The sequence below is a fragment of the Pleurodeles waltl genome, chromosome 5 (genome assembly GCF_031143425.1).
Source record: "Pleurodeles waltl isolate 20211129_DDA chromosome 5, aPleWal1.hap1.20221129, whole genome shotgun sequence".
Lineage (NCBI taxonomy): Eukaryota > Metazoa > Chordata > Amphibia > Caudata > Salamandridae > Pleurodeles > Pleurodeles waltl.
Genome location: NC_090444.1, coordinates 1,876,229,250 through 1,876,301,338, shown reverse-complemented (window position 1 = coordinate 1,876,301,338; position 72,089 = coordinate 1,876,229,250). Strand labels below are relative to the sequence as shown.

Here is a 72,089-nt window from a genome sequence, read left to right as displayed (position 1 = left end):
CTGTTCAGTGGGATAACCTGAAGTTCTCCTTGGTAGTCTGCATCAATCACTACCCCCCAAGACCTGAATACCTTTGAGGGCCAACCCAGATCTAGAAGCAATCACTCCAAAGTGCTCCAGGGGAATCTGTATTCCAGCACCTGTTTCAAGAAGTGCCACGTCTCTTGGTTTCAGTCTGTACATATTCAAAGTATGTAACTCAAGACCTGCAGACTCCAGTGTGGCTCAGTAGGGAGCTAAGGCTCCTGGTTTTATTTCCAAATACATGATGGTATTTGTTGCTACATGGGGTTGTATCTGTAACACTGGGGTCAACATTCGCATTAGAGGAGTCTCTGCATTTGTCAAAGGTGTGTTATTCAAAATTTGCACGTCTGGGCACACCCTACCCACTTAGGGCAACTTTAGCAACACAAAAGAATGATGGACGGAGTGCTGAACAATGCAAACACTCACCCCCAGTCACAGATCTGGGTTTAATCCATTGTTCTTTTGCTCACCATGCCACCCCAGTTTGTTTCAGTGCCTGATATACAGCATGCAATTCTGCATATTGACTACTCTTCCCTTCTCCCCTAAGGGACAACTTCTTGGTGACTGGGTTATATGACACTGTCTTCCAATGTCTTTTGGCAACCACATACTTGGCTGACCCATCGGTGAACCATACATGCTTCCTATCTTAAAGGGACAAGGATTCAAATGGCTGTCCTTACCTCACTGGTGACTGTCTCATCTTCGGTACCTTCTGCATCCTCTCATCATCCTGCACGGGGTCTGTGCCCCCTGTTCATGCAGGGCTGCTGTCCCTGCTGGTCCCAGTCGGGCCCTGTCCTGTGTGTACCACTTCCATTTTATTTTACTGTTTTCTTGTGCATGTCCTGTCTGGCGAGTTTTAATTGAACTCATCACCTGCTGCATTACTGGAGTCTCAGGTCTCAGAATCACATTATGACCTAGGGTCATTTGCTCAGTACCCACTAGAGCCCAGTAACACGCTAGTAACTATTTCCTAAAGGGAGTGTATCGCTCTCTAGCATCTGGTAGCTTTTTGGTCCAAATGCCCAGGGGGCACCCTCTTTCTTGCCTGTTTTTGCCACATACTCTAATTTGCATATTGCCTCTGGATGGTTACATGTAACTCATTGTCTCTTTCCTGCACTGGCCATAAGTCTAAAGCCTGTTGAATCACCTCCTTTGCCAAGTCAAACACACACTGCCACTGTTCTTTCTATTCAAACTCATGTTTCTTTTGTGTTACCTTTTACAAAGGGGCCAAAATCTGACCCAAGTGAGGGATATGCGGTCTCCAAAAACCAAACAATCCAATGAATCGCTGAGTCTCCTGCATATTACGGGGTGTGGCAAATTCTAATATCTTTTGTTTTGCCTGCAGCAAAACCTCGCTATGTCCCTGATTCCACTGGATTCCTGGAAACTTCACATTTTGAGAGGGTCCTTGTGTCTTATCTAGATTGATCATCCATCCTTTACTCTGTAAGAGTTCCACAACCCTGTCCAATGGAGTCTGCACCTGTTCTTGTGTCTCTTCCTGAATCATCACATCATCAATATGAGACGACTGCACCTCTGGAATGACAGATACTTCATCCAGGTTTTCTGCCACCAGCAGGTGACAGATCGTGGGGCTATGTACATACCCTTGGGGGAGCCTTAACATCTTGAATTATCTGCTGCTGTCGGAGAAGCTAAATTGCTCCTGACTATCAGGAGCCAATGGTATGGAAAATAAAGCATTAGCAATATCAATAGTTGCATACCAGGTCCCTTTATGTTTTTGTATTCTCTCAATCACAGTGATGGTGTTGGGGACTGCAGCAGTCAGAGGGGGCGTATATTTGTTTAATTCATGGTAATTGTTCGTCATTGTATAGCGCCCATCCGCTCGGCGCACAAGCCCCAAAGGATTGTTCCACTTAATGGTGACTGGAGCCACCACACCATCAACTCCTGTATTCTCACTTATTTCCTCATGCCCTCCCGGAATTCAGTATGGTTTCAAACAAACCACCTTGGTTGCTGGGGGCACCTTCACTGGGGGTATCTTTAGATGACCCATCCTCACAGTTGTCACTGAAATGTATTGCTTTGACCCACATTTATAACAACCATCATCCAAGTACAAAGTCATCCCCTACAAAATGTCAATTCCCAGTATGTACTCTAGGAGGGGCACAATCAAAACAGTGTATTCTCTTTTTGGCGTTCTGCCTATTTTCATTTTAACAATTGTCTGCACTGTGGGAGTTTGCTTTCCAGCTAACCCTGTGATGGTGCAGTGCTGACCAGTAAACTTTTTTGGATCTCCATAAATTAAAGAGGCCTCCATGACGGTGTCCACCAAGGCCTGTACCTCTTAAACATTTCTAGGTTTCCAATTAATTTCTAAATCAACCTGGGATCTGTTATCTTTATATGCCCATCCCTGTACCCTAATCTGATTTACACTTATCAATTTTTGCTCAAGTCAGGTCTGGATATATGCTCTCATATCTGCGAGATTCCTCTCCTTCCCTGTGTTCAGCAGTTAACCAATCGCTGTCCAAATCTTCCTCCTCCTCCTGTGAAGAAACACTTTTTTCCCCTCTCAGTTCCTTCCTCCTGCATCTGTGACTGGCCCGATTCACTTGTTTGTTATCCTGCTTATTTACTTTTTTGCTGCCCTCCTTTCTGTCCAGCCCTCACGGTACATGTAGGAAACTGGCTCTGTATTTACTACATCAAAATGAGATACAGTGTGCACAGAGTCCGGCGGTTCCCAGAGGCTTGACAGAGGCTAAAGTAGATAATACTAATGCTCTCTTTTGTGGTAGTGTGGTCGAGCAGTTAGGCTTATCAGAGGGTAGTGCAAAGCATTTGCAGTTCACACACACCCAATAGAAGAAGCACGCACTCAATGACTAACTCCAGGCCAATGGCTTTTATATAGCAAAAATATATTTTGTTACTTTATTTCTAGAACCACAAAATTCAAGTTGCAGGTAAGTACATGTGCAAGTAAGTATCCAACATATGTATCAATATCACTGTGACTAGAATTGGCAAGTTATACGATTTCTGAATACATAGCAATAATCTGTTTAAAAAGTTGACAGTACAATTTTCAGAAACAGTTCCTAGGGGGAAGAAAAGTTAGCACAGTTTCAAAATAAGTACACGACTTACAGTTCCAGTCTCTGGGGGTTAGGAAGTCCACTGGTCAGGGTTCAAGTTAGTCCCAAACACCCACCACCAGCAACACGGGCCGGCCGGGTGCAGAGGTCAAAGATGAGGCAAATTTAACAGGGGTGCCTATGGAGACTGGGGGCAATCAGAATCAGGCCTGCTTGCAAGTAAGTTCCCGCATCTTCAGAGGGCAGACCTGGGGGGTTTAGAGGTGCACCAGGGAGGCCACAGGTCAGCACCAAACACACACCCTCAGCGACACAGGGGCGGCAGGGTGCAAACACAGCATTGGGCTCACAGTGCTTTTCTATAGGGAGACCCCCGGAGTCATGTAGATGCTGCAGGCTGGGTCCAGGTGTCGGTTCCAGAAAACCACAGGTTGGACAGGCTGGGTGCTGCTGCCCTGGAGTTTGGATTCACCAAGGCTAGGGGACTGCGGGTGCAAAGTACCTTTTGATGATGGGTATCGTCGCCCGGTTCTGTCGCTGTCAGGGGGGGTCCTCAGATTCAGGCTGCAGGTGTTGTTGTGTTTGCCAGGAGGGGTCAACCAAGGGTGGGCACTTTCTCAGAATCGCCTGGGGACCAGCTCTAGTCGGTTGGGCCACCTGGACACAGGCCGGGGATGTTGGGTGCAGAGTGGACAGGACTCACAGATCCAGGGCGGTTCCGGAGACCTTGGATGGAGTTCCTTCTTGGACAGGGCCGCTGTCCACAGAAGTCCTTAATCCTCAATGATGCAGGCAGTCCTCCGGGGGCTTTTCAGGGGTCGCTGATCCTTCAGGATGCATTGCGTTCTTCTTGCAGGGCTTTTGAAGCTGGAGACAGGTCAGTAGGGCTGGGGCAAAGTCAGTTTGCGACTCCAGACTTCTCTGCTGGGGTTCAGCTTAGCAGTCCTCCTTCGTTCTTCTTGTGAGGTCACCAGGAATCTGACAAACTGGTTTCAGAAGAGCCCTTAAATCCTGGATTTAGGGGCGTTACAGTGGTCAGAGGGCAGTAGCCAATCGCTACTGTCCCTGCGGGTGTCTACACCCTTCCTTCCCACTCCCTTTGGGGAGGACAGACCTAGCCCTATTAGTCCCTGTCCTCCAAACTGAGATGGAGGATTTTGCCAGGAGGGAGTCACCTCAGGTCTGGACCCCTTAGGAGTGGTCCCACCTGAGGTGGTCACTCCTCCCTGCTTTCCCTAACTTTCCCACCAGTCTTGCAGCCAAAAGTGGGGCTTAGTCCGGGGGCAGGCATCTCTACTAGCTGGAGTGCCCTGGGGCACTGTAACAAGAGGCCTGAGCCTTTGAAGCTCACTGCCAGGTGTTACAGTTCCTGCAGGGGGAGGTGTGAAGCCCCTCCACCCAGGACAGTCTTCAATTCTGGCCACCGAGAGCACAAAGGCTCTCACCCCATGTGGTCAGAAACTCATCTGAAAGTGGCGGGCTGGTACAGACTGGTCAGTCCTGCACTAGTTCTTTGGTTATCATACAAGGGGCATCTCTAAGATGCCCTCTGGGTGCATTTCTCCATAAATCCAACACTGGCATCAGTGGGGGTTTATAGTGCTGAGACGCTTGATACCAAACTTCCCAGTATTCAGTGCAGCCATTATGGAGCTGTGGAGTGCATAAAGACAAGCTCCCAGACCATATACTCAATATGGCCACATTGTACTGACAATGTCTAAGAATGGACTTAGACACTGAAGGGGCATATTGCTTATGCAGCTATGCCCTCACCTGTGGCATAGTGCACCCTGCCTTAGGGCTGTAAGGTCTGCTAGAGGGGTGACTTACCTATGCCACAGGCAGTGGTTTGTGGGCATGGCACCCTGGGAGGGGTGTCATGTCAACTGTTGTTTTCTCCCCATCAGCACACACAAGCTGCAAGGGTAGTGTGCATGTGCTTGGTGAGGGCTCCCCCAGGGTGCCATAACACATGCTGCAGCCCTTGGAGGCCTTCCCTGGCCACAGGGCCCTTAGTACCAGGGGTACATTTTACAAGGGCCTAACTGGGTGCTAGGGGTGTGCCAATTGTGGAAACAGTAGTACAGTTTTTTTAGAAGAACACTGGTGCTGGGGCCTGGTTAGCAGGCACACAGTCAAGTTGGCATCAGTATCAGCAAAAAGTGGGGAGTAACCATGCCAACAAGGACACTTTCCTACAGTACATCTCCCACAGACTTACTGTCTATCCCATCTATTTGCTCTTTGTTGACACCATCCTTCAACAAAGCCATAAACATATCTCTTCGAGATACTCCATTATTGTCTGTGCAATTCTCAGACCTTGAGGCTCTCTCAGGTTTCATCCAAGCTCCCCTAATTCACGAACTGCCTCCGGCACATCTTTTAATGCCTGCTGTGTCCGATTAATTAGGAGAGTCATTATTACCTGCTTGTAAGCTAAGGGAACTAACCAAATTATTTTGTTTTGTACTGAAACTGTCAGTGGAGCAACTGACAAATTGTGAGCCTCATCCAAGAGAATAGCAGTTTTCATACTTTCTTCTTTAATTCTTTGCTTGGCATCTCTGAACGTGTACCAGGGCTTATCTTGTGGTGGTCAGCCTGATTCAGTACGATATTTCTGACTACACCGCACAACTGCCAATTGCACAAGTTAGTCGCTCCTTGATTCCCATAACCTCTAAACTGCTCTGTATTATGGGGTCAGTGCTAAGAGTTCAAACCTTCCCTGCATTTCCCTCATGCAGTCCCACCCAGAAGCCCCTGTGTCAAACAACTGCACTATCTACATAATTAATGCTTCCCCATGTTTTTGGCAAAACCTATCCATGATATCATTTATCTTCTAAGGAGTGCATCTCAATCCAAAACCCCTGGGTTTTGTGGAGTGACCTGGATTTTCCATCTAAATATAGGCTGTACACAAACCACTTTCTGTTCGTCTGCCTCAAGCTGGCCCTCACTTTTTATAACAGACTCATCAATGGAATCTGGACAAAAAAAATAATCGCTGAAATCCCAAATATCAGGGTTCTAATCTAGCCCTGCTTTAGCAATGGCTTAATAATTTTTTTTTTGATTGACTCTACCCCTGCGTTTATGGTATCTATATTGCGCAACACGAACGGCTGCTCTCTCTACAACGGACTGATAAGTATCAACTTTGTTCTGCAGTAACTTATTACGACAAGACAGTATGGTTACGTTATTTTTGGCTTCAACTAGCTGCCTCTCCAATAGATTATTTTCTTGTTCTAACTGCGCACATTTTTTCTATGCACAGATAACAGGATCCAGTCCCGTCTGCCTAAAATAGTTAAATTACATCCCCATTCTACTGGCACTTTTTTCAAACAAAGTAATACTATTTTTGGTTCAGCATCGATAAGACATCCACTTCAATTCTCACATAGCCCTGCTTCACACCACCATTCATTCGTAAGAATCTTGGTATGTTACTTGGCACCTGACTTTTTGCCAACCATTTTCACTTTTAAATCTTTCACTTCGTATCCTGCAACCTACTCCGCCAAATTGTTCTGCTTAGCTTCAAACTAAGAGGAAAACAATGCCAAGGAATGCAGCACTCCCAGTTTGAGTAATGAATTTATTAAGGCGCTTCCCAGATATCAAAATAAACACATGAACATGAGCATTGCCTGCCTCATTCATTTGACTTTCTCACACTGATCTTTTCCTTTAGCTTAAAATCCACACTAAAAGGTGAAACTTCCAAAAGAACAAATACACCAGGCACGGGTTGACTAAAACACACTTACTCTCAATAATTGGGGTGTTGTCAGCCCCTCACACTGCTACGCCTACTGGAACTGCTGCACTGCAGTGCATAGAAGGCTGTCTCCCTGCCTCTTTCACTGCTTGTCCACCATTTCTAACCATCACTCCAGTCTTGTAACAAACTCTATGACCCTTTCAGAGGAAAAGGACCTTCCATGGGTTGCTCGCTTCCTTGCAGCACGGGTGCCATGTCAAGTGTCAAGTTAAACAGTTATAGTTGTGATACAGTGGACCCCTCACACTTCTGGGCTCGAGTGCCACCAATGAGAAATTATCCTTTTAATGGATTTATAATTTTTTTTGCACAAGGCAGTCTTATTACCCATCACTACAATGTATTCTTTGAAGGCACTTGTTTTAGCTTGAACACCAAATGATTTTGTGGCAGCCTATCTATGACTATGTGATTCTGTGGCCGCAGCATGTTCCACTTATGCCACATAATTCCATCATCTGATTCATAGTATGCAGATTTTAGCCCAAAAAAACTGTTTGTACCTCAAATGGAATAGAAGTTACTAAAAACATGGCAACACGTGTCCCTTCGCAGTGGAAAGCTCATCACAAAAGTTGCCTCGTAATCTTTCAATTGTACATTGATGTATTTGGGCGTTTAACTGGTGCTAATCAGGTAAAATCTTTGCCCAGACTGTGCTACAAGGAGTAAAAATTACAAAACAAATAAATACAACTATCACAAAATGTGCCACATTATGCAGCATAATTTGTCTTATCTAGCCGTTTAATTCAGTCAACCCTGCCGCATAATTTGGTCCTCAACTGCCACATAATTCCAGTGGCCCTCCTCATAGTGTGTTTAATACAATTTTAACTAATGATGTATATATTAACAGTGCTTGCTATTACAAGCTGGGGCTTCTTTGCAGTATATATACACAAGTCACTATTCCAAATTGCACCAACTAGAAGTCAATTCTGTGCCGATATGGTCTCATAGACTGACATTTGGAGTTATCCCATTAACCAACTGAGATTTATTTACGTAAAAGGGTCCCTCTACCACCATAAATTTTATTGGCGTTTATATTTTGATTAAACATCTACGTGTTATTTTATATGTCATTGTCTAAAGGTGAAAAATCAACAATATTTTGTTCATTTTAGTCACCTCAGTGACTCGCCACCCCAGGGTTCAGGATTCTAATTACCATCAGTTTTTTTATGCAGCTGAAACACTGGATGAAAATGAAAACAGAGTGAAAGCAACAAGTAATCAAAGCCTGCCTTCCAGGCACGTCCCACACTTTCAAGACCTCTGACCTAAGAAACTCTAGACTGCAGGGTGCTCTGCCTTCCATGCTCACATAGTATAGCGCACAGAAGTAGGCATCAGTGTAGAAGATTCTAGATAACATTGTAAACTACATTTTAGCAATGCCAGAAATGTTCGTTTTGTTCTTATCTACAATGTGACAGGTTGCTGTTTTTAAATATTTCTGTACAGTTTTTTAGATGCACTGAGAACAAGATTGTTACTGTAGTAATAAAACACTTTACTGTAAAAGTGTACATTCTTCTTAGTGCAGTGTGTGAGATACTGTGAATAACGAAATAAGGTTTGTTGCTGTTTCCACAGTGCCCCTAATTCTTTTATGGAATGAATACATCGAGTAGTGTCCAGTGGGGCTCCATCAGCTTGTCCTGGCCAGGCGCACTCAGAGCTGGGCACTGAACCAAGTTCACCTGTGCCATTAGTGGGTTGCAAGGCCCCCCTTGTACAGTTATGCCAAAGTTGTAACTTATGAAACAACCTCCACATTTCTCCCTCATCCCCTACTCAGCCTTTCTTTTTTTTTGTGCACTTTTGATCGTTCACCATGTTCTCAGCCCTTTTAAGCTCTTTCTGGCCCAGACTGTTTTCCTGTTTCAAGATCTTTGAGCTTTCACCCTGTTTTTGCTCATTTGCTTTAGCGCTTTTCAGCCCATTTGCTCTTGTACTTAAGCTCATTCCGCTTTCACCCCATTTTAGCTCTTGGGCTTTAGCGCTTTCACCCCTCTTTCTTTTTAGGCCTTTAGCTCTCCTGCACTCTCTGCTTACCCCAACACCCTCCTGTGTCTCTTCCCTATCTCCCCTGCTCCTTACCAGCTCCTTCCCATTGCACCGCTCCCGGCTCTCCGCTTCTTTCCACTGCACCGCTCCCGCCCCCACTCCTTCCCACTGCACCGCTCCCGCACCCCACCTATTCCCACTGCACCGCCCCCGCGCCCCTGCTTCTTCCCACCGCTCCCGACCCGCCGCACTGCTCCCACCCCCACTTCTTCCCACTGCACCGCTCCCGCACCTTCCCACCGCACCGCTCCCGCACCTTCCCACCGCACCGCTCCCACCGCACCGCTCCCGCACCCGCTTCTTCCCACCGCACCGCTCCCACCCCCTCTTCTTCCCACCGCACCGTTCCCGCCCCTTCCCACTGCACCCGCTTCTTTCCACTGCACCGCCCCGCGCCTTCCCACTGCACCGCTCCCGGCCCTCCGCTTCTTTCCACTGCACCGCTCCCGCCCCTTCACACTGCACCGCTCCCGCACCCCGCTTATTCCCACTGCACCGCTCCCGCGCCTCTGCTTCTTCCCACCGCTCCCGACCCGCCGCACCACTCCCACCCTCGCTTCTTCCCACCGCTCCCACCCCCGCTTCTTCCCACCGCACCGCCCATTCCCACCGCACTGCTCCCCTGCTTCTTCCCACCGCACCGCTCCTGCGCCCCTGCTCCTTCCCACCGCTCCAGACCCCGCTTCTTCCTACTGCACCGCTTCCGCCCTCCGCTTCTTCCCACTGCACCGCTCCCGCTCCCGCACCTTCCCACTTCACCGCTCCCGCTTCTTCCCAATGCACTGCTCCCGCACCCCCGCTTCTTCCCACCACACCGCTCCTTCCCACCGCTCCGCTCCCCCGCTTCTTCCCACTGCACCGCTCCTTCCCACTGCACCGCTACCGCGCCTCCGCTCCTTCCCACTGCACCGCTACCGCACCTCCGCTCCTTCCCACTGCACCGCTACCGCGCCTCCGCTCCTTCCCACTGCACCGCTACCGCACCTCCGCTCCTTCCCACTGCACCGCTACCGCACCTCCGCTCCTTCCCACTGCACCGCTCCCGCACCTCCGCTCCTTCCCACTGCACCGCTCCCGCACCTCCGCTCCTTCCCACTGCACCGCTCCCCCGCTCCTTCCCACTGCACCGCTCCTTCCCACTGCACCGCTACCGCGCCTCCGCTCCTTCCCACTGCACCGCTACCGCACCTCCGCTCCTTCCCACTGCACCGCTCCCGCACCTCCGCTCCTTCCCACTGCACCGCTCCCGCACCTCCGCTCCTTCCCACTGCACCGCACCTCCGCTCCTTCCCACTGCACCGCTCCCCGCTCCTTCCCACTGCACCGCTCCCGTTTCTTCCCACTGCACCGCCCCCACCCCCGCTTCTTCCCACTGCACCACTCCCGCCCCCTGCTTCTTCCCACTGCACCGCTCCCGCCCCTCTGCTTCTTCCCACTGCACCGCTCCCGCCCCCCTGCTTCTTCCCATTGCACCGCTCCTGCCCCCCTGCTTCTTCCCACTGCACCGCTCCCGCCCCTGCTTCTTCCCACTGCACCGCTCCCGCCCCCTGCTTCTTCCCACTGCACCGCTCCCGCCCCCTGCTTCTTCCCACTGCACCGCTCCCGCCCCCCTGGTTCTTCCCACTGCACCGCTCCCGCCCCCCTGCTTCTTCCCACTGCACCGCTCCTGCCCCCTGCTTCTTCCCACTGCACCGCTCCCGCCCCCCTGCTTCTTCCCACTGCACCGCTCCTGCCCCCCTGCTTCTTCCCACTGCACCGCTCCCGCCCCTGCTTCTTCCAACTGCACCGCCCCCTAGGAGAACTCACACCCAATGACTGCAGCATAATGAATGCTCACCTCACGTATTTCTTCAGCCTCCATCGCCAATGAAAGATCATTATGCAGCATCTTGGTCTTAATAAAGCACCCATGTGCCAGTGTGCGCTCAACATTAACGATGTGCAGACAGCAGGTAAGTGCAATCCGGTTCTTCTTTATTAAATAAGTGTAGGAAGTTGGCTCTGTATGTGCTATTTCAAAGTAAGGAATAGCATGCACAGAGTCCAAGGGTTCCCCTTAGAGGTAAAATAGTGGTAAAAATAGATAATACTAATGCTCTATTTTGGGGTAGTGTGGTCGAGCAGTAGGCTTATCCAAGGAGTAGTGTTAAGCATTTGTTGTACATACACATAGACAATAAATGAGGTACACACACTCAGAGACAAATCCAGCCAATAGGTTTTTGTATAGAAAAATATCTTTTCTTAGTTTATTTTAAGAACCACAGGTTCAAATTCTACATGTAATATCTCATTCGAAAGGTATTGCAGGTAAGTACTTTAGGAACTTCAAATCATCAAAATTGCATGTATACTTTTCAAGTTATTCACAAATAGCTGTTTTAAAAGTGGACACAGTGCAATTTTCACAGTTCCTAGGGGAGGTAAGTATTTGTTAGGTTAACCAGGTAAGTAAGACACTTACAGGGTTCAGTTCTTGGTCCAAGGTAGCCCACCGTTGGGGGTTCAGAGCAACCCCAAAGTCACCACACCAGCAGCTCAGGGCCGGTCAGGTGCAGAGTTCAAAGTGGTGCCCAAAACACATAGGCTAGAATGGAGAGAAGGGGGTGCCCCGGTTCCGGTCTGCTTGCAGGTAAGTACCCGCGTCTTCGGAGGGCAGACCAGGGGGGTTTTGTAGGGCACCGGGGGGGACACAAGCCCACACAGAAATTTCACCCTCAGCAGCGCGGGGGCGGCCGGGTGCAGTGTAGAAACAAGCGTCGGGTTTGTAATGGAAGTCAATGGGAGATCTAGGGATCTCTTCAGCGCTGCAGGCAGGCAAGGGGGGGATTCCTCGGGGAAACCTCCACTTGGTCAAGGGAGAGGGACTCCTGGGGGTCACTCCTCCAGTGAAAGTCCGGTCCTTCCGGTCCTGGGGGCTGCGGGTGCAGGGTCTCTCCCAGGTGTCGGGACTTAGGATTCAAAGAGTCGCGGTCAGGGGAAGCCTCGGGATTCCCTCTGCAGGCGGCGCTGTGGGGACTCAGGGGGGACAGGTTTTTGTACTCACAGTCTTAGAGTAGTCCTGGGGTCCCTCCTGAGGTGTTGGATCTCCACCAGCCGAGTCGGGGTCGCCGGGTGCAGTGTTGCAAGTCTCACGCTTCTTGCTGGGAGCTTGCAGGTTTCTTTAAAGCGGCTGGAAACAAAGTTGCAGCCTTTCTTGGAGCAGGTCCGCTGTCCTCGGGAGTTTCTTGTCTTTTCGAAGCAGGGGCAGTCCTCAGAGGATGTCGAGGTCGCTGGTCCCTTTGGAAGGCGTCGCTGGAGCAGGATCTTTGGAAGGCAGGAGACAGGCCGGTGAGTTTCTGGAGCCAAGGCAGTTGTCGTCTTCTGGTCTTCCGCTGCAGGGGTTTTCAGCTGGGCAGTCCTTCTTCTTGTAGTTGCAGGAATCTAATTTTCTAGGGTTCAGGGTAGCCCTTAAATACTAAATTTAAGGGCGTGTTTAGGTCTGGGGGGTTAGTAGCCAATGGCTACTAGCCCTGAGGGTGGGTACACCCTCTTTGTGCCTCCTCCCAAGGGGAGGGGGTCACAATCCTAACCCTATTGGGGGAATCCTCCATCTGCAAGATGGAGGATTTCTAAAAGTTAGAGTCACCTCAGCTCAGGACACCTTAGGGGCTGTCCTGACTGGCCAGTGACTCCTCCTTGTTATTCTCATTATTTTCTCCGGCCTTGCCGCCAAAAGTGGGGGCCGGGCCGGAGGGGGCGGGCAACTCCACTAGCTGGAGTGTCCTGCTGGGTTGGCACAAAGGAGGTGAGCCTTTGAGGCTCACCGCCAGGTGTGACAATTCCTGCCTGGGGGAGGTGTTAGCATCTCCACCCAGTGCAGGCTTTGTTACTGGCCTCAGAGTGACAAAGGCACTCTCCCCATGGGGCCAGCAACATGTCTCGGTTTGTGGCAGGCTGCTAAAACTAGTCAGCCTACACAGATAGTCGGTTAAGTTTCAGGGGGCACCTCTAAGGTGCCCTCTGGGGTGTATTTTACAATAAAATGTACACTGGCATCAGTGGGCATTTATTGTGCTGAGAAGTTTGATACCAAACTTCCCAGTTTTCAGTGTAGCCATTATGGAGCTGTGGAGTTCGTGTTTGACAGACTCCCAGACCATATACTCTTATGGCTACCCTGCACTTACAATGTCTAAGGTTTTGTTTAGACACTGTAGGGGTACCATGCTCATGCACTGGTACCCTCACCTATGGTATAGTGCACCCTGCCTTAGGGCTGTAAGGCCTGCTAGAGGGGTGTCTTACCTATACTGCATAGGCAGTGAGAGGCTGGCATGGCACCCTGAGGGGAGTGCCATGTCGACTTACTCATTTTGTTCTCACTAGCACACACAGGCTTGTAAGCAGTGTGTCTGTGCTGAGTGAGGGGTCTCTAGGGTGGCATAAGACATGCTGCAGCCCTTAGAGACCTTCCTTGGCATCAGGGCCCTTGGTACTAGAAGTACCAGTTACAAGGGACTTATCTGAATGCCAGGGTGTGCCAATTGTGGATACAATGGTACATTTTAGGTGAAGGAACACTGGTGCTGGGGCCTGGTTAGCAGGGTCCCCGCACTCTTCTCAGTCAAGTCAGCATCAGTATCAGGCAAAAAGTGGGGGGTAACTGCAACAGGGAGCCATTTCTTTACACAAGCCCCCCCCAGCCCACAGGCCAGGAGACTCAGCCAAAGCTGGGAGAGTCTTCCTAGTCTGTCAGGCGAGGAAGAGTAGGAGAAATAGGCTGGTTAGTTGCAGGGCCTACTCTGCCTTACATCCTTCTGTTCAGGTCATTCCCTTTGGGGAACTGACCTACTTCCACAGTGATAGGACCTAGTCTGAATTGCCTCTTGTCTGCCTCTTCAATGTCTCCACCCATTCTTTCTATTTTGGTCTTAGAGGTATCCACCTCTGCTAACCTTATCTTGGCCAGGGTTACCCCTAGCTTACCCAGAGAGGTTACCCAGAGCTGGAGTAACCCCACCATGACCAATAGGGTCAGGGGGCCTAACTTGCTATTTGGCATGGGGTCAGACCACCATGCTAAGGATAGTGCAGCCATAAAGGCTAACACCCAGCAGAGGCCACTGACAGCTGTCAGTGCCCAGAACCACACCTTTAGCTCTTCACCTAAAAGGGAAGGAGCTAAGTTACAGGCCTCTTTGGGTTCAGGTTGCCTGTCTGCTGTATTAGAGTGGGGGGTTACCACATCTTGTAGTAAACACCCTTCTTCCACTCTTTCTACTGTTAGCTGAGGAGCCACCCACTCAGGTTTAACAGTTGCCTGACTAGCCAGGACTTCTTGTGGGTCAGGTTGGACTTTATCAGGGCCATTTTTGGAGTTCTCCCCTACTGGAGCAGAATCTCCTTGGCTTGCTGTAACCTTGGCTAAAGGTTGTCCACCCTTCCTACTCTGTTTTCTTTTCTTCTTCTTCTGGGGCCTGCTTGCATTTACTGCAGAGGCAGGACTTCCAGAATCCTTGGGAGAGGACTGGCACTGGACCAGTTCCTCTCTTGGGCTCTGACTAACCTCTGGGTAGTCATTTCCAAGGAGACAATCAAGGGGGAGGTCTGTACTGACTACAACCCTTCTCCAGCTAAGAGTGCCACCCACTTCTATGGGCACTAAAGCCACAGGCCTCTTAGTGACCCTGTCTAGGCTAACTCTTACCCTGGCAGTCTCACCTGGGATGTACTGGTTTGAGAGCACCAGCCTGTCATGCACAATAGTGTGACTGGCACAAGTGTCTCTCAGGGCAGTGGTTGGGATTCCATTCACCAGTAGGTGGTGGAAGTGTCTACTTCCCTCTGGAATCTCCAACTCACCTGTTGGGCCCTGTTTCCAGTTGAAGGCTATGAAGACCTCCTCATCTGAGGAGTCATCTCCCATGGCTACACTGGTTACCCCTGGAATTTTGTTCTGGGGTTTGTTTTTGGGACAAGAAGTGTCCTTGGTGTGGTGCCCAGACTGTTTACAGTTGTGGCACCATGCCTTAGTGGCATCCCAGTTCTTACCCTGGTACCCACCTTTGTTTTGGGTTGTGTCTTGGGGCCCACCCACCTGTTCTGGTTTTTGGGGGCCTACAGAGGACTCTTTTTCTTTGTTTCTAGTGTCACCCACTTTCTCCTGGGGAGTTTTTGTAACCCCTTTCTTTTGGTCACCCCCAGTGGAAGTTTTGGTTACCCTAGTCTTGACCCAGTGGTCTGCCTTCTTTCCCAATTCTTGGGGAGAAATTGGACCTAGGTCTACCAGATACTGATGCAACTTTTCATTGAAGCAGTTACTTAAAATGTGTTCTTTCATAAACAAATTATAAAGCCCAACATAGTCACACACTTCATTTCCAGTTAACCAACCATCTAGTGTTTTTACTGAGTAGTCTACAAAATCAACCCAGGTCTGGCTCGAGGATTTTTGAGCCCCCCTGAATCTAATTCTATACTCCTCAGTGGAGAATCCAAAGCCCTCAATCAGGGTACCCTTCATGAGGTCATAAGATTCTGCATCTTTTCCAGAGAGTGTGAGGAGTCTATCCCTACACTTTCCAGTGAACATTTCCCAAAGGAGAGCAATCCAGTGAGATCTGTTCACTTTTCTGGTTACACAAGCCCTCTCAAAAGCTGTGAACCATTTGGTGATGTCATCACCATCTTCATATTTTGTTACAATCCCTTTGGGGATTTTTAGGATGTCAGGAGAATCTCTGACCCTATTTAAGTTGCTGCCACCATTGATGGGACCTAGGCCCATCTCTTTTCTTTCCCTTTCTATGGCTAGGAGCTGCTTTTCCAAAGCCAATCTTTTGACCATCCTGGCTAACAGGGGGTCATCTTCACTGAGAGCCTCCTCAGTGATTTCAGAAATGCTGGACCCTCCTGTGAGGGAAGCAACATTTCTGACTATCATTTTTGGAGACAGGGCTTGAGAGGCCCTGGTCTCCCTATTTAGGACTGGAAGGGGGGAATTGCCCTCCAAGTCACTAATTTCTTCCTCTGTGAAGTCATCCTCAGAGGGGTTGGCTTTTTCAAACTCTGCCAACAGCTCCTGGAGCTGAATTTTGGTAGGTCTCGAGCCAATGGTTATTTTCTTTATATTACAGAGAGACCTTAGCTCCCTCATCTTAAGATGGAGGTAAGGTGTGGTGTCGAGTTCCACCACCTGCATCTCTGTATCAGACATTATTCTGCTAAAAGTTGGAAGACTTTTTAAAGAATCTAAAACTGTTTCTAGAATCTAATTTCAAACTTTTAACAAACTTTTTAAACTCTAAAAGACAATGCTAAACAGGGACTTAACACACAAGGCCCTAGCAGGACTTTTAAGAATTTAGAAAAAAAATTCAAATTGCAAAAATGAATTTCTAATGACAATTTTGGAATTTGTCGTGTGATCAGGTATTGGCTGAGTAGTCCAGCAAATGCAAAGTCTTGTACCCCACCGCTGATCCACCAATGTAGGAAGTTGGCTCTGTATGTGCTATTTCAAAGTAAGGAATAGCATGCACAGAGTCCAAGGGTTCCCCTTAGAGGTAAAATAGTGGTAAAAATAGATAATACTAATGCTCTATTTTGGGGTAGTGTGGTCGAGCAGTAGGCTTATCCAAGGAGTAGTGTTAAGCATTTGTTGTACATACACATAGACAATAAATGAGGTACACACACTCAGAGACAAATCCAGCCAATAGGTTTTTGTATAGAAAAATATCTTTTCTTAGTTTATTTTAAGAACCACAGGTTCAAATTCTACATGTAATATCTCATTCGAAAGGTATTGCAGGTAAGTACTTTAGGAACTTCAAATCATCAAAATTGCATGTATACTTTTCAAGTTATTCACAAATAGCTGTTTTAAAAGTGGACACAGTGCAATTTTCACAGTTCCTAGGGGAGGTAAGTATTTGTTAGGTTAACCAGGTAAGTAAGACACTTACAGGGTTCAGTTCTTGGTCCAAGGTAGCCCACCGTTGGGGGTTCAGAGCAACCCCAAAGTCACCACACCAGCAGCTCAGGGCCGGTCAGGTGCAGAGTTCAAAGTGGTGCCCAAAACACATAGGCTAGAATGGAGAGAAGGGGGTGCCCCGGTTCCGGTCTGCTTGCAGGTAAGTACCCGCGTCTTCGGAGGGCAGACCAGGGGGGTTTTGTAGGGCACCGGGGGGGACACAAGCCCACACAGAAATTTCACCCTCAGCAGAGCGGGGGCGGCCGGGTGCAGTGTAGAAACAAGCGTCGGGTTTGTAATGGAAGTCAATGGGAGATCTAGGGATCTCTTCAGCGCTGCAGGCAGGCAAGGGGGGGATTCCTCCACTTGGTCAAGGGAGAGGGACTCCTGGGGGTCACTCCTCCAGTGAAAGTCCGGTCCTTCCGGTCCTGGGGGCTGCGGGTGCAGGGTCTCTCCCAGGTGTCGGGACTTAGGATTCAAAGAGTCGCGGTCAGGGGAAGCCTCGGGATTCCCTCTGCAGGCGGCGCTGTGGGGGCTCAGGGGGGACAGGTTTTTGTACTCACAGTCTTAGAGTAGTCCTGGGGTCCCTCCTGAGGTGTTGGATCTCCACCAGCCGAGTCGGGGTCGCCGGGTGCAGTGTTGCAAGTCTCACGCTTCTTGCGGGGAGCTTGCAGGGTTCTTTAAAGCTGCTGGAAACAAAGTTGCAGCCTTTCTTGGAGCAGGTCCGCTGTCCTCGGGAGTTTCTTGTCTTTTCGAAGCAGGGGCAGTCCTCAGAGGATGTCGAGGTCGCTGGTCCCTTTGGAAGGCGTCGCTGGAGCAGGATCTTTAGAAGGCAGGAGACAGGCCGGTGAGTTTCTGGAGCCAAGGCAGTTGTCGTCTTCTGGTCTTCCGCTGCAGGGGTTTTCAGCTGGGCAGTCCTTCTTCTTGTAGTTGCAGGAATCTAATTTTCTAGGGTTCAGGGTAGCCCTTAAATACTAAATTTAAGGGCGTGTTTAGGTCTGGGGGGTTAGTAGCCAATGGCTACTAGCCCTGAGGGTGGGTACACCCTCTTTGTGCCTCCTCCCAAGGGGAGGGGGTCACAATCCTAACCCTATTGGGGGAATCCTCCATCTGCAAGATGGAGGATTTCTAAAAGTTAGAGTCACCTCAGCTCAGGACACCTTAGGGGCTGTCCTGACTGGCCAGTGACTCCTCCTTGTTATTCTCATTATTTTCTCCGGCCTTGCCGCCAAAAGTGGGGGCCGGGCCGGAGGGGGCGGGCAACTCCACTAGCTGGAGTGTCCTGCTGGGTTGGCACAAAGGAGGTGAGCCTTTGAGGCTCACCGCCAGGTGTGACAATTCCTGCCTGGGGGAGGTGTTAGCATCTCCACCCAGTGCAGGCTTTGTTACTGGCCTCAGAGTGACAAAGGCACTCTCCCCATGGGGCCAGCAACATGTCTCGGTTTGTGGCAGGCTGCTAAAACTAGTCAGCCTACACAGATAGTCGGTTAAGTTTCAGGGGGCACCTCTAAGGTGCCCTCTGGGGTGTATTTTACAATAAAATGTACACTGGCATCAGTGGGCATTTATTGTGCTGAGAAGTTTGATACCAAACTTCCCAGTTTTCAGTGTAGCCATTATGGAGCTGTGGAGTTCGTGTTTGACAGACTCCCAGACCATATACTCTTATGGCTACCCTGCACTTACAATGTCTAAGGTTTTGTTTAGACACTGTAGGGGTACCATGCTCATGCACTGGTACCCTCACCTATGGTATAGTGCACCCTGCCTTAGGGCTGTAAGGCCTGCTAGAGGGGTGTCTTACCTATACTGCATAGGCAGTGAGAGGCTGGCATGGCACCCTGAGGGGAGTGCCATGTCGACTTACTCATTTTGTTCTCACTAGCACACACAGGCTTGTAAGCAGTGTGTCTGTGCTGAGTGAGGGGTCTCTAGGGTGGCATAAGACATGCTGCAGCCCTTAGAGACCTTCCTTGGCATCAGGGCCCTTGGTACTAGAAGTACCAGTTACAAGGGACTTATCTGAATGCCAGGGTGTGCCAATTGTGGATACAATGGTACATTTTAGGTGAAGGAACACTGGTGCTGGGGCCTGGTTAGCAGGGTCCCCGCACTCTTCTCAGTCAAGTCAGCATCAGTATCAGGCAAAAAGTGGGGGGTAACTGCAACAGGGAGCCATTTCTTTACAATAAGATACTTGCAACTGCTCACATACAGTTTCCGATGTTATATTCACTGCGGGCCCATAAGCCGACTTTGATGGGGATCATGCAAGCACGCGTCTGCACTCATTGCAGTTTGAATCCCAGCTGCACTGTCTGTTCCTGTGCATGCCTCCCAGCGTAGAGAAGCACATCACTGCACTAGCATGCAGCTCAACTGGAAGATAGGCAATTCAATAAACATTACGTGGCGCCTGGGTAGCACCATCCTGGTTCTGACCGTTCCGCCAGTTGCAAGGTGTTCAGCTCTGCCCCTCTTCTCTGAAGGCTACAGATCAAGACGCAGACCGAGGAGCGGCACCCTTGTATCTAGGTAAGCACAAAGGTATCAACTCTAAGCTTCCTGTACTTTTCTCCTGATTTATGAGGAGATTCTGTCTAGTGTACGCCTTCGGCGACCTTGTTTCTTCTGTCCTGAGGAAGACCCTTGCAAATATTTCTTTTAGTATTGAAACGACTAATATGTCTCAATCACTTATTCATTAATTGAAGGACTGTCTCTTTATAGGAAGGTATTTTTTGTTCGAATTTTCTATTCCTTCACATGAAAATCTTGTGCTGTTGGTTGAGAGTATTTCATGTTGTGCGCACTGTACATATTTATGCACAATTTTTTCACTTTATTTCACTTGCACTGTCCCACCGCATGTAGCACATGGACACCTGTGTGAAGTGTCATATGATGAATACAAATAATCCAATCATTAAAATCGAATAACTTTCCATATTTGTAATTCTTGATGGCAGGAGTACTTTTGTTTATCTGCATATTCATTAGGTTTGCTCTGAATAATTGGCACTGGAAAATCTGTTGCATTCATGGTTTTTATACGCTAGTTCCACTGTTTTACAGGGTTTGTCCTCCCATTTTTGGTATTGTCCTCTCTCCCTAGAAGAGTACCTTGAGACCCTAACCAGGTGAGTAGCGCGCTTAACAAATGACTGATTGATTGAACCCACTGATCCTAGCCCTGCAGCGCTAGTAGTGCTGGTACTCCACGGAAAGATGTATGTCCCGAACAAAACCAGCTCCCCTTCCTCCTTATAACTCTTAAGGTCACTGCATGTGTTTACTTAAGTCATAAAAGTCTTGTCCCTTTCCATTAACAAAGAATAACACTGTCTGTATAAGCTATTTACTGTGAACGATACATGTTCTAACAGAAACAGACATTGTGGCTCTCATTAGGAGTCTGGCAGTCTTCAGACCACCAGACTCACGGCCGACGGTGTGGACTGCCAAATTACGAGTGTGGCGGTGTGGCCTGTGCAAAACCTTCACTTCCCCATGCTGACCACCAGAGCGGTCGGACTGGCGGGCCGGAGATAAACATCTCCGACCCGGCAGTCCACCCAATACCGCTGGTGGTATTACGAGTCCCCTTTCCACCAGGGATTTCGTGGCGGTAGCATCGCCACAAAATCCCTGGCGGAAAGGCTACCGGAATTTGCATTCCTGTCGCCGGTAGACGACTCCCCCTACATCCCTCCCATCTACCCAAGAGTTCCCCACCCCCTTCCCTTACAACATTCCCAACCCCACCTCCCCAAACATCCCAGTAACCCCCCCCCCCCGCACCCCCGCTCCCAGTAGTGACCCCCCGCCCACCCCCGCATACACGTACTTACTCCCCCCCCCCCCGGCATACAAGCAGACATGCACACCCTGACACTCACTCACAACACCCTTACACTCATGTGTGCGCACACACACTCAACACCCCCCCAAATCCATACACACCCCCATGCACTCACTACATCCCCCCCACCTCCTCCTTTCATCAAAATACACACACACAACCCCCACCCGTCTACATGCATGCACACACGCACCCTAACCCAGCATTCACCATCACCACACACATCATCACATTTACACAGAAACACACAGACACATGCACAAACACTCACCTCCCTCCGCCCCCATTCATGACATGCATACACACACTCACAAACACCAATTCACACACACCCTCCCCTTGCGGAGGACACTTACCTCATCTGATGAGGTGCTCCTCCCTGAGGAGACAGGACCCGGCGCTCCCACTGCTGGCAGTGCTCCACTATCAGGACATCGCCAAGCCACATTAAAGGCTGTAATGTAGTTGGGGGGGAAGCCTTTTGGCAGGGCGGGGCCGGCGGTGGAACCACCTCTGTGCCTCCGACCACCAGCATGACTACTGGAGGATTTTTTGTGGTGGAAATCCTTCAGTACTTGTAAGATGGCGGTTGGAAGACTGCCAGCACTGGCGGTCTTCTGACGCCTGTGGCTTCGGTGGTCTTAGGAAAAGACTACCAAAGTCATAATGAAGGCCAAAATCTCCACAACAAACTCAAGAGTATGCCTTGACAGTTCAGCTGGATACCCCCTGAAAAAAGAGCACCACAAGGAGCTCAGGGTAATACCTTGCTTATGCATTCCTAGGAGAGGAGCATGACTTGTAACAAGGGATCTTCTCTTCAGCTGGGCAGGCCCCAGGGAACTGGCATGACAAGAAGTGTAAAACAAGTCACAGTCAGAATCAATAATGGAAACTCTGGTACCAAACCGAGGAGTGTGTTGGACATACTGCTTCTGAACGGGGAGCGTACTGAGTTTATTGAACAGAAACAAAGCAAGGCGTATGACCCTTACCTGGAACAAATGACACAGATCTCATAAACTAACGGTTGTATTTAAAAAAAAAAAAATAACATTTTAACAAAAAATATGTATACAGAACCCAACAGTATTTCATCATGAGAATCACCTTTAAAACAGGTTCTCGAAGGTGAAAGAATTTGCTACCTAGAAGTGGCTGAATTGTTTTAAAACCATAGCTGGAAACATTTGAAAATGTACTTTAACATGTCAGAAACTGCAATCCTTGGCAAACACTAGAAGTTGCTTGACTCCCTTAGGCCCCACCTAGAGACAGACAACAAGCAAGTTAGTAACTAGTACAAGTTGATCCAGTAACATTTAAAGTCACTCTTTGCAATCAAATTCCCTTCCCGGGCTTCATCTACTTGCATCTTCACAGAGGAACATACCCCTCACACAACCTCCTTTTGTAAGGTGGTGGGGAATGCGGCTGGTGAAATCAGACCTACCCAGCCCTTGGTCTCTGTCTTGCCCGCTCTGTACCATTGACAATGGTTTTTCTGCTTTTTGTTTTTCCGAGTAGTGCTGGGCAGCATAGGGGGCTCATATACACAGCAAAGATAGGAGCGGCACAGAGGGGTATAGGGGTGGGTGGAGGGGTAGGAGAGTCTTTCATGGAAGACTCTTGCTACAAAAGGTACGGGGACAGAGCAGGAGTATTATCTCAGCAAGTGCCTTTTAAGACTGAGGGCTTCTGACCTCAAGTCTTCACCAACACTTTGCCAGATTTCCTTCACAGCACAGCATGAGCCATGCTGGACCGAGGATGCCTGCACCCTGTACAGAGGTAACCACAGGATCAGACCGGCAGGTGCCTTATCCTGGACTGAGGTGGCCAGCGTCCTGTACAGAGGTGCCACGGGATCAGCAGTAGCAGGGCAGAACATGATTCAAAGAAGAGCTCTGTTGGTTCAGGACCAAAAGACAGTTTGGGAAGTGAAGACCCCTGGATTGGAGGAACTGAAGCAACAAAAACTATCAACATAAACACACAGTAAGTAATGCAACAAAGCAAGGATGAGTCGCCAACACGTCTCACTGGGCAGACGTACACCACTGTAGTGCCCTGAAACGCACCTACCCTCCTTACACTGAAGCCCCAGTCTAAGTGTTCCTTGCTAGTGTGTTAATTCCGTGAGTCACACGGCTTACATGCATTACAGCGAGTTACACATCTTACATGCATTACAGCGAGTCACACAGCTTACATGCATTACAGCGAGTGGCAGAGCTTACACGCATAGCTGTGAGTCACACGGCTTACAAGCATGGCTGTGAGTCACACGGCTTACAAGCATGGCTGTGAGTCACACGGCTTACACAGCTTACGCGGCTTACATGCATCACAGCGAGTCACGCGGCTTACATGCATCACAGCGAGTCAAGCGGCTTACATGCATTACAGCGAGTCAGGCGGCTTACATGCATCACAGCGAGTCAGGCGGCTTACATGCATTACACAGCTTGCATGCAGTACCGAGAGTCACGCCGCTTGCATGCAGTACCGAGAGTCACGCCGCTTGCACGCAGTACCGAGAGTCACACCTGCACGTTTTCCAATCCACACCCTGACACATACTGATGTACACAAGGCAGGTGTGTCCGGTAAATATCAAACTCGGCAGGAAAACATTCAGCCTCTCATTTTACCTATTTTATCCTGTGTTCAAGTATTTTACGGAAATATTCCACAGCTATGCACAAAAACTGAACACTCAGCTATTTACACAGTCCTGGGATGTATCTGAGGTATACGTTGAATCCTATGACCAGCACGGTGGTGTCCCCTGAGCCAGTATCACAAGCTCTTCCGTGCACAGCTGAAAACATTCAAATATTTAGATCTGAGTCTCTCAAAAGTCTTAGTGCTTAGAAATAAAATGCCAAACTATTTCATGTAAGCTTATTCTACAACAAAGTGTCCAGCCCTCCCCATAGCAGCAGCCAAATGTCCAAAATAATGATGAAACGTGAAATGAGATGTTGTGGTGGAACAAACACTAAACCCTTCGGTTGTTTTCCGACACTTCCTGCATGTTCTGCTCTAGTAGTAGTCTTGCCGGGGCCTCTGGTTGTAGGAGTTGTAGCTGTTCTGTTGCCCGTATGAGTAGTGAGACTGCCCCGGCCGGTGGCCCTGGTAGTTATTTCCCCACCCCCTTCCGTGCCACTGCTGGTCTGGTCTGCTGGACCAGTCGCGTCTCTCTCCTCTGTCTCGAAATGGTCTGTTGTCCTGGAACCTGCAACAGAATGAATTCAAAAATCAAAGTCATCATAGAAGTGGTTGGGTACAAAAGAAGGTATTTATCTAAGGTATGCCAGGCAGGTGTGGGTACAGTGCACTAAGAATAGATTTTAGAAATAAACGTTTGCACAGAGGTTGATGTCGCCAGGCCGCCTCTCCTGGGGTGGTTACAGAACAGTCCAAAATCCCTTACTGTCGTCCACATGGCTCATGTAAAGCGGTGTCCCTCGAACAGGGAACCATCTACTCACCTCTGTGGAGACCACAGCCCAGCAGGCTGGTGTAAGGCAAGTAGGATGGATATACATTTGGAAAGTACTCATCTGGTCAGTAGCCACCCCTGAGACCCAAAGCTACGCATGCCACACATTGGCACCTACGTTGGAAGACTCATCACAAATGGCTTCAGTAGGTCCCACTCTGGGAAACATCACTGCTGAGTCAGGCACCGCTGCTGAGGGCTCCACAGAGCACACTCAACAGGAGACTTCATTCATTCACTCAACAGCTCACACAAGTCACTTGATAGGGTTCAGTTCACGTTGAAGATCACCAAGCTCTGAAATTCGCAAGTTACAAACCTGGTATTTCATCAATCGCACCCCTCTTTTGACAACATTTGATCATTTTTAAAATTCACTAAAAGATCTTCCTCTTGCAGAGTCAAAGCTAATGGGCCTAAGTGTGAGAAAGTAACCTTTTTCTAGCCTTGTTACCCCCACTTTTGGCCTGTTTGTGAGTGTATGTCAGGGTGTTTTCACTGTCTCACTGGGATCCTGCTAGCCAGGGCCCAGTGCTCATAGTGAAAACCCTATGTAGTCAGTATGTTTGTTATGTGTAACTGGGACCCTGCTAGCCAGGACCCCAGTGCTCATAAGTTTGTGGCCTATATGTATGTGTTCCCTGTGTGATGCCTAACTGTCTCACTGAGGCTCTGCTAACCAGAACCTCAGTGGTTATGCTCTCTCATTTCTTTCCAAATTGTCACTAACAGGCTAGTGACCAATTTACATTGGCATACTGGAACACCCTTATAATTCCCTAGTATATGGTACTGAGGTACCCAGGGTATTGGGGTTCCAGGACATCCCTATGGGCTGCAGCATTTCTTTTGCCACCCATAGGGAGCTCTGACAATTCTTACACAGGCCTGCCAGTGCAGCCTGAGTGAAATAACATCCACGTTATTTTACAGCCATTTACCACTGCACTTAAGTAACTTATAAGTCACCTATATGTCTAACCTTCACCTGGTGAAGGTTGGGTGCAAAGTTACTTAGTGTGTGGGCACCCTGGCACTAGCCAAGGTGCCCCACATCGTTCAGGGCAAATTCCCCGGACTTTGTGAGTGCGGGGACACCATTACATGTGTGCACTATACATAGGTCACTACCTATGTATAGCGTCACAATGGTAACTCCAAACATGGCCATGTAACATATCTAAGATCATGGAATGGCATTGGGGAGACAATTCCATGATCCCCCGGGTCTCTAGCACAGAACCCGGGTACTGCCAAACTGCCTTTCCGGGGTATCCACTGCAGCTGCTGCCAACCCCTCAGACAGGTTTCTGCCCTCCTGGGGTCCAGGCAGCCCTGGCCCAGGAAGGCAGAACAAAGGATTTCCTTTGAGAGAGGGTGAAACACCCTCTCCCTTTGGAAATAGGTGTGATGGCTGGGGAGGAGTAGCCTCCCCCAGCCTCTGGAAATGCTTTGATGGGCACAGATGCTGCCCATCTCTGCATAAGCCAGTCTACACCGGTTTAGGGACCCCCCAGCCCTGCTCTGGAGCGAAACTGGACAAAGGAAGTTGGAGTGACCACTCCACTGACCTGCACCTCCCAGGGGAGGTGCCCAGAGCTCCTCCAGTGTGCCCCAGACCTCTGCCATCTTGGAAACAGAGGTGTTGCTGGCACACTGTACTGCTCTGAGTGGCCAGTGCCAGCAGGTGACTCCAGAGACTCCTGGTAGGCTCTTACCTCTCTTAGTAGCCAATCCTCCTTCCTAGGTATCCAAACCTCCTTTTCTGGCTATTTAGGGTCTCTGCTTTGGGGAATTCTTCAGATACCGAGCGCAAGAGCTCACCAGAGTTCCTCTGCATCTCCCTCTTCACCTTCTGCCAAAGGATCGACCGCTGACTGCTCAGGATGCCTGCAAAACCGCAACAAAGTAGCAAAGACGACTACTGCAACCTTGTATCACTGATCCTGCCGCTTTCTCGCCTGTTTCCTGGTGGTGCATGCTCTGGGGGTAGCCTGCCTCCTTCTTGCACCAGGAGCTCTGAAGAAATCTCCTGTGGGTCGACGGAATCTTCCCCCTGCAACCGCAGGCAACAAAAGGCTGCATCACCGGTCCTCTGGGTCCCCTCTCAGCACGACGAGCGTGGTCCCTGGAACTCAGCAACTCTGTCCAAGTGACTCCCACAGTCCAGTGACTCTTCAGTCCAAGTTTGGTGGAGGTAAGTCCTTGCCTCCCCACGCTAGACTGCATTGCAGCTGCTCCGGCTCCTGTGCACTCTTCCAGGATTTCCTTCGTGCACAGCCAAGCCTGGGTCCCCGACACTCTAACCTGCAGTGCACAACCTTCGGAGTTGTCCTCTGGAGTCGTGGGACCCCCTTTTCTGACTTCGGGTGGACTCCGGTTCACTCCTCTTCTAAGTGCCTGTTCCGGTGCTTCTGCGGGTGCTGCTTGCTTCTGTGAGGGCTCCCTGATTTGCTGGGCGCCCCCTCTGTCTCCTCATCCAATTGGCGACATCCTGGGCCACAGCAGCATCAAAAAACCCTAACCGCGACCCTTGCAGCTAGCAAGGCTGGTTTGCGGTCTTTCTGCGTGGGAACACCTCTGCAAGCTTCTTCACGACATGGGACATCCATCCTCCAAAGGGAAAGTTCCTAGTCCTCTTCGTTCTTGCAAAACACAAAGCTTCTTCCATCCGGTGGCAGCTTCCTTGCACCCTCAGCTGGCATTTCCTGGGCTCCTGCCCACTCTCGACACTGTCGCGACTCTTGGACTTGGTCCCCTGGTCTTACAGGCACTCAGGTCCGGAAATCCACTGTTGTTGCATTGCCGGTGTTCGTTTTCCTCGCAGAATCCCCCTATCACGACTTCTGTGCTCTCTGGGGGTTGTAGGTGCACTTTACACCTACCTTACAGGGTCTTGGGGTGGGCTATTTTTCTAACCCTCACTGTTTTCTTACAGCCCCAGCGACCCTCTACAAGCTCACATAGGTTTGGGGTCCATTCGTGGTTCGCTTTCCACTTTTGGAGTGTATGGTTTGTGTTGCCCCTATACCTATGTGCTCCTATTGCAATCTATTGTAACTTTACACTGCTTGCATTACTTCCTTTTGCTATTACTGCATATGTTTGGTATTGTGTACATATATCTTGTGTATATTTGGCATCCTCATACTGAGGATACTCACTGAGATACTTTTGGCATATTGTCATAAAAATAAAGTACCTTTATTTTTAGTATATCTGTGTATTGTGTTTTCTTATGATATTGAGCATATGAAACCAGTGGTATAGTAGGAGCTTTGCATGTCTCCTAATTCAGCCTAAGCTGCTCTGCTATAGCTACCTTCTATCAGACTAAGCTGCTAGAAACACCTCTTCTACACTAATAAGGGATAACTGGACCTGGCACAAGGTGTAAGTACCTTTGGGTACCCACTACAAGCCAGGCCAGCCTCCTACACCAAGGCAGTCTGAGGGATCAGAAAAACAAAATATAAAGGATGCCTTTGCGGTCCTTCATTCCCTCAGCACTTTTTCAGTCTCAGCTTGAGATGGTCTGCCTTGTAGGGACCGGTCGAACCTTCTGGATTCCAAAGAACCAATGCTACTGTCACATTCAAGAGGGGAGATAACAGCAGCAGCCAGAAAGGGCAGGCTGAAGAAGAATACATTCCAGGCCTTTTCCAGCTATCCCAATCCCATCCAGATAATGGGGCATCCCACACACCTCCACCCCCACAAGACCCTTCTCTGCTAGCAACGGGTCCTTCCTGCATAACCCGGCCGTGAATCCCTGGCTTTTCAGCAGGTAAAAGTGTCCCCTTCCTCCTCCTGTACTCTCCTCATACCCGCTCTGCTTTCCCCCACTCTCCTTCCCACACCTCATGCAAGTGACTCAGTATCTGCCCAGTGCTGTACGCTGGCTTGTGCAGTACTCGGTCACCTACCTCTGTATATTTTTGCTCTAGTTGAGTGACATGTATACACACCACTCAAAATCCCCAGACTTTAACACCAACTCCTTTGGCTAACCTGCAGGACTGCCTTTCAGTCATTTGACAAAACAGGGTTGTCATGTTTGACTTAAAGTGTTCTTTGTCAGAACAACATAATGCAGTCACCAGGGGGTGTCACTATCCATGGGGTTGTGCGACTTAACAATAGTTTGTATGCTGCTAAACAAAGAACTCACAAATGCTACAAAAACAGCCAACCAAAGTATGACTAAAGTTTTTGTGAAAGAAAAACGGGGATCTTTGCAGATGCCCCCGTGTTGCCCCTATTTAGACCCCTACATGCTGTTTCTTCCACTGTGATAATGCACTGGGACATGCTATCCAGGCCCCAGTTTATGTGCTATTTACCAAAATTATTTGTTGACATGGTAAATTCCCTGATTGGCAAAGCTTTACCCTTGTAAGCACCTAGTAAGTAGTACCTAGGGTACCCAGGGCATGGGTGGTAAATTGGTCCCCAGAGATGCAGCATGAGATTTTGCCACCATAGGTGGCCCATGCAAACTACTGATGGCAGGCCTGCCACTGTAGACTGCAAAAGTGGTGCAAACTGCTTGACTTCGACTGTGCCCTCACAATGAGTGGCACAATCTCATGCACTGCCTTATATGTATGTCAGACACCCCTAAGGAAGGCCTGTGCAGCCCAGTAGGCAGAGTCCATTATATCTAAGGTACAGACATACAAGCATAAACTTCTATGAGTCCTTAGCATCCTTTCCATTGAAGTACTCTATAAGTGCAGGCCGGTCCATAGAGTAACATGGGACTTAAGCCCAGGCAGACCAGGACTGCTAGCTCCATCACGGTACCACTTAGATATGTAGAGTCTGGTGTCAAACAAAATGCTTTCTCTACCCCAACATAAATTTGGTTTTGAGGGACGGCTGGCATGCACCCAGGTGGCACACTAGGTTACCCACCTGCTTGCCACCCTTCTTTGTGCTCTGGCCGAGCAGCCTGCTCGCCCAGAGCTCATAGGAAGCTCTTGCTGCTGCCAAGAGAGGTTTCTGATCTCTCGCCAAGCAGCCTGGGAGCTCCCAGAGGACAGGAACAAAGACTGAGGCAGAAAGATGATCACACCCCCCCCACCTCCCCAGCTGGGCTAGTGAATAGGGCCACCAGGGCAGTGAGCTTCAAAGGCTTCACCAAACCGGATAGCCATCTGTGCTGTCCCCTAGCAGAGGAAGCAGCCTTCTGCACCAGGCAGATTTGCTCGTGGACAGGTGGGAAATTAGGTATGCAGGACTTTGCAGACCCCAAGCAGGCTGACCACACCTCTAGGGTGAGCAACCAATCTGTGCACCAAATTTAGATTTTTGCAATCTTAGGAGTGGCAGAATAGAGGGTTGTGGGTAGCTAAAGGTGACATGCCCCATCAGATGTGGTCACTTCAGGGGCAGATTAGCTGTAGGAGCTAGCTGCCCATTGGCCACTAGTCGCCACACCCCTAACTGCCCTAAATCCAGGACTTAAGGGACACCCCGACACCAGAACCTCATATCTGATCAACCAACTTCGAAGAAAGCCCAAGAGGAGCTCTGCATCCTCGACAACTGGACTCTGCCCACTGCTCCAGAGTAAAAGAGGGACACTCTGTCCCAGAGGCAACAGACTGGGAACTGTGTGATCAACCTTCGTCCTTGGCTGAAACTCAGCGCTCCCAGCCAGAGACACCCATGTGGCAGCTAGACGCACCTTCAGCCTCCCTTGGGCTAGTGGCACCAGTCCCCTGCAAACTGCAGGTAAAAACATCCACAGTTTACGAATCTTCACCGGCCATTGGGCCCGCTGTTGGATCGATGAAAAACAGGAGGTCCAGTGTCTTCTGGGAGTTGTAGTCCAACCTGCCTCCACGTCTCAGGCCACTACACAGCTCCTTCAGACCCCAGAAAGCTCCTAAAGGATTTCTGCACCAATACCGATGCAAGGGCTTGTTGGCTGCCAACCCGCAAACTAACCCCTTCACTTGAAGCTGCAGGTGCAGGGCACAGTGTGAAACTGCATCCAACGTCTGCAACCCAGCTGAGATTTTGCATTCCTTTGTCAGCAACATTGTGCAAGCAGTAAAACCAGCACCACTGCGAGTTCCGTTCAGCACCACGGACAGCCAGGCCAACTCTGCACCCAGACACCCCGGACCAGGTAGAAATGAATGGACTGCTGTGGCCTAGTCACAGGACCCACACAATATTAACCCTCTGAGGTCACCAGTGGCTTCCTGCTATGGTTCAATGCGAGTCCTGTTCATAACCACAGACAGCCAGAACAACGCTGCACCCGCACGCCAGGGGCCAGGGAAAACTGAACTGACTGCTGTGATCTGGTCCTAGGGACTGCACAACAACAGCCCTGTCAGGGTTCCACGCCACTCGCTTTCTAAGTGCATTGTTGCAAGTAGTGATATTTCTCCCTTAGACTGCAATGCAACGTTTAAATGCCATTTCTGCTGTGATTTAACATTTCTTCTAAAATCTATAACTCCATTTATACTTGTTCAATTCTGTTCATTTTGGAGTCTAAATTTATATAAAAATAAGTTGTATTCTTATAAACTGGTGTCAGATTTCTTTCGAGTGGTGTCAATTACTTATGGTCCATGTTGGTGCTCTGAAATGCGTAACACATGTTCCTCTAAGTAAAGCCTGACTGCTCTTTGCCACTCTTCCAGGACTCACCTATGGATTTACTAGTGTGAGTCCAAGTATCATTTCTGGGGTACAGTGAGAGTATTACATGAGGAGGACTAAATCCACACCATATAATACTCCACTTTCCTAAATTTAGAAACTAAACCAGAATTGTAAATGCTCGAATGGTTGCGTCTGGAGTCAAGTATCAAATTTACAACTGGAATGAAGGGTCACAGGTATGAGCAGAAGGTGTCTCCTCACTGCACTCCATTTAGAAGCGTACGGTCACCCGAGTGAGACCTGGTTCACTGATGAACAGTCAACTGTCAAATACAGAGGGGGGGCGGGTCCTGGATGCTCAGGTCATCAGACTCCTAAATACTTCAAACCTACCTTTACAGCAGCACTTATCCCTCTCCACTTCATGAAACTCAGACCTGATCTGGTGAAGACACGCAGCCACAAGGGCAGAGATGATGAATGCTCAGTAGGGGTTGGTTGGTTGCAAGAAACACCAACCGGCTGGTGGTTTTCTGTTTAGTTTTCAACAGACTCCGCTACAGCCCTGCATTAGGCTTAAGGTGCTGTGGAACTTAATTAATAATACATATAATGGCAAACTGACATGCAACCCTGGATGAAGAGTGAGCACGTGACAAAATCAGTGTCTGGCAAGTTTCAGAAGGTTCCTTAAACCAAGCTTCAGTTTCTGTATTGAACACAGTGACGTCAGTGGGAGGTTGCTATATAATATGGGAGGGAGGGACCGGGAGATTGATTGGTCCAGTGTACACTCTCCCTACAATAATGCAATAACACAAAAGTACACTGTTCCATAAAGAAGAAAAGAGTTAGAAAAGACCTGAAATATCAGGAGCAAGGACCCTCAAACATCATAATAGATGTCTGGCATCATCATTGGGTAATGCTCCTCGTCAGGTCGGCAGTGCAATACCTGACGGGCTCCCCACAAGGAGGAGCACTGAACCGTAGTGTTCTGATAGTTACAGATGACCACGAACTATCTAAGGGGATCAGTATTATCATTTGAGCATCTGAACCCAGTGGAGAGAACAAGAAGGTTAAGGGTAAAATTGGTAAAACAGCCCTACATATATCATCATTTTAATCAATAGTCAGGGATGTAACCAAGATTAAAAACAGGGGAAAGTAATATAATGAGTATCAATGCTCCATTACTTTCGATAAGCAATAAACTAAGAGGAAAAACTACTAGGAATCCTCCTAAAGCAAGGTCAACATGTTTCGCGTCGTGTGGTCCCTGCGGATCCAATGACGCTTCATCAGGACCAAAATATTAATGTGCTCTTCTCCAATCAAACAAAATCATACTCACAAAATCGTTTGCTTGCTTAGTGGAGTAATAGGTTAAGTCACGGTCAGGTCGCCCTAGGAAATATAATTAGAAACAAAGCACCAAATTGTGCCCAGTAGTGGTCAAAAAAATATATAATAATTCATGCAAACATTGTGCAATCAATCAAGAAAAGAAAAACAGAGAAATATAAAAAAAGTTATGATGACAGTAAGATAGGCTTACCACCCCTAAGTCGGGAACGGGCTCCTTGGTAAGTACGTCCCCAAGACTCAGCTATCAGCTAGACATAGCAAGTAGGTGTCATTAGTACAAGTGTTCATCAATGATCTGGTGTAGAAGTTTACAAATGCATTGGAAAACAACATGTCGTTCTAAAAATCTTATTCAAGTATAGTAAATATTATTCACCGTTCATCTAGTTAAAGTAATATTAGTACTGTGTCGAGTTTATAATGAGCTGAACGCTATTAATATTAACGATGTGTAGAAAAACGGTTTATGACCACCAACGGTCAGTGAAATATTCAAGCGTAAGTAGAAATGATGTTAATCGGTACGTAATAGAATCACCAAATCAGATAAAGTGCCATTCCGCTTGTAGAGGCATCGTCAATGCCTTAAATTAGTTTAGGAAATAAGGGCTCGTACAAGAGAAAGCGCGTTCAAACAACAAGACAGGAGCGCGAGGGAGCCCGTAATAATATCACCAGGTCGAATGAAGTGCCATTCCACTTGTAGTGGCACTGTAAATGCCTTAAATAAATTAGAAAAATAGGGGCTCTTAAAGGGGAAGAGCGCGCTCAAACAGTATGACAGGAGCGCGAAGGAGCCCAAGCGTGACATGTAGGTTAAAAAAACCAGACCTCCACAGAGGTCTTACAATTTACTCACTGTGTGCGGCGAGAGTCCAGATTCTGGACCTACCAAACGGGACGTCAAACCGTAGACAAACGCGGTCAGACTTTCTCGGTGTATTTCAAAGTACCGGCGACCCGGAAGTGAGGTCCGGTCTTGAATCTCATAGGACTTCCCACAGTGGTAGAAGTATAGTTTTTAGCCGAAGAAACACTCCCATACTGTAGGTATATTTCAAATATAGATCGAAAAAAGCACTGACCATTACTGTTATCAGTCACCAAAGAGACCTCTTTGAAAAAGCCTATTGTGAATCCAGCGATGTAAGTTAGTGGGTCTGTAATAAAATATCTGGAAAAACAAGACAAAAAGCATCTAAATGTCTTCTGGATGCAGTATATGAAAAAACCGGTTGCAGAGTGTGTGTCTATTATTCAATACATATAAAGATGTCGCAGGTACCTAAAAGGGCCAAACAATATGTTAATGAGGTCGGAATAAATACATATGATTTATGCTAATGATGTCCATGGGATGTCATCATTAAGACCCCGTATGTTAGTTCCCAATTTGAAAACCCATCTTTGTTCTGTCCTAAAAAGATGTCCAGGATCGTTAGGTTTTATTTTAGGTGATTCCAAAACTAGCCACCAAAGGTCGTCAGGGGAATGTTTTACCGCTAGGTAATGTGTACTAAGTTTTGTAGTGATCTTATTGCACCTGATGTTACTGCGGTGTTCATTAATACGGTTTTTAACCGGTCTAGTCGTCATGCCAATGTAGCGTAGATCACAAGGGCAAGTGATCATGTAGACACAATTCCTAGTGTTACAATTGGTGTGTTTTCTGAGGTGCCAAGTACCTATGGGATCTAGGTTTATTGATGATACATTCTTAGTGAATACACAAACGTTACAGTTTCCACACGGGTGATGTCCTATAACTGGAGGAAGCCCCCACAATGTCTTCTGAGTGTGGGTGTCGGTTGATGGTCGTGGACGGGTGTGAATGACCATATCCTTGATATTGGTTGACCGTTTAAACGCGAATATGGGTCGTGAAATGTCATGTCCACCACTGGTCAAAATAGACCATCGTTTGTTAATCAGTTTCTTGATTGAATTGGATAAAGGAGTGAAAGTTGAAACACAAGTAATTCTCGACTGGGGTGTTTTATCAAAAGTAGCCAGTAGAGACTCCCTATTATTATTTCTTGCCCGTTTTCGTGCCTGACTCACAATTCTGGAGGGATAGTGGCGTTCCAGAAGTTTATCTTGTAGAGTGTCAGCTTGGTGGTCAAATTCCAAAGAGGAGCTACAGTTCCGTCTAAGTCGTAAGAATTGACCAATCGGTAGATTATCTCGTAATGTTTTTGGGTGGTGACTTTCATACAATAACAGAGAGTTCCGGTCAGTGGGTTTATGGTAGATGGAGGTAGACAGTTTACCATGATGGATAGTAATCATCAAATCAAGGAAGGGTAACTGAGTAGCAGAAACGGTGGACGTGAATCTGAGAAAAGGATCAAGAGTATTGATCCAGGTCGTGAAATGGTCCGCAAGAGACAGGGGACCATTCCATATGATCAGGATATCATCGATGTAACGGCGCCATAATGTTACATGGTTTGAGAATAAATTGAACGATGACAAGATGAATTTTTTCTCAAAATCGTACATATATAGGCACGCCAAGCTTGGAGCAAAGGTACTGCCCATCGATGTACCCCGGACTTGATGATAGTATTGGTCATCGAATTGAAAGTAATTTTCAGTCAGAGCCAATCTTGCTAGTTGCATTATAAAGCCGACTGGAGTAGAAAGTGTATCAGATACATCATACAGGGCTGACTCTATAACTTGTAGAGTCGCTTCCTGTGGAATGTTGGTATATAATGCTTCAACATCCTTAGTGATTATGCCTTGTACAGTATCAGAGTTGTTAACCGACTCAATCAAGTTAAGAACATCTTTGGTATCCTTCAAATAAGTGGTGGAATTCTTAACAAGAGTCTGTAGAAAATGATCACAGAACATTGATAATGGTTCTAAGACCGAACCTATCCCCGAGACAATAGGGCGTCCTGGTGGTGGTATAATACCTTTGTGAATCTTAGGCAGGCAATAAAAATACGGGACACGGGGATGAGAAGTGTCAAGAAAATCAGCCTCCTTAGGTGAGATCCACATATTATTCTTAGCTTCTTCGATCAGGATCCTAATCCGAGTCTGTAGTCTGGTGGTGGGATCATCCCTAATCTTAACATAATAGGTGGCGTCACTTAACAAGTGTAAGCACTCTTGCTTATAATCAGACGTATTCATAATAACAATGGCGCCTCCTTTGTCAGCCTGTTTAATAGTGATCTGTGGATCAGAAGCTAGATCAAGTAAGGCCGTCTTCTCTTTGTTGGGAATGTTAATGAATGGGTGTTTAGGGCATAATTTGTTTAAATCAGTAAGTACTGCTTTTTCAAAGGTTATAACTTCACTAGGCATAACCATTTGTGGAGGTACAAAGGTGGAAGGTTTTTTTAGACCTGAGTCACCCTGTATTGGTTCTGCTCTCTTGTCCTTAAAGAAGAAATTCAACCGGATTTTCCGGAAAAATCCAGCCATTTCAATATGTAGTCGAAAGAAGTCTTCCTCAGGTGTGGGGACAAAACCCAAACCCTTGTTGAGTACGTCTGTTTCTGTAGATGTAAGTGGTCTAGATGATAAATTGACCACTAGGTTCTCACTGAGGGGCTCCTTGTTTGGCTCCTGGTCACCATTTGGGGTTCTTCTCTGGACCATTGAACCCGTCTGCCCCTTCCTCTTCTTCTGCCTCTGCCCCTGTCCCGGCCGTGGCCTAAAAAAGGCACATATGGCATCATGGGGCGGGGTTGAAAGAAGGGATAAGGAGGTTGCCAAGGCATATGTTGGTGTACTGGGTAAGGTGGATAACTATAGAAAGGTTGTGGTGAATTTTCATCCGTACTCCAACCATCTGAAGAAGAACCGCTACTAAAAGAACGGGTTTTCTTGAAATTTGTTGTAGATTCATCAGAGGATCTGGACTGATTATCAGCCTCATAGTCATCCTTAATGTAAGGGTATACTTTTTCTCTACTGAATCTAACTATATCTTTTTGGAGTTTAGTTATTTTCTGTTGTGTCAAAAACTCCTTGGTCTCCTTTAATTCTGTGGTAATTTCTGCAAGTCGGCTCTTAAACGCAGTTAATGATATGGTGGTCCTCCTTCGCGCTCCTGTCATACTGTTTGAGCGCGCTCTTCCCCTTTAAGAGCCCCTATTTTTCTAATTTATTTAAGGCATTTACAGTGCCACTACAAGTGGAATGGCACTTCATTCGACCTGGTGATATTATTACGGGCTCCCTCGCGCTCCTGTCTTGTTGTTTGAACGCGCTCTCTCTTGTACGAGCCCTTATTTCCTAAACTAATTTAAGGCATTGACGATGCCTCTACAAGCGGAATGGCACTTTATCTGATTTGGTGATTCTATTACGTACCGATTAACATCATTTCTACTTACGCTTGAATATTTCACTGACCGTTGGTGGTCATAAACCGTTTTTCTACACATCGTTAATATTAATAGCGTTCAGCTCATTATAAACTCGACACAGTACTAATATTACTTTAACTAGATGAACGGTGAATAATATTTACTATACTTGAATAAGATTTTTAGAACGACATGTTGTTTTCCAATGCATTTGTAAACTTCTACACCAGATCATTGATGAACACTTGTACTAATGACACCTACTTGCTATGTCTAGCTGATAGCTGAGGCTTGGGGACGTACTTACCAAGGAGCCCGTTCCCGACTTAGGGGTGGTAAGCCTATCTTACTGTCATCATAACTTTTTTTATATTTCTCTGTTTTTCTTTTCTTGATTGATTGCACAATGTTTGCATGAATTATTATATATTTGTTTGACCACTACTGGGCACAATTTGGTGCTTTGTTTCTAATTATATTTCCTAGGGCGACCTGACCGTGACTTAACCTATTACTCCACTAAGCAAGCAAACGATTTTGTGAGTATGATTTTGTTTGATTGGAGAAGAGCACATTAATATTTTGGTCCTGATGAAGCGTCATTGGATCCGCAGGGACCACACGACGCGAAACAGGTTGACCTTGCTTTAGGAGGATTCCTAGTAGTTTTTCCTCTTAGTTTATTGCTTATCGAAAGTAATGGAGCATTGATACTCATTATATTACTTTCCCCTGTTTTTAATCTTGGTTACATCCCTGACTATTGATTAAAATGATGATATATGTAGGGCTGTTTTACCAATTTTACCCTTAACCTTCTTGTTCTCTCCACTGGGTTCAGATGCTCAAATGATAATACTGATCCCCTTAGATAGTTCGTGGTCATCTGTAACTATCAGAATACTACGGTTCAGTGCTCCTCCTTGTGGGGAGCCCGTCAGGTATTGCACTGCCGACCTGACGAGGAGCATTACCCAATGATGATGCCAGACATCTATTATGATGCTTGAGGGTCCTTGCTCCTGATATTTCAGGTCTTTTCTAACTCTTTTCTTCTTTATGGAACAGTGTACTTTTGTTATATTGGAGGTTGCTATATGCCAACCTCATCCATTGACAAGAGCCCCGAGTATTGTGATATTCAGTGGCTCATTTGCATTACAATCCGGTCCTTTCCAATATACTGCTGGATTCTGGCACAGAAAAAAAAACAGCAGTAAGAGAGAGATTGCACAGATGGCTTCTGACAACAATGTGCTTGAACTCCCGCCTTATTTCACATCTATTAGATGGACGCTGGACCATGAAGGACCCCAGTGAACCCCTCCTGTATACTGGGACCTCGGTGTAGGGCATGTACCACAAGATGGCCTGTTAATTCTTAGAAGAGCCTCTCTGCGGTTTCAGAACCAGGCACAGAGAATCTGGACTACTGCCCTGGAGAAAACACCGTAAATACTAGTTTACCCTTAGTTGGAAGGAAGATGTTCCATTTGTGCTATAACAAGGACAGAAGCAGGAACTCAACCATAAGTACTTGTCGCTGTCCATTCTCAACAACTTCATGGCTACAGTAGATCACTGATGCCCCTAGGACGAGGCACCTGGCTTGCACCATTGCGTCTTCTGCCAGCCAGTGATATTAGCCCGATCAGATAGAAGCCCTCAGAGTTGCGAAGATCTGCAGCGACCTTGGCCATCATGGAAGCCCAATTTTCAATCCCTTGGTCCAGTTGCTGAATTTCTCTTCAGGCTCGAGAGTGTCCACCTGGTCATATACTCTGACGAGGGCTCAGGCATGGACGTGTTTAAGTGAAGCCAGAGGGAAGACCAAAGCGGCGCCCAAAAGCTCTCTAATCTTCCACGCCATCTGCTTGGTCTCTTAGGTGCCCCACGGCTCGTTTGTTCAAGAATGCTACTTAGATCACAGAGATGAATGAAAGACATCCTCCCGCCCCTGGGGGCTCATGACAGTATGATGCAAACACCCACAATAGTCATCTAGTGACGTGAAAGGCTTCTCCAAGCTAGGTTTTACTCAGCAAAACACTGCTGCAGTAATCAGCCTAAAAATGTGCTCTTGCAGCACAGAACGTGGGTCTGGGCTACATGAAAAGGACAAGATTTTAACCCACAATCAGACAATCACACTCAATCGCTTACGCCATAAAAAGTTGGCTTATATAAATGGATGGAAATAGCACAAATATAGGATAAGTAAATCAAATAAAAATATTAAACAACTTGTGGCGCCTCACAATTAGGCATCTTGTCCAGTGTGTTATAACATTTAGAGAATAATGTGTGGCATGCAGGCAGCCCCTTGTTGCGATAAAGTCCAAATGTGATCAGACAGGTATTTCTGAAGCTTATTGTAAGGAAGTGCCTCTTTTTACATGTTCACCCTCCCTCCCCCTCCCCCCCCTTTCCCTGGTTTCCGGTGCAATTTTGACTGAAAGTGCACTGGGTCCCTGCTAAACAGGTCCCCAATGCCAGATTTATTTTGCTAAAACTGCACAGTTTTCCCAATTTGCAAACCTTTAGCTGCCGCTGTAAGTCCCTAGCAAATGGTACCCCAGTACCTAGGGCAAGGGGTACTAAAGGAAGGCCCCCGAGGGCTGCAACACATACTGTGCCACCCTCAGGAACCCTCTCACCTAAGTGCACACAGTGCTCCCTTCGCAGGTTACGTGTCTTTGGGCCATGCTGTGTTTTCATTTTAAGACTGGTCCCAGCCTCTGGTCCCTGTCCCCTGCGCACTGCTTGCAATATACATAAGTCGCCCCTCTGACAGGCCTTCCAGCCCTAGACGCTGGGTGTATTATATTGCATGTGAGGGCATCTATGCATGAGCAGATTTTCCCCTCCTATGTCTTTGTCGATTTTCAGACATAGTGAACAGTGAAACCATTTTAAGTGCATGTGCTGGACACTGGTCATTACGAGTTCCCCAGCTACATGATGGCTTCACTGACAATAGGGATGTGTGGTATCAAACATCTAATATTAATAAACCCTCACTGAATCCAGTGATGGATTTATTAATACATGCGCCCAGAGGGCACCATAAAGGTGCCCCCTTGAAATCTACCAACTCCTAGAGTGGGCACTGACTGGTCAGAACCAGAGCAGCCACCTTGGACAGAGTTCTGCCCCCTGAGGTGAGAGCCAGTGCTCTTGAGGGCTCAGAACAGAGGTCTGCTCTGGGCAGATGTGTGACTTCCTCTCCCAGGTATGATGGACATTCCAGGGCGGGGAGTTTCAAAAGCCTTGCCGCCTTTGAAATGCAAATGGCGAGGAGGCCGACCCCAGTTCCCGGCCCCACTTTTGGCAGTAGGACTGGTGGGAAAATTAAGTAAATTAGGAGGTGTGCTCACTTTATGCCAGTCCCACCCCTAGGGTGGACGAGCTGAAGTGAACACTACGTTTTAAATTCCCCCATCTTGCGTGGAAGGAATTAGGCGTATAGGGTTAGGGCTATGCCCACTTCCCAAAGGAAGTGGTCATAGGGAGGGTGTAGTCAAAGGTGAGGAGCATACAGGCTACTACCTGGCACTCCCTGTAATGCCCCTAAATTCAGTATTTAGGCGGCACCCCTGAACCCTAGAATCAGATTCCTGTTGATTTAAGAAGAGCCGGATAAAACAGAAACTGGCCAGCAAAGAAGACTGAAGACAGCAACTGACTTGGACCCAGCCCTATCAGCCTGTCTGCAGCCTTCAAAGAAACCTGCGTCCAGAAGACGACTGTCCTGCAGCCCAGCGACCTACAAAGCCTTGGGAGGACTGTCTGCCTTCAATAAAGAAAAAGAAATTCCATGGACAGCAGACCTGTCCAAAAGAAACATCTCCAAAGAAGAAGAAAGAAGTCTGCCCGAGGAACTGCGAAACCGCCACCAAGAACCACCTCTGCACCGACACCCACAGGGCGAGACCAAATGGCCAACCAGTCTAGGTAAGGTTCCCCAGCGCTTCTGATTCAGTCGCCATCGTCGGCTGTCCCCTCCTGAACTCCACAGCAACGCCTGCAGCCTAAATCCCAAAGAGATAGTCTCCAAATATGAGGAAGGTGATGACATCACCAAGTAGTTTACAGCCTATGAGAGGGCCTGTGTAGCCAGAAAACATAAGAAAGTATTGGGGAAGTCTCCTTTGGGAACTGTTCACAGAGAAGTGTAGGAATAGACTGCTCACACTGAATGAGGCAGATGCAACCTCCTATGAACTCATGAAGGCTACCCTGATTGAGGGATTTGGGTTGACTTGAGGAGTACACAATCAAATTCAGAGAGACTCGAAAAACCCAGTCGGTCCTGGGTTGATTTTGTGGACTTCAGTGAAAACTCTAGGTGGCTGGTTAAGAGGAAACAATGTGCATGATTATGAGGGGTTTTACAATCTTGTAAGGAAAGAGCATCAAGAAAAAAAGCCAATAAGCCCCCACAAGGGAAAGAGGGTAACCACAAACAGCACAAAAACAGTCTTCTCAAGGACCCAAAAACCTGCACAGGAGGGTGGGCACCGAGACGCCTCCCAGCCCAAGGGTAGGTACAAAGGGGAAAATTGGGATCCCAGAAAGGATTGGTGCCATACGGGCAAAACTAATGCACACCTAACTGGAGATTCTAACCGTCCTAAGAAATAGAATGCCTCTAGTTCACCTACAGTAAATGCAGTGGTGAGTCTCCAGATGGGATTCCAAGTAGGCCCTGACCAGGTCAGTGAGCCTAAATTGGCAACTTTAGTCTCAGAGGGTGGGGTCGATGTAGCTGACCTGGCTGTCTGGCCCAGTACTCTGGAGAAGTACAGACAACTGCCTCATATCAATGGGATTCATGTTGAAGCACTGAGACACTGGTGCCAGTGTCACCATGGTGACCGAGCAACTGGTATTTTCAGATCAGCATCTTCCTGGAGAGACATATACTATCCTCGGTGCTGACAGCCAGGCCAAGATCCATCCCATGGCAATGGTGTCCTTAGAATGGTAAGGGTTTACTGGCCAAAAGAAGGTTTTGGTATCGCCTGCTATACCTGTCCAGTGTCTGCTAGGGAGTGATCTAGAGACCTCACCCTGGGCTGAGGTAGAAAGAAACACCCATACAGCTATGATGGGTATCCCTGAATGGGTGTGCCAAAACCCAGGCGCAGTGCAAAGCACAGGGTGAAAAAGTAGAGTTGAAGCCTGGGATAATGGCCCAACCTACGAAGAAAAAAGGCAGGAAGACTGGGGGACCAGCTTCCAAACAGATCACAGAGCAGGATCTCTCTCCTCAGGGTGAAGACCTAACAACCTCAGAGAACTGAGCCTCAGGAGCTTGGGCCTTACACGACAGAACTCCTAGGACCAGAGCGACCCTCTAGGGAAGATCTGAGCCAGGGACAACAAATTTGTACCACTCATTAAGGCCGGAGACAGCAGGCGGCTGCACAGGAAAAGGGTAATGTTATTGGCACCCACATGACCTACTGGGATGAGATAGTCCTGTATACTGAGGCCGGAGACCTTAATCCTGGTGCTGCAAGGAGACTGGCAGTGCCTTGGCAATGCAGAGTTTCTCCTAACATTGGCCCATGACATCCCCTTAGTTGGGCATCTTGGCCAGACAAAAACATGGAATCGGTTGGTTAACTACTTCTACTGGCCAGGCTTATCCCACAAAGTAGAAGAGATTTGTATCTCCTGTGTCACCTGTCAGGCCAGACGTTAGACAGGTAAACAACAAAGGCCCCCTTGGTTTCACTTCCGGAGATTGGGGTTCCCTTTGAAAAGGTTGGGATTGACATTGTTGGTCCCCTTGACCCACCAAAAGAATCAAGGAACAGGTTTATACTGGTGGTAGTGGATCATGCCACCCTGAGGCAACCCCCCTAAGGACTACTACCGCCCCTGCAGTAGCAAGAGCACTCATTTGTATTTTTACCAGACTGGGTTTTCCTAAGGAGGTGATGTCAGACAGAGTTATCAACTTCATGTCTGGCTACCTGAATCACACGTGAGCTGAACGTGGTGTGACCTATAAGTTCACAACCCCATATCGCCCCCAGTGCAATGGTCTTGTTAAGAGATTTAACAATACTCTCAAAGGCATGTGTAGGAAGTTGGCTCTGTAGATACTATTTCAAAGTAATAGTGTGCAGAGTCCAAGGGTTCCCCTTAGAGGTAAGATAGTGGCAACATTAGATAATACTACTGCTCTTTTGTGGTAGTGTGGTCGAGCAGTAGGCTTATCAGAGGGTAGTGTTAAGCATTTGTTGTACACACACAGGCAATAAATGAGGAACACACACTCAAAGACTTACTCAAGGCCAATAGTTTTTATATAGAAAAATATATTTTCTTAATTTATTTTAAGTAATGGTTAGATTATGAGGTAAGTAAGACACTTAAAAGACTCAGTTCCTGGGCATAGGCAGCCCATCGCTTGGGGTTCAAGGCAACCCCAAAGTTACCACACCAGCAGCTCAGGGACGGTCAGGTGCAGAGGTCAAAGAGGTGCCCAAAACACATAGGTGCCTATGGAGAACAGGGGTGCTCCAGTTCCAGTCTGCCAGCAGGTAAGTACCCGCGTCCTCAGGGGGCAGACCAGGGGGGTTTTGTAGAGCTCTGGGGGAGGGGGGGGGGGGACACAAGTAGGCACACAAAACACACCCTCAGCAGCACAGGGGCGGCCGGGTGCAGTGTGCAAAGCAGGTGTCTGGTTTTAGGTAGAAACAATGGAGGGACCCAGGGGTCACTCTAGCGGTGCAGGAAGGGCACAGGGGGGCTTCTCGGGCCAGCCACCACCTGGGGTAGGCAGAGGGTCGCCTGGGGGTCACTCCTGCACAGAGGTTGAGTTCCTTCTGGTCCTGGGGGTGCAGTGCTTGGTCCAGGCTTCAGGACCCTTGTTGCAGGCAGTAGCAGTCAGGGGGAGCCTCTGGATTATCTCTGCAGGCGTCACTGTGGGGTCCAGGGGGGTCACCTCGGACTACTCACTGGGCCGCGGGGAGTCCTCCCTGTGGTGTTAGTTCTCTGGATCTCGAGCTGGGGGCGTCGGGTGCAGAAGGTGAAGTCTCACGATTCCGACTGGAAGAGTGAGGTCTTTGAAAGTTGCAGAAAAGTTGCAAGATTGTTGCTGTTTGTTGAGCAGAGCCGCTGCTCACTGGAGTTTCTTGGTAATGGGATTCAGGGTAGTCCTCTGAGGCTTCAGAGGTCGCTGGCCCCTGTTGGATGCATCGCTGGTTGCACGTTTTCGAGTCAGGAGACAGGCTGGTAGGGCTGGGACCAAAGCAGTTGTCGTCTTCCGTTGTCTCTGCAGGGCTTGTAGGTCAGCAGCCCTTCTTCTTGTTTCAGGAATGTGATTTCCTGGGTTCTGGGGTGTGTTTAAGTCTGGGAGGGCAGTAGCCAATGGCTACTGTCCTGGAGGGTGGCTACACCATCTTTGTGCCTCCTCCCTGTGGGGAGGGGGACACATCCCCAATCCTACTGGGGGAATCCTCCAAAACTAAGATGGAGGCTTTCTAAAGGCAGGGGTCACCTCAGCTTAGGGCACCTTAGGGGCTGTCCTGACTGGTGGACAGTGTGCATGCGCTGAGTGAGGGGTCCCTAGGGTGGCATAAGACATGCTGCAGCCCTTAGAGACCTTCCCTGGCATCAGGGCCCTTGGTACCAGGAGTACCAGTTACAAGGGGCGTATCTGAGTGCCAGGGCTGTGCCAATTGTGGAAGCAAAGGTACAGTTTAGGGAAAGAAGACTGGTACTGGGGCCTGGTTAGCAGGGTCCCAGCACACTTTCAGTCAAAACTTAACATCAGCAAAGGCAAAAAGTCAGGGGGTAACCATGCCAAGGAGGCATTTCCTTACACAGTGCTTATATTGTTTCAAGGTGCAGACATACATCTGTGGACAGGCATCCAGGTAAGTCCCTTGTAACTGGTACCCCTGGTACCAAGGGCCCTGATGCCAGGGAAGGTTTCTAAGGGCCACAGCATGTCTTATGCCACCCTATGGACCCCTCACTCAGCACAGAAACACTGCTTGCGAGCTTGTCTGTGCTGGTGGGGAGAAAATGACCAAGTCGACATGGCACTCCCCTCAGGGTGCCATGCCAACCTCACACTGCCTGTGGCATAGTTAAGTCACCCCTCTAGCAGGCCTTACAGCCCTAAGGCAGGGTGCACTATACCACAGGTGAGGGCATAGGTGCATGAGCACAATGCCCCTACAGTGTATAAGCAAAACCTTAGACATTGTAAGTGCAGGGTAGCCATAAGAGTATATGGCCTGGGAGTCTGTCAAACACGAACTCCACAGCACCATAATGGCTACACTGAAAACTGTGAAGTTTGGTATCAAACTTCTCAGCACAATAAATGCACACGGATGCCAGTGTACACATTATTGTAAAATACACCCAGAGGGCATCTTAGAGATGCCCCCTGAAAACATACCAGACTTCCAGTGTGGGCTGACTAATTTTGAGAGCCTGCCACACACCAGACATGTTGCTGGCCACATGGGGAGAGTGCCTTTGTCATTCTGTGGCCAGGAACAAAGCCGGTACTGGGTGGAGGTGCTTCTCACCTCCCCCTGCAGGAACTGTAGCACCTGGCAGTGAGCCTCAAAGGCTCACCCCCTTTGTTACAGCGCCACAGGGCATCCCAGCTAGTGTAGATGCCTGCCCCTCCGGCCACTGCCCCCACTTTTGGCGGCAAGGCTAGAGGAGATAATGAGAAAAACAAGGAGGAGTCACTCCCCAGTCAGGACAGCCCCTAATGTGTCCTAAGCTGAGGTGACTGACTTTTAGAAATCCTCCATCTTGCAGATGGAGGATTCCCCTAATAGGATTAGGGATGTGCCCTCTTCCTAGCCCAGGTGGTGGCTACCCCGAGGAGCCCCCCTTTGCCTGCCTGCATCGTTGAAGAGACCCCCGGGTCTCCCCATTGAAACCTATTGCAAACCTGACGCCTGTTTGCACTCTGCACCCGGCCGCCCCTGTACCGCTGAGGGTGTACTTTTTGTGTCTGCTTGTGTCCCTCCCGGTGCCCTACAAAACCCCCCTGGTCTGCCCTCCGAAGTCGCAGGTACTTACCTGCTGGCAGACTGGAACCGGGGCACCCCTATTTCCATTGAAGCCTATGTGTTTTGGGCACCACTTTGACCTCTGCACCTGACCGGCCCTGAGCTGCTGGTGTGGTAACTTTGGGGTTGCCTTGAACCCCCAACGGTGGGCTACCTTGGACCCAACTTTGAACCCTGTAAGTGTTTTACTTACCTGTGAACTTAACCAATACTTACCTCCTCCAGGAACTGTTGATTTCTGCAGTGTCATTTTTAAAATAGCTTATTGCCATTTTTGCCAAAACTGTACATGCTATTGTGATGATTCAAAGTTCCTAAGATACCGGAGTGAAATACCTTTCATTTAAAGTATTGTTTGTAAATCTTGAACCTGTGGTTCTTAAAATAAACTAAGAAAATATATTTTTCTATACAGAAACCTATTGGCCTGGAATTGTCTCTGAGTGTGTTTTCCTCATTTATTGCCTGTGTGTGTACAACAAATGCTTAACACTACCCTCTGATAAGCCTACTGCTCGACCACACTACCACAAAATAGAGCATTAGAATTATCTCTTTTTGCCACTATCTTACCTCTAAGGGGAATCCTTGGACTCTGTGCACACTATTTCTTACTTTGAAATAATACATACAGAGCCAACTTCCTGCACACTACATAACACAAGTCTGTCTTTGCCTTGACAGAAGCTGAAGGGGTTCTTGGCCCAACAACCAGTTGAGCCATTCTGTCACCATTATGCACACTAGACCAGGACGTGCACCAGCTCTTCCACAGGTTAGTGCCAACCCCGATAGGAGTGCACTTGGGGTAAGAAAACAATCTTAAGGGCTGGAGTGAGGACGGGCAAGTAGCTGTGGAGAGGGAACGATTCTTTATGTTCAGGGCTCAAGTGTTGATGTAACGTCCCATATTCCGAATACAAACCCCTCTGCTGCTTTTAGGTGTGTTGTTCCCAAAGATGGGGACTTCCGTTGTGCCTGTTAAGTACCTGTACAAACCTCTCTCTCCGGTCCGCGGGTTGTGCCACTGTTTGCATCAGCAGTGGAGGATGCGCTTCTTCACCCATTAGCTACTGGGGTGACGTGTGAGAAGGACCCAATACACAACTACAGGACTCCGAACAAGAGCAGCAAGACATTCCCTTTCAGTGAGTTTTATGATTCCGTTTCTTCAAAACTTTTAGTGCATAGATGCCACTAAGTGAGCCGTGTCTGAACTACAGAAATGCCATTCGCACTGGAAGTCTGCCTCAGGGTGAAGCGAGGACCAAAGAAGGCCAACCAAAGCAGACCCCCTTGGTACCATGGAGCAGACATGCCCAGAGGAGCCGTGGATCAGTCAAGTGCGGGCCCAGAGCTATGAAGGAGTGAGTGGCAGGTCTGAGGGATGGTCACAGCTTCACTGCTATTTTGCTGATGGGCATTAAACTCTGCCCACTATGCAGACATGATGGCTGTGGTTCAGACAGACTTCCCTTGGGAATGCTTGTGCACCAGCTGCTACTTTAATGAGCACCCACTGCCCTGAACAGGTGTGAACGTGGCAATGAGGAATGTGGTAATCCTACTGTGTGAAAGGGCGATGAAGCAACTGTTCTGGGTTGTTTGTGGCACAATCACATCCTTTTGCTATCTCAAACCCTTTGTTTGCAGCTAACCAGGGCTTCCTGTTCGGAGCCTTTATCATGCACCAAGAGCCTCAAGAGCTCGAGTGTCCTTTTCGGTTCCAATACATCCTAAGCATCGCTTGGCTGGCTCATGCCAGTATTACGATTGTTTTTTAATCAACATTCTATTACTACGCTGTTGCTGCTTGTGGGCATTGCAAGTACCAGAGGGTAGTATTGGCTAATGTAACGGTACTCAGTTTGTCGGACTGTGGAAGGAAGAGAGGCTGAGTTGGTACTTAGATGGAAACACATAAAATGTCAGAAGTGAGCACTAAAGATACTTCGCCATCTTCTTGGCAATGAGAATCCAGGGTCATTTGAGAGATCTTTTGGGTTCTGACAACTCCCTACGAACTCCCAGATTCTGTCTTGGGCAAGGGCTCCAACCTGCGTTTACTCTTCAGGGTTCATCTACTGTGCTCGAGAAGTGGTTCAAACACCACTGAGAAATATCTAACCAAAAATGATTATTGCAAAAATACGTAAACAGAAAAATCTTAAGATGCTTACCTCTGGTCCCGGTTCCGCTGCTGCCCCCCTGAGCGGCCTCGCCAGTTGTCCAGGATCGGAGGGAGAGCCTCGCCACGCTTCACATACTGCTGGTAGTCCGGATCCTCCGCGGTGAAGCGATGAGCAAACATCTCTTCGTAGTTGGGCGCGACATCTGATGTGGTCATTGTATGACTGAGCAAAACACACGGGTCAATGTTAGACAAACACATCCCACATGAGTCCACAACTTACACCACATTACAGAATAAATCCCCTTGAGAGCAGCAGGGCCGGCGCAGGCAGCTTGAATTCAGCAACATGCGATCTCCACTGCCAGTTTTATCACTTGGGAAGTAAATCATCACTTCAACCACAACATCCAGGGATACTGGCAGGGACCTCAGGCTGCTCTTGCATCCCTTTGGCCTGGCGCATTTACTCCTATAACTCCAGCCGAAGCCATTTGGAACAGGGTCACCTGGAGATCGACGGAGTGCCCATGTACAAGGTAATGGTCAGTCGAGGTAATGACTGAATATAGTTAGCGTCCCTCTCATTGCTTGTGGACCGCAGTGCCAAAGGCAAGGCTGCCTCTGCCTCTCCTTGCCTGGACCGCACCCAGCGCCACAAACCCTAGTCCTTCGCCCCGCTACGCTACTACCCAGAGCTCCTCTGGTCTCTGAACCCGGCCCATCAAGCGTTGCACCAGGCCACACTGGGGGAGCGTTCACCTGCACCCACAGCGCCTACTTCACCCACACAACCCAAAAACAGCACCCCCAGCACCCACCTGCAAACACGCCCCCCAAGACAAACATTCATGGCGCTGCCCCACACCCGCTCGTCTGGGAGATATTATACAATACCCCCTGGATCTCCTCAGTCGGCCCCAGACATCGCCACGGCTCTCCCAGCAGGGACAGGCTCACAGAGAAGGAAGGCAAACAAACCAGGAGGGGGAATCAACAAAATTCAGAAACTCCATCAACTGCACTACAACCACACATACCACAACCAGCACATGACGCTCCTACATTTCAAGCTACGAGCATCAGCAACTTACACCCTGGGCGGGACCCCCACCTACCGACCACGGGGACCTCGTGCCACCTGCACCAAAAGCAGCCACAAGGGGCAGGTACCAAAGGGATTTAAGTGGTGCTATCAGGACACCAGTGGTAAACTGAGGCAATCACATCAGGTCAGGGGTGAAAGCCCTGGAGTGCCCAGGGACACCCAAGCTGGCTGACACCATGGATCAAAATACATCTTCAAGGACTACATGCAGCGCTGACCACAAACCAGATACACGGTCTCATTACCCAGGCATACTTCCCAAAGTACTATGGGGGACGCCTGTGCCCCGTCAAAGCATCCTGAACAGATTTACAAGGGAGAGCTAGAAGCACCCCCCAGGTACCCTCGGTCCCTCCCCTGCACCACCAGTCCCTCTTCTGCACCCTCAGTGTCTGCCCAGGACCCCTAGTCTCTCACCTGGACCCTCAGTCCCTCGGCTCTACCCTCAGTCTCTCACCAGGACCCTCAGCTCTACCCTCAGTCTCTCCTCTGGACCCTCAGTCTCTCACCTGGACCCTCAGTCCCTTGGCTCTACCCTCAGTTCTGCCCTCAGTCTCTCTCCTGGACCCTCAGCTCTACCCTCAGTGCCTCACCTGGACCCTCGGCTCTACCCTTAGTCTCTCACCAGGACCCTCAGCTCTACCCTGAGTCTCTCCTCTGGACCCTGAGTCTCTCTCACCTGGACCCTCAGTCCCTTGGCTCTACCCTCAACTCTGCCCTCAGTCTCTCTCCTGGACCCTCAGTCTCTCACCTGGACCCTCAGTCTCTCACCTGGACCCTCAGTCTCTCACCTGGACCCTCAGTCTCTCACCTCAGTCCCTTGGCTCTATCCTCAGTTCTACCGTCAGTCTCTCACCTGGATCCTCAGTCCCTCAGCTCTACCCTCAGTCTCTCACCTGGACCCTCAGTCCCTCGGCTCTACCCTCAGTCCCTCAGCTGGACCCTCAGTCTCTCGACTCTACCCTAAGTCGCTCTCCTGGCCCCTCAGTCGCTCTCCTGGCCCCTCAGTCGCTCTCCTGGACCTTCAGTCCCTCGGCTCTACCCTCAGTCTCTCACCTGGACCTTCAGTCCCTATGCTCTACCCTAAGTCTCTCGCCTGGACCCTCAGTCCCTCGGCTCTACCATCAGTCTCTCACCTGGACCCTCAGTCCCTCGGGTCTACCGTCAGTCTCTCACCTGGACCCTCAGTCCCTCGGCTCTACCCTCAGTCTCTCACCTGGACCCTCAGTCCCTCGGCTCTACCCTCAGTCTCTCACCTGGACCCTCAGTCCCTCGGCTCTACCCTCAGTCTCTCACCTGGGCCCTCAGTCTCTCACCTGGGCCCTCAGTCTCTCACCTGGGCCCTCAGTCCCTCGGCTCTACCCTCAGTCTCTCACCTTGGCCCTCAGTCCCTCGGCTCTACTCTCAGTCTCTCACCTGGGCCCTCAGTCCTTCACCTGGGCCCTCAGTCCCTCGGCTCTACCCTCAGTCTCTCACCTGGGCCCTCAGTCCTTCACCTGGGCCCTCAGCTCTACCCTCAGTCTCTCACCTGGGCCCTCAGTCCTTCACCTGGACCCTCAGTCCCTCGGCTCTACCCTCAATCTCTCACCTGGGCCCTCAGCCTCTCACCTGGACCCTCAGTCCCTCGGCTCTACCCTCAGTCTCTGACCTGGACCCTCAGTCTCTCACCTGGGCCCTCAGTCCCTCGGCTCTACCCTCAGTCCCTCGGCTCTACCCTCAGTCTCTCACCTGGACCCTCAGTCCCTCGGCTCTACCCTGAGTCTCTCACCTGGGCCCTCAGTCCCTCGGCTCTACCCTCAGTCTCTCACCTTGGCCCTCAGTCCCTCGGCTCTACCCTCAGTCTCTCACCTGGGCCCTCAGTCCTTCACCTGGGCCCTCAGTCCCTCGGCTCTACCCTCAGTCTCTCACCTGGGCCCTCAGTCCTTCACTTGGGCCCTCAGTCCCTCGGCTCTACCCTCAGTCTCTCACCTGGGCCCTCAGTCCTTCACCTGGACCCTCAGTCCCTCGGCCTCTCATGTGGACCCTCAGCCACTCGGCTCTACCCTCAGTCTCTCACCTGGGCCCTCAGTCCCTCGGCTCTACCCTCAGTCTCTCACCTTGGCCCTCAGTCCCTCGGCTCTACCCTCAGTCTCTCACCTGGGCCCTCAGTCCTTCACCTGGGCCCTCAGTCCCTCGGCTCTACCCTAAGTCTCTCACCTGGGCCCTCAGTCCCTCACCTGGACCCTCAGTCCCTCGGCTCTACCCTCAGTCTCTCACCTGGGCCCTCAGTCCCTCGGCCTCTCACGTGGACCCTCAGTCCCTCGGCCTCTCACCTGGGCCCTCAGTCCCTCACCTGGACCCTCAGTCCCTCGGCTCTACCCTCAGTCTCTCACCTGGGCCCTCAGTCCTTCACCTGGACCCTCAGTCCCTCGGCCTCTCACCTGGGCCCTCAGTCCCTCACCTGGACCCTCAGTCCCTCGGCTCTACCCTCAGTCTCTCACCTGGGCCCTCAGCCTCTCACCTGGGCCCTCAGCTCTACCCTCAGTCTCTCACCTGGACCCTCAGTCCCTCGGCTCTACCCTCAGTCTCTCACCTGGGCCCTCAGTCCTTCACCTGGGCAATCAGTCCCTCGGCTCTACCCTCAGTCTCTCACCTGGGCCCTCAGTCCTTCACCTGGGCCCTCAGTCCCTCGGCTCTACCCTCAGTCTCTCACCTGGGCCCTCAGTCCTTCACCTGGACCCTCAGTCCCTCGGCCTCTCACCTGGGCCCTCGGCCTCTCACCTGGGCCCTCAGTCCCTCGGCTCTACCCTCAGTCTCTCACCTTGGCCCTCAGTCCCTCGGCTCTACCCTCAGTCTCTCACCTGGGCCCTCAGTCCTTCACCTGGGCCCTCAGTCCCTCGGCTCTACCCTAAGTCTCTCACCTGGGCCCTCAGTCCCTCACCTGGACCCTCAGTCCCTCGGCTCTACCCTCAGTCTCTCACCTGGGCCCTCAGTCCTTCACCTGGACCCTCAGTCCCTCGGCCTCTCACCTGGGCCCTCAGTCCCTCACCTGGACCCTCAGTCCCTCGGCTCTACCCTCAGTCTCTCACCTGGGCCCTCAGTCCTTCGCCTGGACCCTCAGTCCCTCGGCCTCTCACGTGGACCCTCAGTCACTCGGCTCTACCCTCAGTCTCTCACCTGGGCCCTCAGTCCCTCGGCTCTACCCTCAGTCTCTCACCTTGGCCCTCAGTCCCTCGGCTCTACCCTCAGTCTCTCACCTGGGCCCTCAGTCCTTCACCTGGGCCCTCAGTCCCTCAGCTCTACCCTTAGTCTCTCACCTGGGCCCTCAGTCCTTCACCTGGACCCTCAGTCCCTCGGCCTCTCACCTGGGCCCTCAGTCCCTCACCTGGACCCTCAGTCCCTCGGCTCTACCCTCAGTCTCTCACCTGGGCCCTCAGTCCCTCACCTGGACCCTCAGTCCCTCGGCTCTACCCTCAGTCTCTCACCTGGGCCCTCAGTCCTTCACCTGGACCCTCAGTCCCTCGGCCTCTCACCTGGGCCCTCAGTCCCTCACCTGGACCCTCAGTCCCTCGGCTCTACCCTCAGTCTGTCACCTGGGCCCTCAGTCCTTCACCTGGACCCTCAGTCCCTCGGCCTCTCACGTGGACCCTCAGTCACTCGGCTCTACCCTCAGTCTCTCACCTGGGCCCTCAGTCTCTCACCTGGGCCCTCAGTCCCTCGGCTCTACCCTCAGTCTCTCACCTTGGCCCTCAGTCCCTCGGCTCTACCCTCAGTCTCTCACCTGGGCCCTCAGTCCTTCACCTGGGCCCTCAGTCCCTCAGCTCTACCCTCAGTCTCTCACCTGGGCCCTCAGTCCTTCACCTGGACCCTCAGTCCCTCGGCCTCTCACCTGGGCCCTCAGTCCCTCACCTGGACCCTCAGTCCCTCGGCTCTACCCTCAGTCTCTCACCTGGGCCCTTAGTCCTTCACCTGGACCCTCAGTCCCTCGGCCTCTCACGTGGACCCTCAGTCACTCGGCTCTACCCTCAGTCTATCACCTGGGCCCTCAGTCTCTCACCTGGGCCCTCAGTCCCTCGGCTCTACCCTCAGTCTCTCACCTTGGCCCTCAGTCCCTCGGCTCTACCCTCAGTCTCTCACCTGGGCCCTCAGTCCTTCACCTGGGCCCTCAGTCCCTCGGCTCTACCCTCAGTCTCTCACCTGGGCCCTCAGTCCTTCACCTGGGCCCTCAGTCCCTCGGCTCTACCCTCAGTCTCTCACCTGGGCCCTCAGTCCTTCACCTGGACCCTCAGTCCCTCGGCCTCTCATGTGGACCCTCAGCCACTCGGCTCTACCCTCAGTCTCTCACCTGGGCCCTCAGTCTCTCACCTGGGCCCTCAGTCCCTCGGCTCTACCCTCAGTCTCTCACCTTGGCCCTCAGTCCCTCGGCTCTACCCTCAGTCTCTCACCTGGGCCCTCAGTCCTTCACCTGGGCCCTCAGTCCCTCGGCTCTACCCTAAGTCTCTCACCTGGGCCCTCAGTCCCTCACCTGGACCCTCAGTCCCTCGGCTCTACCCTCAGTCTCTCACCTGGGCCCTCAGTCCCTCGGCCTCTCACGTGGACCCTCAGTCCCTCGGCCTCTCACGTGGACCCTCAGTCCCTCGGCCTCTCACCTGGGCCCTCAGTCCCTCACCTGGACCCTCAGTCCCTCGGCTCTACCCTCAGTCTCTCACCTGGGCCCTCAGTCCTTCACCTGGACCCTCAGTCCCTCGGCCTCTCACCTGGGCCCTCAGTCCCTCACCTGGACCCTCAGTCCCTCGGCTCTACCCTCAGTCTCTCACCTGGGCCCTCAGCCTCTCACCTGGACCCTCAGTCCCTCGGCTCTACCCTCAGTCTCTCACCTGGACCCTCAGTCCCTCGGCTCTACCCTCAGTCTCTCACCTGGGCCCTCAGTCCTTCACCTGGGCAATCAGTCCCTCGGCTCTACCCTCAGTCTCTCACCTGGGCCCTCAGTCCTTCACCTGGGCCCTCAGTCCCTCGGCTCTACCCTCAGTCTCTCACCTGGGCCCTCAGTCCTTCACCTGGACCATAAGTCCCTCGGCCTCTCACCTGGGCCCTCAGTCCCTCGGCTCTACCCTCAGTCTCTCACCTTGGCCCTCAGTCCCTCGGCTCTACCCTCAGTCTCTCACCTGGGCCCTCAGTCCTTCACCTGGGCCCTCAGTCCCTCGGCTCTACCCTAAGTCTCTCACCTGGGCCCTCAGTCCCTCACCTGGACCCTCAGTCCCTCGGCTCTACCCTCAGTCTCTCACCTGGGCCCTCAGTCCTTCACCTGGACCCTCAGTCCCTCGGCCTCTCACCTGGGCCCTCAGTCCCTCACCTGGACCCTCAGTCCCTCGGCTCTACCCTCAGTCTCTCACCTGGGCCCTCAGTCCTTCACCTGGACCCTCAGTCCCTCGGCCTCTCACGTGGACCCTCAGTCACTCGGCTCTACCCTCAGTCTCTCACCTGGGCCCTCAGTCTCTCACCTGGGCCCTTAGTCCCTCGGCTCTACCCTCAGTCTCTCACCTTGGCCCTCAGTCCCTCGGCTCTACCCTCAGTCTCTCACCTGGGCCCTCAGTCCTTCACCTGGGCCCTCAGTCCCTCAGCTCTACCCTCAGTCTCTCACCTGGGCCCTCAGTCCTTCACCTGGACCCTCAGTCCCTCGGCCTCTCACCTGGGCCCTCAGTCCCTCACCTGGACCCTCAGTCCCTCGGCTCTACCCTCAGTCTCTCACCTGGGCCCTCAGCCTCTCACCTGGACACGCCGGACTCAGCGCAGTAACAAACGCCGGATTCAGAAGCCGGACCGGAAGTAGACCGCGCGGCGACTTCCGCTTCCGGGTCCGAGGGGGCAGCGGCAGCAGCTGCGCGTGGAGGGAGGGGCGGGCTTTGGGGGGTCCATCTGTCCCGTTGAGTCTGTCCATCCGGCCCCTTCCCTCTGTCCTGGGGGTGCTGGGCAGCGCCTGAGAGCTGAGGAGCCACAGGAGCAGAACACACACCACACATCACAAATCATACACCACACATCACACATCACACAGGACACACCACACATCACAAATCATACACCACACATCACACACCACACCACACACAACATACATCACACCACACCATACATCACACAACACACTACATACATCACACAACACATCACACACCGCACAGCACACATCACACACCACTCACACAACACATCACACAGGACACACCACACAACACACAACACACATCACACATCACAAATCACACACCACACTGGACACACCACACATCACACCACACACAACATACATCACACAACACATCACACACCACACCATACATCACACAACACACTACATACATCACACAACACATCACACACAGCACACATCGCACACCACATCACACACCACTCACACAACACATCACACAGGACACACCACTCAACACCCCATACACAGGACACACAACACTCCATACATCACAGAACATACATCGCACAACACATCACACGCCACACACACACCACACATAACAGTGTAACTACAGGAACACAACCACACACTGCCAGTTTAACTACAGGGACACAACACACACCAAACATCACACAATACACACCGCCAGTGTAACTACAGAGATACAGCACGCACACCAGTGTCACTACAGGGACACGTCACACATCAGACACCGCCAGTGTAACTACAGAGACGCAACACACACCACCAGTGTAACTACAGGGACACAACACCAGTGTAACTACAGAGACACAACACACACCACCAGTGTAACTACAGAGGCACAACACACACCACCAGCAGAACCTGTGTGCACAGACCTTGTACAGAGGACAACTACAGACAACACACACCACCCTAGTGATTAACAGACATCATCAAGCACCACTTTCTACAGAGTACTACTACAGGGACACAACCACACACCACCGTAGTGATTAGAAGACTTCATCACCAGCACCACCTGTGTGCACAAACCTTGGTACAGCGTAAAGAGCCGCAACTTCCAGAGTGTAACTACAGAGGACACACACCGGCCTGTGATCAGCAGACTTCATCACCAGGAGCACCACCTGTGTGCACAAACCTTCCTACAGAGGAGAACTACCAGGGACACACACCACCGTAGTGATTAGCAAACCTCATCACCAGCACCACCTTCTACAGAGTACAGCTACAAGGACACAACCACACACCACTGTAGTGATTAGAAGACTTAATCACCTGTGTGCACAAACCTTGCTACAAGGTAAAGAGCAGCGCCTTCCAGAGTGTAACTACAGAGGACACACACCAGCCTGTGATCAGCAGACTTCATCACCAGCACCACCTGTGTGCACAAATCTTCCTACAGAGGACAACTACCAGGAACACACACCGGCCTGTGATCAGCAGACTTCATCACCAGCACCACCTGTGTGCACAAACCTACCTACAGAGGAGAACTACAGGGGACACACACCGGCCTGTGATCAGCAGACTTCATCACCAGCACCACGTGTGTGCACAAACCTTCCTACAGAGGACAACTACAGGGGACACACACCGGCCTGTGATCAGCAGACTTCATTACCAGGAGCACCACCTGTGTGCACAAACCTTCCTACAGAGGAGAACTACAGGACACACACACCGGCCTGTGATCAGCAGACTTCATCACCAGCACCACCGGTGTCCACAAACCTTCCTACAGAGGAGAACTACCAGGAAACACACCAGCCTGTGATCAGCAGACTTCATCACCAGCACCACCGGTGTCCACAAACCTTCCTACAGAGGAGAACTACCAGGAAACACACCAGCATGTGATCAGCAGACTTAATCACCAGGAGCACCTGTGTGCACAAACCTTCCTACAGAGTACAACTACAGGGGACACACACCGGCCTTTGATCAGCAGACTTCATCACCAGCACTACCTGTGTGCACAAACCTTCCTACAGAGGAGAACTACCAGGGACACACACCAGCCTGTGATCAGCAGACTTCATCACCAGGAGCACCACCGGTGTGCACAAACCTTCCTAGAGAGGAGAACTACAGGGGACACACACCGGCCTGTGATCAGCAGACTTCATCACCAGGAGCAACTGTGTGCACAAACCTTCCTACAGAGGACAACTACAGGGGACACACACCAGCCTGTGATCAGCAGACTTGTATCACCAGCACCACCGGTGTGCACAAACCGTTCTACAGAGGACAACTACAGGACACACACACCGGCCTGTGATCAGCAGACTTCATCACCAGGACCACCTGTGTGCACAAACCTTCCTACAGAGGACAACTACAGGGGACACACCCCAGCCTGTGATCAGCAGACTTCATCACCAGCACCACCTGTGTGCACAAACCTTCCTACAGAGTACAACTACAGGGGACACACACCGGCCTGTGATCAGCAGAGTTCATCACCAGCACCACCTGTGTGCACAAACCTTCCTACAAAGGACAACTACAGGACACACACACCGGCCTGTGATCAGCAGACTTCATCACCAGCACCACCTGTGTGCACAAACCTTCCTACAGAGTACAACTACAGGGGACACACACCGGCCTGTGATCAGCAGACTTCAACACCAGGAGCACCACCTGTGTGCACAAACCCTCCTATAGAGGAGAACTACAGGGGACACACACAGGCCTGTGATCAGCAGACTTCATCACCAGCACCACCTGTGTGCACAAACCTTCCTACAGAGGACAACTACAGGGGACACACACCGGCCTGTGATCAGCAGAGTTCATCACCAGCACCACCTGTGTGCACAAACCTTCCTACAGAGGACAACTACAGGGGACACACACCGGCCTGTGATCAGCAGACTTCATCACCAGCACCACCGGTGTCCACAAACCTTCCTACAGAGGAGAACTACCAGGAAACACACCAGCCTGTGATCAGCAGACTTCATCACCAGCACCACCGGTGTCCACAAACCTTCCTACAGAGGAGAACTACCAGGAAACACACCAGCATGTGATCAGCAGACTTAATCACCAGGAGCACCTGTGTGCACAAACCTTCCTACAGAGTACAACTACAGGGGACACACACCGGCCTGTGATCAGCAGACTTCATCACCAGCACCACCTGTGTGCACAAACCTTCCTAGAGAGGAGAACTACAGGGGACACACACCGGCCTGTGATCAGCAGACTTCATCACCAGGAGCAACTGTGTGCACAAACCTTCCTACAGAGGACAACTACAGGGGACACACCCCAGCCTGTGATCAGCAGACTTCATCACCAGCACCACCTGTGTGCACAAACCTTCCTACAAAGGACAACTACAGCGGACACACACCGGCCTGTGATCAGCAGAGTTCATCACCAGCACCACCTGTGTGCACAAACCTTCCTACAAAGGACAACTACAGGGGACACACACCGGCCTGTGATCAGCAGACTTCCATCACCAGGAGCACCACCTGTGTGCACAAACCTTCCTACAGAGTACAACTACAGGGGACACACACCGGCCTGTGATCAGCAGAGTTCATCACCAGCACCACCTGTGTGCACAAACCTTCCTACAGAGGAGAACTACCAGGGACACACACCGGCCTGTGATCAGCAGACTTCATCACCAGCACCACCTGTGTGCACAAACCTTCCTAGAGAGGAGAACTACAGGGGACACACACCGGCCTGTGATCAGCAGACTTCATCACCAGCACCACCGGTGTGCACAAACCTTCCTACAGAGGAGAACTACCAGGAAACACACCAGCCTGTGATCAGCAGACTTCATCACCAGCACCACCGGTGTGCACAAACCTTCCTACAGAGGAGAACTACCAGGGACACACACCGGCCTGTGATCAGCAGAGTTCATCACCAGCACCACCTGTGTGCACAAACCTTCCTACAGAGGAGAACTACCAGGGACACACACCGGCCTGTGATCAGCAGACTTCATCACCAGCACCACCTGTGTGCACAAACCTTCCTAGAGAGGAGAACTACAGAGGACACACACCGGCCTGTGATCAGCAGACTTCATCACCAGCACCACCGGTGTGCACAAACCTTCCTAGAGAGGAGAACTACAGGGGACACACACCAGCCTGTGATCAGCAGACTTCATCACCAGGAGCAACTGTGTGCACAAACCTTCCTACAGAGGAGAACTACCAGGGACACACACCAGCCTGTGATCAGCAGACTTCATCACCAGCACCACCGGTGTCCACAAACCTTCCTACAGAGGAGAACTACCAGGAAACACACCAGCATGTGATCAGCAGACTTAATCACCAGGAGCACCTGTGTGCACAAACCTTCCTACAGAGTACAACTACAGGGGACACACACCGGCCTGTGATCAGCAGACTTCATCACCAGCACCAACCGTGTGCACAAACCTTCCTACAGAGAACAACTACAAGGGACACACACCGGCCTGTGATCAGCAGACTTCATCACCAGGAGCACCTGTGTGCACAAACCTTCCTACAGAGAACAACTACAGGGGACACACACCAGCCTGTGATCAGCAGACTTCAACACCAGGAGCACCACCGGTGTCCACAAACCTTCCTACAGAGGACAACTGCAAGGGACACACACCAGCCTGTGATCAGCAGACTTCATCACCAGGAGCACCAACCGTGTGCACAAACCTTCCTACAGAGGACAACTACAGGGGACACACACCGGCCTGTGATCAGCAGACTTCATCACCAGCACCACCTCTGTGCACTCCCATCCTTCCTCTCACACTTTCCTTACTGTGATAGAATCTCCCTTGATTCTCTTCCTCCCTCATCCTAATTCTGCAGCGTGAAGGCGTTTCCTCACTGTAATCTCTCTCTCACCACTGCTGCATGCCCCCAGCCACAAGCTGCAGAGCCACACGTAAGAGAAAACAGCAAACCACCTGCCTCTGACTCCAGAAGATGTGTCCTAACCTGTACCGAGAGGGCTCCTGGGGCTCGCCAAACCCCACAGGCCCAAAATTAAGCCCTTTTTGTACTTGAAGGTGTTCAGCAAACGTAGCAGGGCTCTGCCTCATGACACACAAAACATGTACAGCATTCATTAGCATCTAAGTGTTAATTCAATTTTTTGACCCATAGCTACAAACTAGCTGCTCCATCCCCAACCAAAACATATTTGTATTTTTTAGAGAAATTATTTTTGAAATGGTTCCTTACCTGTGGTGTCAACAGTATTTCCAGTGATGCTTTTCACTCCTAGACTGCTTGTAAGGGATGGATTAAAATCAACCAACCATGAGCTGTGTGGCAAAGAATAAAATCTACAGCGCTTCCAAGTTTAAGACCCTGATTTAAATCTTGGCAGATAAGTTCCTCTGTCACAACAGTGACGGATATCCCGTCCGCCGAAATCTAAATCCCATAGGATATATTGGAACTCATCTTTTGACGGATGGAATATCTGTCGCCGTTGTGACAAGGTAGCTCGCCCGCCAGTATTTACATCAGGCCCTAAGTTTGTACGGGTAGGAGACTCTGAGCACTAGAAGTTGTGCTGTGAGCTCACACAGATTTTGAAGTTTTGGACTATAACAGGAGATCACGAGACCGGCCTCTATGTAAGTGTCAGGAAGATGGAGGGCGCTGAAGAGCCCGGGATCCCGTGAGGTGACAGGATGCCTCACGCTGCTGAAAGACAGTTACTGCTCACAAGATGCACAGTCGAATTATAGGGATAGTCCTGCTGTCCTAAACCAGCCTTGGCTCAGGAGCTCCTTCCATTGTGAACATGGACAGCTTTAGCACAGCCGAGCAGCACAGCACACCACACACAGGTGCTAAGATGCCCAACTAGAACACAAATACCAGCTGTCACTGCCTGGCTATGCCCTACCCATGACAAACGTCCCTCTACTCTACCCCAGGCCGAGGCTCTTCACTGCAGGCTGACAAGCTGCACTGCCTCCAACACCAGCAGGCTGTCAGTGCCTCCATCAGTAAGACAGAAGGAGGAGCTTGATTTACGTGGCTTTGCATTTCAATGCGTTGATGCGGGCACCAGCACTAAAATGCGGGAGGCCAACCTCTGATGCGTGCCACTTGGCAGGCCGATCCAACTGTGCTGCACAGATGACTTGATCGTACTGATTATGGAAACACCAACCTACATTGAATACTATTTTTATTTATGTATTTGTTACAACATAATGCTAGTTTTTGGGGTATTATCACCTACTCAAAATTATACTTGAAAACGAATCAAAGGTGTTGCTATAAAAAGGATTTCAATATTTTATACAATAATGTTATGTTCAATGTTCATTCATAAGTTTGTTTTGTCCGCCCACCCAGACCTCGAAGCGTTGGATTTGAGGAAGCATCTTCTTTTCATTGAGGCTGCGCTAAGACTGATTTGCATGCGGCTGGTTTGTGTCCGAAGTAATGTGTACAAACAGGACTGCAATAAGACCGAACTTCTGGTGTGGGGGTGAAGGGTGTTTCTGGGCTAGTAGGTCAACCTAGGGAGCTGGGGCTAACTTCAAACAATTGGGACAGAGCTATCCTCAGAGACAATTTAAGATATAGAGTGATGAATTGTGCATTTTAAACATATTGATCAAACCTGTTATGTTTATGAGTTTATACAAATTTAATGGAAAATAGCACCAAAAAGCACAGAGCACCAATGATAATCTATGGTAATGGGAGGCCGGGACCGAGGATCCATTTTGAGGCTGACTATGATGGAGCATGGGTCGGGCACACCAACCAAGTTTGTCTTGGTCAAAGTTTTTAACTTCAGACACTTCTAAAGTCCCCAGGACCTCAGGGGAGCCACTTAAGAACTCACAGGGTGTTAGGTAGAGGCCAACAGCACGGTCCAGGCTGGGTCCAGTTGCCAGTAGTCAGCTATGTACTTCCAGGAAAAGGCCTCTTTCAGCTTATTGTCTCTCTGTAGCCAACCGGGAGGTCAGCCAACTGACCTTTGTAATCCACTTCCTTGTGCTCAGTACAAAAGGGATCAGGTCAGGTCCTCCAGGGCTCCTCTCCTGTCACAGACACGCGGCCCAGTCGTCTTTGATCTTCTGCAGATCCAGAAAATGTCCTGGAGTGGGTGCCTGGAGGTGCCACAATTATGCCTGGCACTAGCTAGTGTGTGGGAATAACTCCTGGGCATGTACCCAACCAATGGGATAAAAGTTCCCCAGGGTTCCCCACTGTTGCAACACTTCCTGTTTACCTTACTGCAAATAGGGAAAGGTGATTATTCAGACACTTGAATGTGTTTCTTAATTTGCATGTTTCTTTTGAGGGTATTCAAAAGCATCAAAAGGAGGGGGCATTGCAGACATGAACCAGAAGCCTGCCCCACATTGTGCAGCAGTTCCAAGGCAGGATCTATGCAGGACCTTCCACGTTGCTTCCATTGCTCGTTAGAATGTTCTTACATAAACATCTGATTTGACTGTTGCCGCATTTGAACATTGTAAGCCACCAATTTAGACGTGCGGTTAAGCATATATATATTGTTAAAGTGTTCCTCTAATTCACCTTTTTCCAAGTCATCCTTTTAAAGCAGCAAGTTGGTGAGGATGATTGGGATACCGCTGGTTGTAGCCTGCTGACATCCAAAATGAGTCCACAGATACCGGCCAGGAGCCAACAGAGACTGCATGACTGTGGGTGCATGATCTGAATCGTAACCGTGTGGTACACCACTTGCTCTCTAGGATACACCTAGCTGTCTCTTTGCCTCACGCATTGTTATTCACTGTCGTCCAAGATATTGTGCAATTTGATCCTCCACAAAACTTCTTGCAGTGCAAGAGAGAGCCTCATCTCCCCTGGAAAAGATGATGCAGAGAATTCCTCACCCACCTAGTGGCCATGATGCAAATAAAATATCAAATAATAGGAGCAAAGGAACTCTACTCCCTTGCTTGGGGTCAGAGGGATGAGGGGCTTTCAGAGCACTGCCCAAGAAAAAGGCATTGAAGGTGAATATCACAACTTCAAAGAGGCCATGATTAGATTAGGAGAGAATTGTAAACCTAACATTTGCATCATATTCAAGAGGTACTGTATACAAGAAGGAACGAAGATCATAAAATATCTGGTAAGCTTTGTAGTGAAGCCATTTTGGACCCATGTTGGTTCTCTATTTTAGCTTCATTTTATATTTCACATTTTACACATTTTAGATGCACCGCTTTTAGCAGTGACATTTTACAAACTTTGCGTGCATGATATCACCCTAGGAATATAGTGTACGCGTTGCTTGTTTGGTTAGCCCTTTCTCAATATATAATCTGTACATTCTGTTTAAGGTAAGGAACACAGTACACAATGTCCTAGGGCTTGTGTTGCCCATTCAGGAGACAGTTTCTACCATCTAGACATAGCACTGCATCAGAGCTGTGCTTCTAACACGGTGTGGGTTTTATTAAATAAACGGTACACGGACCCAGAAAGGGCAGAGGGTCATTCCGGCTGTGACCGTCTTGGCCTGAGTTCTGTATTCGACATGCAGCTTTGCTGGTGCTAATCTTCCAGCTCCCAAGAGGATTGCCGTCCACAGACAGGCTGACTCCTGATGCAATTTCCCGGTATGGGACTTAGGCTGATCCCTTAGATCGGGCAAAGGCCACAGGGTACACACACTATGCTTTCCATGCAGTCTCAGAGAGAGGTAGGAACCTCGAGAACTCATTTAGCATGCTTAGATTGCGGATTGTTTGTTATCTTTGCCATGTCCCTAATACTGATAACATTGCATTGTTTCATCTTCATAATTATCACAGCTCACTCTCTTTATGCAAGAATACAATTGTTTCAATAAATGTATTGAAAACAAACTTATCTCATATCTCTCTTGTGTTTTTGACTGAGCATGCATGAATAATCCAACAAAGGGGTAAGATCTGGTTCCATGACTTCCCTGGGGAGTCAGAGTGTCATGTTCAGGTTGCTGTGACCACCTTCCACCCTGGTAGGGTTAGGGGTCTGAGTGGGGCACTGTGAGCTAGCTATGGACTGAGCCGACAGTCTCTGATGGTGTGAAAGGACTCAGTTCCACACATTCTGAAGTTCTGTCGTCCTAATATGCAGCCCTACCATCTTAGTTGGAACTGTATAAACAGCATCAAACAGTGCTGCTTAGAAGTCTAGCTGAGTTGCAGCGGCTCTTTAGTGTCCTTGGGGGTGTGTACCACTCATCACTCCACACGTCGGACACGTCGTCCAGGCCGGTCATTTCTCCCCGCACGTCAGTATCAGATGGGCTCTCTCCAAATCGCATCTTGCTTCCTCAATCCTCTTGTTCCCTGATCTCCTCCTTGCCTTCCCCTTGTGCAGCTGTGGCATCCTTTTCTCCTCCTTCACTTTTGCAGGATTGGTCCTGGTCATTGGAAGCTCCGCCCTGCTGTTCGAAAATATGGTAGTCCTTCATTAGTTTCATTTGTCTCTGTATTCTTCCTGTGTTAATCCTTTCTCTCTTTCTACTGCAGGAAATCCTGAGATGCAGACTTGAGGATTCATGGAAGGTAAGAAGGGGGGTTCGAGGCCTGTTTTCTCACATCCCTCACCCTGACTTTTAAGAAATCCTTCCTGCGGGTATCTAGACAAAAAGTCTGCATTAGCCCGCTCAGTTCCGTTACTGTGTAGCGTCTGGAAATGAAATGGCTGTAAGGCTAAGAGTCAACAAAGCACACGTTTGTTATTGCTTTTGTTTTGGACCATCCACTTCAGGGGGACATGATCCATAAAGAGGGTGAATTCCCGACCTTCCAGGTAGTATTGCAAGATTTCAACGGCCCATTTTATGGCTAACGCTTCTGTAGGATGCTGGCATGGTGTGTGGTGGACACCTATGGTATTGGCACCTTAAACCAGGCCCAGGCGACCCCTATTAACGCATGTAGATAGTGTCTAGGAAGTCAGGCTCTCTAGAGGTAGCTGTGGATGAGCAGCCAAGACTTATCCAGGAGACGTGCAAAGCTCATGCAGTACCACTACAGTCACACAACACTCACACACATGAAAGAACTACACATTGTTACAAAAATAAAGGTACTGTATTATAGTACCACAACACTGGATTACTTATAGGCAGTCCCCCAACTGGAGGTAAATACACACTTTATATGTACACAATAGTAATCAGAAATTAGCATCGAAACAAACATTGGCAAGAATTACAGAAAATAGTGAAGGCCCTAGGGGAGGGCCAAAGCATATACTAAGAAATTAGAATGCAAAGTAATTTAGGAACCCCAAGAGGGGAGTTCCTGAGTGACCCCCAGCCACCGGGAAAGCAGAGGTAAGTACCTGGTCTTTCCAAGGATAAACAAGAGGACTTAGAAAAAGGATTGTGCAAGAACAGGACCAGAGTAGAAGAAACCAAAGGTGGATTCCGGTAGAAGAGGACCTGCAAAAGAAGGGGACAGAGTCCAGGCCACAATGGAGTGTCCAGTGGGGGCAGGAGCTACTACCCACCCTTCTGTGGATGCAGGACCAGGTCAACGGGGGAAGAAGAAGACCAGCTATGTAGACCAGGAGCTAAAGAGGAGTCCTTGGAGAGGCGCAGATGGTGTCCCACGTTGGTCATCGGGTCGCTGATGGTCTGTGGTGTAGGAGAACCACCAACAAGCCTTGACAAATGCAAGAGAAGCAAAAGAAGAGGTGCAAGGCTGAAGAGGACCAGCAAGGTCCATGGGACTCAACCCTTGGAGGGGAGTCTGGGGTGGCCCTCAGCAGTCGAGAGAGGCAGCAGAAGCAGTCGCAGCCCCCAAAGGCAACCCACTGCCAGCAGGCAGCAAGCACAGTACGTCACAGTGAGGCCTAATCAGCACACCTGGCGAAGAGTCCCATGTCGCTGGAACAGGAGGGAGGAGACTGTGCTTGGCAAGATGAAGTGCTGGGGGGCAAGGGCTACTCGGAGCCTGAAGATCCCTTGGAGCAGGAAACAACAAGCCTTGGTAGCTGTAAGAGGTGTGGTGCACAGGGGTACTGTCCTGCAAGGGGAGGCAAGGACTTACCATCTCCCAAGTTGCACAGTGCGCAGAAAGGACCAAGGGGATCACTCCAGACCATCACCTGTGATACAGGATCCACCAGTTCCTGAGGAGAGCAGATCAACGCAGTCGGAAGTCATTGCTGTAGGTGCCTGCAGATGCAGGGGAGTGACTTCTTCACTTCAAAGGAGATTCTTTCTTGCTGCAGGCCGAAGTCTCGTCGACTCCAGAGGATGCACAGCCAGGTAAATGTTGCAGTTGCTGGAAGGAGCTGAAGAAACAATGTTTCAAGGCGAGGTAGTCTCGGGAGTTGCAGTCTTGTCGGTTCCTGAGGAGTCCAGTTGCGGTTCCAGTGTCCAGAAGTGGAAGAAAACGATGCAGAGGAGTCCTGGTGGAGTCTTACATGTCAAATCTGGGGACCCAACCACAAGGGTGTCCCTAAATAGTCCTAAAAGGGGGTTTGGTCACCTTGGAAGGTGATGACCTTTCAGAAGGGGGCTGTGATGTCACCTGCCTGACCTGGCCACTCAGATGCTCCCAGGGGCCTCTGCACATATTGGTTTCAAGATGGCAGAATGGCCACCTGGAGGAGCTCTGAGTACCACCCCTGAGGTGGTGATGGACAGGCGAGTGGTCACTCCCCTTTCCTTTGTCCAGTTTCGCGCCAGAGCAGGGACCGGGGGTCCCCGGAATGGTGGAAACCGGTTTATGCAAGGAGGGCACCAAATGTGCCCTTCAAAGCAAACCGGTGGCTGGGGAGGCTACCTCGCCCAAACTATGTAACACCTATTGCCAAGGGAGAGGGTGTTGCCTTCGTCTCCCACAGGAAATCCTTTGTTCTGCCTTCCCCTGCTTGAGCTGGTCAAGCAGCAGGAGGGCAGAAACCCGTCTGCAGGGTGGCAGCTGCGCGGGCTGTGTGGAAAACACTAGGAGACTGGTAGGACCAATGCTGGGGGTCCTCTAAGGAGCCCCCAGAGTGTATGGAATCATGCAAACAATACTGGGAAAGGTATTGGGGTACGATTCCGACATGTTTGATACTCAACATGCCCAGGTTCGGAGATACCATTATGTAGCTGGACACAGATAGTAACCTATGTCCAGTACACACGTAAAATGGCTTCCCCACACTTACAGAGTCAAGTGTGATGGAACTGGAGTTCGTTGGGGCACCTATGCTCATGCAGGGGTACCCTCACACACAGGAACCTGCACCCTGCCCCTCACCTACCATACAGTGACTTACAGTGACCTGGTGTAGTGACCTGTGGTGAAAGGGTACATGCACCTTTTCACGCAGGCTGCAATGGCAGGCCTGCAGACACATTTTGCATGGGCTGCCATGGGTGGCACAATACATGCTGCAGACCCCCGGTGTCCCAATGCCTTGAGAACCTCAGTACCACTTACTCGGTGTAGGAAAGTACCATCTTGCTTGGGATTTTACCCCCATTTTTACATGTATGTAAGTTTGTTTTTGCCTGCCTCACAGGGATCCTGCTAGCCAGGACCCCAGTGCTCATAGTTTGTGGCATGAATGTGTATACCTTTATAGTGACTAACTGTATCACTGAGGCTCTGCTAACCAGAACCTCAGTGCTTATGCTCTCTCTGCCTTTAAATTTGTCACTATAGGCTAGTGACCACTTTTACCAATTTCAATTGGCACACTAGAACACCCTTATAATTCCCTAGTAAATGGTACCTAGGTACCCAGGGTATTGGGGTTCCAGGAGGTCCCTATGGGCTGCAACATTTCTTTTGCCACCCATAGGGAGCTCAGACAATTCTTACACAGGACTGCCACTGCAGCCTGAGTGAAATAACGTCCACGTTATTTCACAGCCATTTTACACTGCACTTAAGTAACTTATAAGTCACCTACATGTCTAACCCTCACTTAGTGAAGGTTAGGTGCAAAGTTACTTAGTGTGAGGGCACCCTGGCACTAGTCAAGGTGCCGCCACATCGTTCAGGGCAAATTCCCTGGACTTTGTGTGTGCGGGGACACCATTACACGCGTGAACTACATATAGGTCAATACCCATATGTAGCGTCACAATGATAACTCCGAACATGGCCATGTAACATGTCTAGGATCATGGAATTGTCACCCCAATACCATTCTGGTATTGGGGGGACAATTCCATGCACCCTGGGGCTCCAGCATAGAGCCCGGATACTGCCAAACTAACTCTCTGGGGTTTTCTCTGCAGCTACCGCTGCTGCCAACCCTCAGACAGGGTTCTGCCCCCCTGGGGCCTGGGCAGCCCAGTCCCAGGAAGGCAGAACAAAGGATTTCCTCTGAGAGAGGGTGTTACACCCTCTCCCTTTGGAAATAGGTGTGAAGGGCTGGGGAGGGTTAGCCTCCCCCAGCCTCTGGAAATGCTTTGAAGGGAACAGATGGTGCCCTCCTTGCATAAGCCAGTCTACACCGGTTCAGGGATCCCCCCAGCCCTGCTCTGGCACGAAACTGGACCACTCCCCTGACCAGCACCTCCCAAGGGGAGGTGCCCAGAGCTCCTCCAGTGTGTCCCAGACCTCTGCCATCTTGGATGCAGAGGTGTGAGGGCACAATGGAGACCTCTAAGTGGCCATTGCCAGCAGGTGACGTCAGAGACCCCTCCTGATAGGTGCTTACCTCTCTCTGTAGCCAATCCTCATCTGAAGGCTATTTAGGGTCTCTCCTGTGGGTTTCACATCAGATAATGAATGCAAGAGCTCACCAGAGTTCCTCTGCACTTCCCTCTTCGACTTCTGCCAAGGATCGATCGCTGACTGCTCCAGGACGCCTGCAAAACTGCAACAAAGTAGCAAGAAGACTACCAGCAACATTGTAGCGCCTCATCCTGCCGGCTTTCTCGACTGTCTCCTGGTGGTGCATGCTCTGAGGGCTGTCTGCCTTCACCCTGCACTGGAAGTCAAGAAGAAATCTTCTGTGGGTCGACGGAATCTTTCCCCTGCTAACGCAAGCACCAAACTTCTGTATCACCGGTCCTCTGGGTCCCCTCTCATCTTGAGGAGCGTGGTCCCTGGGACACAGGAGATGGATCCAAGTGTCCCTGACAGTCCAGTGGCCCTTCTGTCCAAAGTTGGTGGAGGTAAGTCCTTGCCTCCCCACGCCAGACAGTAATCCTGTGTACTGCGTGAACTGCAGCTGCTAGGGCTTCTGTGCACTTTTGCAAGACTTCCTTTGTGCACAGCCTAGCCCAGGTCCCCAGCACTCTGTCCTGCATTGCCCAACTCGCTGAGTTGGACTCTGATTTCGTGGGACCCTCTTTTGTGGTGCTGAGTTGAGGCCATACCTGTTTGGCACTCCCTTCATTGTTCAGACAGACCACAAACCTCTACTTTGGCTAAAACAAATGAAAGGTGAAAACCCTAAATTGTTGAGGTGGTCCATATCCCTACAGGGAATGGACTATACAGTGGAACATAGACCTGGGAGTACCCACTCCAATGCAGATGGACTCTCCAGATATTTCCACTTAGACAATGAAGACTCATCAGGTCATGGCTAGTCTTATTGTCCTTCGTTTGGGGGGGGGGGTTGTGTAGGAAAGTACCATCTTGCCTGGCATGTTACCCCCATATTTCACTTTATATATGTTGTTTTAGTTGTATGTGTCACTCGGACCCTGCCAGCCAGGGCCCCAGTGCTCATAAGTGTGCCCTGTATGTGTTACCTGTGTTATGACTAACTGTCTCACTGAGGCTCTGCTATCCAGAACCTCAGTGGTTATGCTTTCTCATTTTCTTTCCAAATTGTCACTAACAGTCTAGTGACCAATTTCACCAATTTACATTGGCATACTGGAACACCCTTATAATTCCCTAGTATATGGTACCTAGGTACCCAGGGTATTGGGGTTCCAGGAGATCTCTATGGGCTGCAGCATTTCTTGTGCCACCCATAGGGAGATCTGACAATTCTTACACAGGCCTGCCACTGCAGCCTGAGTGAAATAACGTCCACATTATTTCACAGCCATTTACCACTGCACTTAAGTAACTTATAAGTCACCTATATGTCTAACCTTTACCTGGTAAAGGTTGGGTGCTAAGTTACTTAGTGTGTGGGCACCCTGGCACTAGCCAAGGTGCCCCCACATTGTTCAGGGCAAATTCCCCGGACTTTGTGAGTGCGGGGACACCATTACACGCGTGCACTATACATATGTCACGACATATGTATAGCGTCACAATAGTAAATCCGAACATGGCCATGTAACATGTCTGGGATCATGGAATTGTCACCCCAATGCCATTCTGGTATTGGGGAGACAATTCCATGATCCCCCAAATCTCTAGCTCAGACCCGGGTACTGCCAAACTACCTTTCCCGGGGTTTCACTGCAGCTGCTGCTGCTGCCAACCCCTCAGAAGGGGTTCTGCCCTCCTGGGGTCCAGCCAGGCCTGGCCCAGGAAGGCAGAACAAAGGCCTTCCTCTGAGAGAGGGTGTTACACCCTCTCCCTTTGGAAAAAGGTGTCAGGGCTGGGGAGGAGTAGCCTCCCCCAGCCTCTGGAAATGCTTTGATGGGCACAGATGGTGCCCATCTCTGCATAAGCCAGTCTGCACCGGTTCAGGGATCCCTCAGCCCTGCTCTGGTGCGAAACTGGACAAAGGAAAGGGGAGTGACCACTCCCCTGACCTGCACCTCCCCTGGGAGGTGCCCAGAGCTCCTCAACTGTGCTTCAGACCTCTGCCATCTTGGAAACAGAGGTGCTGCTGGCACACTGGACTGCTCTGAGTGGCCAGTGCCAGCAGGTGACATCAGAGACTCCTTCTGATAGGCTCCTTCAGGTGTTGCTAGCCTATCCTCTCTCCTAAGTAGCCAAACCTCCTTTACTGGCTATTTAGGGTCTCTGCTTTGGGGAATTCCTTAGATAACGAATGCAAGAGCTCATCAGAGTTCCTCTGCATCTCTCTCTTCACCTTCTGCCAAGGAATCGACTGCTGACCGTGCTGGAAGCCTGCAAAACTGCAACAAAGTAGCAAAGACGACTACTGCGACCTTGTAACGCTGATCCTGCCGCCTTCTCGACTGTTTTCCTGGTGGTGCATGCTGTGGGGGTAGTCTGCCTCCTCTCTGCACTAGAAGCTCCGAAGAAATCTTCCGTGGGTCGACGGAATCTTCCCCCTGCAACCACAGGCACCAAAGAACTGCATCACCGGTCCTCTGGGTCTCCTCTCAGCACAACGAGCGAGGTCCCTTGAACTCAGGAACTCTGTCCAAGTGACTCCCACAGTCCAGTGACTCTTCAGTCCAAGTTTGGTGGAGGTAAGTCCTTGCCTCCCCACGCTAGACTGCATTGCTAGGAACGGCGTTTTTTGCAGCTACTCCGGCTCCTGTGCACTATTCGAGGATTTCCTTTGTGCACAGCCAAGCCTGGGTCCCCGGCACTCTAACCTGCATTGCACAACCTCCTGAGTTGTCCTCTGGCTTCGTGGGACCCTCTTGTGCAACTTCGGGTGAGCTCCGGTTCACTCTACTTCATAGTGCCTGTTCCGGCACTTCTGCTGGTGCTGCTTGCTTCTGAGTGGGCTCTTTGTCTTGCTGGATGCCCCCTCTGTCTCCTCACACAATTGGTGACATCCTGGTCCCTCCTGGGCCACAGCAGCATCCAAAAACCCTAACCGCAACCTTTGCAGCTAGCAAGGCTTGTTTGCGGTCTTTCTGCACGGAAACACCTCTGCACGACTCTTCACGACGTGGGACACCCATCCTCCAAAGGGGAAGTTTCTAGCCCTTGTCGTTCTTGCAGAATCCACAGCTTCTACCATCCGGTGGCAGCTTCTTTGCACCCACAGCTGGCATTTCCTGGGCATCTGCCCACTCCCGACTTGATTGTGACTTTTGGACTTGGTCCCCTTGTTCCACAGGTACTCTCGTCTGGAAATCCATCATTGTTGCATTGCTGGTGTTGGTCTTTCCTGCAGAATTCCCCTATCACGACTTCTGTGCTCTTTGGGGAACTTAGGTGCCCTTTGCACCCACTTTTCAGGGTCTTGGGGTGGGCTATTTTTCTAACCCTCACTGTTTTTTTACAGTCCCAGCGACCCTCTACAAGGTTACATAGGTTTGGAGTCCATTCGTGGTTCGCATTCCACTTCTAGAGTATATGGTTTGTGTTGCCCCTATCCCTATGTGCCCCCATTGCATTCTATTG

The 72,089-nt window shown here is 50.1% G+C and overlaps 1 protein-coding gene across 3 annotated transcripts; it reads right to left on the bottom strand.

Moving 5' to 3' along the window:
* Positions 1–21,744: 21,744 nt before the first annotated feature.
* On the bottom strand, positions 21,745–54,831 carry LOC138296919 (RNA guanine-N7 methyltransferase-activating subunit-like protein). Of its 3 annotated transcripts, none has more exons than XM_069236439.1 (3): positions 54,712–54,831; positions 47,905–48,078; positions 21,745–24,069 (listed from the first exon to the last, which is right to left on the bottom strand). In XM_069236439.1, the coding sequence occupies exons 2-3, from the start codon at positions 48,069–48,071 to the stop codon at positions 23,877–23,879; spliced, it is 360 nt and encodes a 119-aa protein (XP_069092540.1). In that variant the 5' UTR covers positions 48,072–48,078; positions 54,712–54,831; the 3' UTR covers positions 21,745–23,876. The 3 variants fall into 3 exon arrangements, with proteins under 3 accessions (XP_069092540.1, XP_069092541.1, XP_069092542.1); XM_069236440.1 differs by having other exon boundaries at positions 54,692–54,760; XM_069236441.1 differs by lacking the exon at positions 54,712–54,831 and adding an exon at positions 50,552–50,577.
* Positions 54,832–72,089: the final 17,258 nt, after the last annotated feature.

Bases quoted from the DNA above. Each gene is read 5' to 3' on its own strand.
- LOC138296919 (XM_069236439.1), bottom strand. From the start codon at position 48,071: ATGACCACATCAGATGTCGCGCCCAACTACGAAGAGATGTTTGCTCAT. The intron at 24,070-47,904 runs GTAAGCATCTTA...ATTCTGTTGCAG, and splicing joins CAGCGGAACCGGGACCAGAG to GTTCCAGGACAACAGACCAT.